Genomic DNA, 72,089 nt, shown 5'->3' with positions numbered 1-72,089 from the left:
TGGGGTCGCAAAGAGTCGGACATGACTGAGTGACTGAATTGAACTGAACCTTACCTCCATGAAGATATCAAAGATAATATGTTTCTTCTCTGTGTATTTTCTTTGGTTCTTTCAGTTTACTTAAACTGTAACTCAGTTCTCTTTTGTGTGTGTGTGTTAAAAGATGTCTTAGACATCTGGCGATCCTTCATGTTTGCACATAGTTGAGAGCGTGGCACACAGCATGTAAGGGTGGAGACTGTTGACTCTGCTGTATGAAGATTTGTCAAGACCAGTGCTAATATAACTTTATCTGATGATGGGCATGTTGTCTGTCAAATAACCAATAGCCATACATCTTTGATCATTTGAAATGTGGCGAGTGCAACTGAGGAAATGATGCTTTAATTTTATGTAATTTAATTAATCTAAGTTTTACTGGCTTCCCTGGTAGCTCAGCTGGTAAAGAATATGCCTGCCATGCAGGAGACCCCTGTTCAACTCTTGGGTCAGGAAGATCTCCTGGAGAAGAGACAGGTTACCCACTCCAGTATTCTTGGGCCTAGGTTCTCAGATGGTAAAGAATCTGCCTGCAGTGCAGGAGACCTGGGTTCAATCCCTGGGTTGGGAAGATCCCCTGGAGAAGGGAATGGCAACCCTCTCCAGTATTCTTGCCTGGAGAATCCCCATGGATGATAGCCCACCTGGCTTCTCTGTCCATGGGGTTGTAAAGAGTCAGACACAACACGACTGAGTTTTACTAAATCGCTACAAGTGGCTAGTGACTATTATATTGGACAATGCAGGTCTAACATTTCCCTTTGAATTTTTTTTGTAGTGAATTGGGCTGGATTCATTAGAGAAAGAGTTTTGAACTCCTTTCTGAGAGGCTCAGGCTTGAATGCTAGCATTCTGAGAGCCAGGTAAGGAAAGAGGGGTAGGGGCAAGGAGGATTTTTGTTCCAAAATGCCAATATCCACATATTTTTAGTTTACTGCTTGGTATTTCAGTTCTCCAACTCTCCCAGAGCCCTGTTTTAGGTTTTCCAAAAAGAAACTTCTTGGTTTTGTTGGGGGTGAATAGGGGTTTGAGACTCTGATACTGATTTTTTTCTCTATCTTCAATTCCACTTCCATAGCTGCCCAGCACAAATTCCCAAGACTCACGTGTAAGACAAATTCCCAAGACTCACTTTTGTGTCATCATTTTGGGACCCAGGGCTTCCCCGGTGGCTCACATGGTAAAGCGTCCGCCTGCAATGTGGGAGACCCGGGTTCGATCCCTGGGTTAGGAAGATCCCCTGGAGAAGGGAATGGCTACCCACTCTAGTATTCTTGCCTGGAAAATTCCATGGACAGAGGAGCCTGGTAGGCTACAGTCCATGGGGTCGCAAAGAGTTGGACACGACTGAGTGACTTCACTTTCTTCCCTTTTTTTGGGACCCAGTACTCTTGGAACTGGTACATTTGGCGATCTTTCATTAACCTTCCAGACTTTCAAATTTTGATGCCATTGTGTGTGTCCCCATTCTTTGTCCTTGTGATTTGATGTCTTAAAAAAGTCTTTGCCATGTCTTAATAGGGTTTCTGAAAAGTATAAAAAAACAAATGAATATATTCAGTGGGTCGTATTTACTCCACAGCTGGTTTACTTCCCATATGAGTTGTCTTAATCTATTCAGGCAGATATAACAAAAATACCATGGACTGAGTGGCTTCAACAACCAACATTCATTTCTCACAGTTATGGAGACTGGGAAGTCCAAGATCAAGGTGCTGGAAGATTTGATGTTTGGTGAGGACACCATTCCCATTCATAAGAGTTCCGTCCTCATGAATTTGTTGATTCTCAAAGCTCCTACCTATGTAATCACATTGGGGGTAAGTATTTCAACATATAAATTTTGGAGAATACAAACATTCATTTTATACCAGCAGATCTACATTTATTATCTTTCTAAACTAATCACTTACTATACTACTTTTTAAAGTTGATTTTTAAAATGATTATTTGCAATGTCATCCAACTGTTATAATTTACAATTCCTATCTCAAGGAATAACTTCAATTCTGTGTAAAATATTTTTGCCTCCTTTTTTTACCAACTTCATCAACTGACTTCAGTAAGCATTTTAAATTTCCACAATTGAGATTGAATCAGGGTAATTAACTTTGTAAAGACTTGAATATTGGGTTGGCCAATATTTAGGCTCATTAGGATTTTTCTGCAACGTCTTATGGAAAAAACCTGAATGAACTTTTTGGCTAACCCAATATAAGGTAACTCTTTTTATGTCTGTGGAATAGTTTTTGGAGAAAATATAATTTATATTCAAGTTCACATGGTATTTAGGCAAACCTGTACACAATAGTAAGCCTGGGTGTGACTTAAATACACAATCAATGCTATTATGTTTTCTTCCTCCTTTCCCAATAAGGGGGTGGTTAAGCATTGGCAACCCACTCTAGTATTCTTGCCTGGAGAATCCCAGGGACAGAGGAGCCTGTTGGGTGCCGTCTATGGGGTCACACAGAGTTGGACATGACTGATGTGACTTAGCAGTAGCAGCAAGCATAAAGACTGGATTTTCCTGAGGGATTCAGATTCAAATTACTAAGGTTTATAGAAAATAAAGTGCTGTGTGTTGTTTATTCTTTTTTATGGAGTTGGGCATAACTCTAATACATATTTAAAGATATATATGACAAGAGAGAACAAAAGAGTCATGGGTAGAATCAGCCATTTAATTTTATAAAGTACCACAAGTTAAACTTGTATTTCAGTCTGGACTTTTTATGGAGTTGGATGATTTATTTCTGCTCCTCATTTCCTAACTTTTCTTGTAGAATAAAGTTGGTTACTCATCTCCTGTCTACCACAGGTGAGCCCAGACAAGGTCCGTGCTTAGAGCTTCCAAAGGGCTCCAGTCTTCTTTGAAAATGATGCCTTGGTGCATAAGCAGCCAAAGTTGACTTTTACTCAGATATCCCTTGGGTGCTTAAATGAGCCTCTTCTCAGTGAATTGCCCTTATGTCTTTATTAAATCTACAGTTTTGCTTCTATGTGAACCTTCAGTTCAGTTCATTTGCTCAGTCATGTCTGATTCTTTGTGACCCCATGAACCGCAGCACGTTAGGCCTCCCTGTCCATCACCAACTCCTGGAGTTCACCCAAACCCATGTTCATTGAGTCGGTGATGCCATCCACCCATCTCATCCTCTGTCACCCCCTTCTCTTCCTGCCCTCAATCTTTCCCAGAATCAGGATCTTTTCAAATGAGTCAGCTCTTGGCATCAGGTGGCCAAAGTATTGGAGTTTCAGCTTCAAAATCAGTCCTACCAATGAACACCCAGGACTGATCTCCTTTAGGATGGACTGGTTGGATCTCCTTGCAGTCCAAGGGACTCTCAAGAGTCTTCTCCAACACCACAGTTCAAAAACATCAATTCTTCTGTGCTCAGCTTTCTTTATAGTCCAACTCTCACATCCATACATGACCACTGGAAAAAACCATAGCCTTGACTAAATGGACCTTTGTTGACAAAGTAATGTCTCTGCTTTTTAATATGCTGTCTAGGTTGGTCATAACTTAGTGGTGGGTAAACCCCGCTTGGGTTTGCTTTTCTGTTCAAGTGGTTGAAGTTATTACTCTACTTGCATTGTTCTTCCTTTCCCCTCAGCTTCTCCCCGGCCTCGAATTTGTGCTACACCATTAACAGACGGTCCCTGATTTACTGTGATTTCAACTTATGATGTTTTTGACTTTACAGTAATGTGAAAGTGATACTCATTCAGTAGAAACTCTCCTTTGCATCTTTTCCCAGACCTTCCATATGTAGTTCAAGACTGTCTCGTGAGGCCAGGCAGCCACAGCTCCCAGTGAGCCCCATGGTTGCAAAGGTAAACAGCTGACACCCAGAGAACCATTTAGTGACTTTCCAACTATTGTTTTTCACTTTCAGGACCGTGTTCAATAAAGCCCATGAGATACTCAGCACTGTATTATAAGATAGGTTTTGTGTGAGATGATTTTGCCCGACTGTAGACTGATGGATTCTGAACACGGTAAGGTGGCCTAGGTGAAGCTAGGATGTTCGGTAGGCTAGGTATGTTGGACGCATTTTTGACTCAGGATGTTTCCGATTTATACAGGGTTTACTGGGACTTGGCCGCGTCCTGAGCTGGGGAAGATCTGCGGTATCTAATTCCGTAGTGTTGTTCTGTCGTTGCTTGTTTCAGGCCTCACACCCCTTCTGCCCCCCCGGCTAGCTACATTGTGATGGTTCCGCAAAGAAGTCATGCTTGGTGTGCCTTTGTCACCCCCAGTGCGCCTGTGCGTGAGGCTCTCAGCCTGGGCTTTCTCGTCGAGAGAGAGAGAACTGTGACACGTGCTCCCGTTTATTGTGCACATCCTGTGTTCCAAGTGCAGTGCAGACACTTTACATATTATTACTCATCCTTACATAGGAACCGATAATTTTACCTCTTTTCTCAGCTGAATCGGACATCCGAAAAGGCAAATAACTTATGGATAGCTAGTACAGGGTTTGAACCCAGATTGAACCTAGGATTTGAGCTCATGTTCTTTTTACTTCTGTATATCCACTTGCCTCATTCTCAGAGCTCACAAAGATTGCAAATAATCACATTATAGCAGTATTACTTTGGTTGCAGTTTGGACTGTTAACCTGGATGAACACAAGTTGATTTTCAGTGTTACCTCTGCTGAGACTTAAGTGACCAATTTTCTGAGCAAAAGTCCTTTACTCTTTAGGGCCATTAGGGCCCAGTTGTTGTTTAGTCATTAAGTCGTGCCCGACTCTTGTTACCCCGTGGACTGTAGCCCTCCTGGCTCCTCTGTCCATGGGATTTCCTAGGCAAGAATACTGGGGTGGGTTGCTATTCCCTACTCCAGGGGATCTCCCCTGCCCAGGAATCGAACCCTAGTCTCCTGCATCGCAAGCAGATTCTTTACTGACTGAGCCCCCAGGGAAGTCCACTAGAGCCCAGCGAGAGCCCCCAAATATCACCAATGAACAGCTTGGTTCTGAAGCCCAGGACTTACCCTGAGTCTCACAGTGGCAGGACTGTTGTAATGACGAAGGGCCTGTAACTTGTCCCTTCATTTCCTGGTCCGCATTTCATCACTCCCACATTTTAAAAACAATACTTCCTCTACGACATAATCATAGGCAAGCACTCTAGGAGCTTTCAAGTGACAAGAAAGTGCCAGGAATAGTTTATTTGCCTTGGAAAGATATAAATTCCTGGGTCTATTCAGATTCCAGTGGCTTTCAGAGAAACGGAGCACACGGCTTTCCTTAAGAAAGGCCGCCAATGGGAGTGATTTCTGGTGATGCAATGCTGGTATTTTAGTACCGTCCTGGAGAAGGAAGAGGTGGGGTTTCTCTGGAGCCAGAAGAACTCATAATTAGTTCTCACCCAGGCTGCTTAAGCAATTATGGTGAAACCAAATCACATTACGTTTTTTTCTCCTGCTCTTGATAAAAGCTTCAACCCTGCTCCTCCTGCCCCATAGGGCACTTGGCTGGCCATTATTTCTGACATCACAGGCACTATTCTTTCCTGTTGTTTCCAGGCTACCACTGTCGCTGTGTAAAATCAGAAGTGTGGGGGGAATAATGCACACCTCTTGGTCTCACTACTTCAGAGGCACCTAGCAACCCTGTCTCCAGGCAGGCAGCACTCATCTCTCTGGTACTTCACTGCCCACTCACAGCAGAGGCGGCGTGCTCTCTGCAAATAGCCTACCTCTTTGCCAGTGCCAGCTTGGTGGTGGGGTGGTGGTGTCATTTGGCGTCTTCAGGGATGTTTGGTTCTTCTTCTGGGAAGGCTAGGGTAAAGTAATGACGATTTCCCCAAAGCTGTTTGTGGAATCAGAAATTAGGTCAAGCAGTTCTGTGCTTGGGGTTGCATGGTCTAAAATCAAAAGCAGTGATTTCCAACCTTTGTTTTTTCCAGTCTCTGACATATTCCAGACATAAACTTTCCAGAATGTTCCTCACATTCTTTCCTAAAAGGATGTTTCCCAAGTATATTTATGCAATATACTTCTGCAACCCTTCTGGCCATTTTGTCCATCCACCACTGGCCTAACAATACTATGCACTCCAGCCATTGGTTTTCTCGATATCCATTCTCTGCCTCAAAAGGTGTCTATAAGTTGGGATGAAGAAAGCCCTGCACTGGCTTACCAAACAGCCACATGGACTTTCCATTTCAGGACATTATGATGAGATGTTGAGACTTTACAATTTGCTTTCTGTACTTCATGGAATTGTTAAAGGTGCTTTATTTCTTTACTTCTTATATTTGATCTGCATTTTGACCCATCCACAGAGTAAAGGCCTTAGAGAGTGGAAGTTGCATCTCTTTTGGAGGGAAATCAAGCTTTTCCTATTGTGACTGATCATGTCAGACTCCTAGGCATGTGAAGCTTCATTTGGGAAATCACAAGTGCTGCTGGTAGAGGAGTGATTCCAAAACCATAAAGGGAATAAGTGTTAACTTCCAGGAGTCACTTTCCCACTCACTCACTCACCAAGCAGTTATTGCATTCCTGTCACATGCCAGACCCACTGCTGGGAGAAAGGCTGATGAATGTGAATGAAAAACCTTACTTAAAAACTCATAGTCTTGGGGGTGTCTTAGTGAAAATAACAGGAACAATGTCAGATGTGTTGTAATACAAGTACTTGCAAGTGGATTTGGGAGCTCATGTGGGGATAGGAGGGCCCTTTAAGGAGATAGTAGGGAGAGGGGAAATAAATGTATATCATTAATAAAAAAATCAGTGGTTCCGGAGGGTTGGCAGTGGGAGGGAAGCATAAACAGGTGGAACACAAAAGACTTTCAGGTAACTGAAACTACTCTGTATGATACTATCGTGATGGATACATATAATTATGTTTGTCAAAATCCATAGAATGTATAAAATCAAGAGTGAACCCTAGAGTCAACCTGGGGACTATGTGTGATAATGATGTGTCAGTGTAGGTTCTACAGTTGTAGCAAATGTACCACTGTGGGCGGGGTGGGGTGGGGATGTTGATAGTTGGGGAGGCTGTGGATGTATTGAGGACAGAGGATAATGGGAATTCACAATGCCTTCCGTTCAATTTTGATATGAACAAAAACTGCTCTAAAAATAGTCTTAAAAGCGAAAACAAAGTGTCTGGGAATTAGTATGAGGATTCATGACTCAGTACCTAAATGGTGGTTATGGACGCGAGAGCATTTCTACGTTTCCTGAAGATAATATTCTGACAGTAGACTGCACTTGCATGAAGATCAATAACCCTGTCAATGAAAACAAATATCCATCTGGCAGGGAAAATTGAGGTATACAGATTATTATGAGCTATGCGTTGAAGAATGGAGTATGAGAATTTCAACCAACTTAGTCCCAGTTACTTTTCATTGCACAAATATCAGGTAATTTTGAACTTCATCAGAGCTCTCCAGTAGTTACAGGGAGTATCACTTACCACCTTTCTACCAGATAGTTGTAGCAAAAATATATTTCAGACCATATTATTCTTTTTTTAACAAAACTTTTTATTTTGTATTGGGGTATAGCCAATTATACTGGAGAAGGAAATGACAACCCACTCCAGTGTTTTTGCCTGGAGAATCCCAGGGATGGGGGAGCCTGGTGGGCTGCCATCTATGGGGTCGCACAGAGTCGGACATGACTGAAGTGACTTAGCAGCAGTAGCATAGCCAATTATATGAAGACTGGGCTTCCCTCATAACTCAGTTGTGAAAGAATCTGCCTGCGATGCAGGAAACCTGGGTTTGATTCCTGGGTCGAGAAGATCCCCTGGAGAAGGAAATGGCACCCCACTCCATTATTCTTGCCTGGAGAATCCCATGGACAGAGAAGCCTGGCAGGACTCTTGAGTCCATGGGGTCTCAAGAGTCGGACATGGCTTAGCAACTAAACCACCACCATAGCCAATTGACAAACAATGTTGTTATAGTTTCAGGTAAACAGTGAAGGGACTCAGCCATGTATATATGTGTATCCATTCTCTGCCAACTCCCCTCCCATCCAGGCTGCCACATAATGTTGAGCAGAATTCTGTATGCTATACAGTAGAGCCTTGTCGGTTATTCATTTCAGACCATATCATTCTAAGTACACAAATACTGGGTAGCAAGCAGGCATAAAACAATTGTACAGTCTCTGTTTACTTCTAATATTTTCAGTTTTCACCCTTGACACAATGACCAGAACCTCCATGAATGACTCTCCCCAAGATGAAGACAAGTGTGTTCTGCTGGAGCGGGGGTCAGGCCGTTTAGTCAAATGAGAGAACAGGACTGTCCTCCTGGTGTGAACTACTGACCCAGACGGGTATTTCTACCTTCTTCCTGCAAAGATGGAGATGTCCAGCTTCTAACAATTCCATAACTTAAACTCCACTGTTTCACCAGTTAGAAAGTCTTTATAACACACTGTAAGGCTCTTTGTGTTGATATGGGCTCAGACAGTAAGGAATCTACCTGCCATGTAGGAGGCCTGGGTTGGATCCCTGGGTCAGGAAGATCCCTGGAGGAGGGGATGGCAACCCACTCCAGTATTCTTGACTGGAGAATTCCATGGGCAGAGGAGTAGCAAAGAATCAGGGTAACTAAGTGACTAAAAATTTCACCTTTTTTTTTTTTTTTGACAAAAATACTTTTGAATGCCACCTGGCCAATTCTTAGGGTGTTTATTAGATCAGGCCACTTCATATTTTCATTGATCCCTGGGGTGTAGATTGGAGTTGAATTGTGCACACAGAGTTCCAAATGTTTACATACTGTGGTATTGTAAAGCAAATTGCAACAGACAATTAAAATGAAACAAACATCACTGAGAAAAAGATTTTTTAAAAGAGATCAATCAGAATGAAACTCTTTGCTTTGCATTGTACTAGTAACTATGACATCTAATTGTACATGTTCCCAATTATTGTGCTGGAGAGAGTGAGTGTGTACGAGGCTTTATAACATTTAAACAGAAACAGCTTAAAGCAATTTGCTGCCTCGGTTGATGGAGCATCATAGCTCTTTTCTGAGAGTCCCCATTAACAAAGGATTTCCCGTTAACAAAACCCTTGATGTAAGGCTTTATTTGATGATTTTCTTTGGTAACAAGAAGAGCCATGAGTACTATGGATGGGCAGAAAAATATCTGAGAGAGCTGTTGTCATAGGAACTGTGCCGGGAGAACAGCTATGCACAGGATAATTGCACCATCCAAAGAGAAGAAGGAAGTGATTTTGAAGCTACTGCTTCCATCAGTTTTGGGGAGTAGAGCTCTCATGAATTTCATGTAAATTATCTTCAGTGATACCTGGGGTATGTGGGATGCTAGGAGACAGTTGGAGGGGGGCTGATAATATGTACCTCATAGGATTCTTTTTTTTTTTTTTTTTTACATTTTAGCTTTTTATTTTGTACTGGGATATAGCCGATTAACAATGTTGTGATAGTTTCAGCTGAATACTGAAGGGATTCAGCCATACATATACATGTATCCATTCTCCACCCAACACCCTCCCATCCAGGTTGCCACATAACATTGAGCAGATTTCCATGTGCTATACAGTAGGTCCTTGTTGCTTCTCCATTTTAAACATAGCAGTGTGTACTTGTCCATCCCAAGCTCCCTAACTATCCCTCCACCCCCATCCTTCCCCCAGGCAACCATAAGTTCATTCTCTAGGTCTGTGAGTCTCTTTCTGATTTGAAAATTTATTTGAATCAATTTCTTTTTAGATTACACATATAAAGGATGTCATACAATATTTCTCCTTCTCTGTCTGACTTCACTCAGTATGACAATCTCCAGGTCCATCCATGTTGCTGCAGATGGCATTATTTCCTTCTTTTCAATGGCTGAGCAATATCCACTGTATACATGTACAACATCTTTTTTAACCATTCCTCTGTCGATGGATATTTAGGTTGCTTCCATGTCTTGGCTAGTATAAACAGTATTGCAGTGAACATGGGGGAGCAAGTATCCTTTCGGATCATGTTGTTCTCTGGATATATGCCCAGGAGTGGGGTTGTTGGGTCTAATTTTAATTTTTTAAGGAATCTCCATACTATTCTTCACAGTGGCTGTACCAATTTACATTCCCCCAGCAATGTAGGAGAGTTCCCTTCTTTCCACACTCCCTCCAGCATTTATTGTTTCCTCACAGGATTTTTGCAGGAGGTTAAAAATAGATAAAATAGTGAGCTTGTGTGTCTTGACTCTTGTTTTTATTCCCTCATGCTTCTTGTCTGGCCTCTTATCAATTTCTATTGATTCAGGGGCCCAAGAGTCCAGGTCAGTAATTACATGGGTTACTTGGTCCAACTGGGTTCCAGTTTGTGAGCTTCTTTCTGATTAAAGTTCCCCTCATGGGCATGCTGTGGTTAAATAGTTTAATCTCTGTCTCCATAAAGTTCTGTTATCCTGGTCCAAGAGATTTAATTGAAAATTTCTAACTTCCTTAATTGTTTTAACACAAGAATATAAATTTTAAAACCTTTTTGATTTGAAATAATTATAGATTCACAGGAAATTGCAAAAATTGTACATGGAGGCTCCCTGTTCCATTCATCCAGCATGCCTAAATGGTTACATCTTACATAAACATAGTACATTATCAAAGTAAGGAAATTAACAGTGGAATAACATGTGTATATAGCTATGTAATTTTTAAATTTAAAGTTTATTTAAAAGATACAAAACATAAAATTTTTCATCTTAACCATTGTTAGGTGTACACTTCAATAGTGTTAGGTACATTTACATTGTTGTGCATCTAAGCTCCCAAATTATTTCATCTTGCAAAACTGAAATTCCATACCCACTGAACACTAACACCCCATTCCTCTCTCCTTTCAGCCCCTGGAAACCACCCTGTATTTCTTTTCTTTTTTAAAAAAATTGGGTTATAGCTGTAACAACCCTTGTAATTTCTGTTTCTATGAATTTCATAGGTGACTTATGTAAGTAGGATAATACAGTATTTGTCTTTTTGTGACTTTTTAAAATCCATTAGCATAATATACCCAAGGTTAATCCTTGTCATAGCATACATCAACATTTATTTCATTTTTAAGTCTGAATAATATTCCACTGTGTGTGTGTATGTATATCTATGATTATACAGTGGAAGTGAGAAATAGATTCAAGGGATTATACAGAGGAAGTGAGAAATCCCTTATGATTATATAGTGGAAGTGAGAAATAGATTCAAGGGGTTAGATCTGATAGAGTGTCTGAAGAACTATGGAAGGAGGTTCATGACTTTGTACAGGAAACAGTGATCAAGACCATCCCCAAGAAAAAGAAATGCAAAAAGGCAAAATGGTTGTCTGAGGAGGCCTTACAAATAGCTGAGAAAAGAAAGTTAAAGGCAAAGGAGAAAAGGAAAGATATACCCATCTGAATGCAGAGTTCCAAAAAATAGCAAGGAGAGATAAGAAAACCTTCCTGAGTGATCAATGCAAAGAAATAGAGGAAAGCAATAGAATGGGAAAGATTAGAAATCTCTTCAAGAAAATTTGAGATACTGAGGGAACATTTCATACAAAAATGGGCACAATAAAGGACAGAATGGTACAGACCTAACAGAAGCAGAAGATATTAAGAAGAGGTGGCAAGAATACACAGATGAACTATACAAAAAAGATCTTCATGACCCAGATAAGCATGAAGGTGTGATCACTCACTGAGAGCCAGATAATCTGGAATGCGAAGTGGAATGGGCCTTAGGAAGTATCACTATGAACAAAGCTAGTGGAAGTGATGGAATTCCAGTTGAGCTATTTCAGATCCTAAAAGATGATGCTGTGAAAGTGCTGCACTCAATATGCCAGCAAATTTGGAAAACTCAGCAGTGGCCACATGACTGGAAAAGGTCAATTTTCATTCCAATCCCAAGCAAAGGCAATGTTAAAAAATGTTCAAACTGCTGCACAATTGTACTCATCTCACACACTGGCAAAGGAATGCTCAAAATTCTCCAAGCGAGGCTTCAACATTACGTAAACCTAGAACTTCGAGATATGTTCAAGCTGGATTTAGAAAAGGCAGAGGACTTAGAGATCAAATTGCCAACATCTGTTGGATCATCAAAAAAGCAAGACAGTTCCAGAAAAACATCTATTTCTGCTTTATTGACTACACCAAAGCCTTTGACTATGTGGATCATGACAAACTGTGGAAAATTCTTCAAGAGATGGGAATACCAGACCACCTGACCTGCCTCTTGAGAAACCTGTATGCAGGTCAAGAAACAACAGTTAGAATCAGACATGGAACAAGGGATTAGTTTCAATCTGGGAAAGGAGTATGTCAAGGCTGAATATTGTCACCCTGCTTATTTAACTTAATATGCAGAGTACATCATGTGAAATGTCGGGCTTGATGAAGCTCAAGCTGAAATCAAGATTGCCAGGAGAAATATCAATGACCTCAGATATGCAGATGACACCACCCTTATGGCAGAAAGTGAAGAGGAACTAAAGAGCCTCTTGATGAATGTGAAAGAGGAGAGTGAAAAAGCTGGCTTAAAACTCAGCATTCAAAAAACTAAGATCATGGCATCCGGTCCCATCACTTCATGGCAAATAGATGGGGAAACAACAGAAACATCGAGAGACTTTCTTTTCTTGGGCTCCAAAATCACTGCAAATGGTGACTGCAGTCATGAAATTAAAAGACGCTTGTTCCTTGGATGAAAAGCTATGACAAACCTAGATAGCATATTAAAAAGCAGAGACATTACTTTGCTGACAAAGGTTCAAATTGTCAAAGCTATTGTTTTTCCAGTAGTTATGTATGGATGTGAAAGTTGGACCATAAAGAAAGCTGAGTGCTGAAGAATCGATGCTTTTGAACTTTGGTGTATGAGAAGACTCTTGAGAGTCCCTTGGACTGCAAAGTAATTAAACCAGTCAATCCTAAAGTGTATCAGTCCTGAATATTCATTGGAAGGTCTGATGCTGCAGCTGAAGCTTCAATACTTTGGCCACCTGATGCGAAGAACTGACTCCTTAGAAAAGACCTTGATGCTGGGTAAGATTGAAGGCAGGAGGAGAAGGGGACAAGAGAGGATGAGACATTTGTAATGTTTATCATTCAGTGAAAGCGAAATAGCACTGGGACATGAATGGTCGGATGGCATCATTGACTCAATGGACATGAGTTTGAGCAAGCTCTAGGAGTTGGTGACAGACAGGGAAGCCTGGTGTCCTGCAGTCCATGGAGTCACAAAGAGTCAGACATGACAGAGCGACTAAACTGATATATAGACCCCATTGTATCTATTTATTTTTTGATGGACTCTTGAGTTGCTTCCACTTTTAGGCTAATGTCAATAATGCTGCTATGAACATGGATATACAGATGTCTCTTTGAGACACTGATTTTAATTATTTTGGGTATTTTTAGGGACTGAATTGCATTCCCCCGAAAATAAAAAAGATAAAATATTAAAAATTCAGGGACTTTTATATATAGTCCCCGACTATATTAACACTAAATCATATCTCATATACCTAACTAGAGCTATCTGAGGAAGACACAGTCATTTATTCAAAGTTTCCAGAAGAGAAGATGAGGTGCCTAGAAGTTGAATTTTTCAAGGCCGCATGTTAAGTGACATAGCTGGGACTCAAATGCAAGGTTATCTGACCCTAGGGCCCTTAATGTCTCTGCTGGACTGAACTCATAGGCAATCAATAACTGGTAATCATTATAAACATGATTCTTTGGTGATGGAATAGTAGTGGGCATTTCAATTGCCATGAGATACATAGGGCTAAATGTCAGAGCATTGTTTGATTTTGTGTTTTCCTGAGGTTTATTTTTCCTAAACCACACAGAAGTGTTATCCTACAGGATGCCAACTACTTTTTTCATTCTCTTCTCCTTACCCCCCAGTACAGAGCTTGATGTTATCCCAGTCAATCCATGCCTTCTTCCAGAGCTCTAGGAAAACCAAGAATCTCCTCTCCCTCCCTCCCTCTTTCTCTCTTTGTCTCTCTCAGGACAAGCTCTTCACTGGAGCTTCCTTACCATACTTTCTCAAAGCTTTCAAAGCTCTATATTATCAGCTGAATTGAGTCCCCTCACTCCAAAATTCATATGTTGAAGTCTATTAAAAAGAAAATTATTCATGACACTTGTTAAAGCATGCTAAGGCAGACTTTATTCAGGGGAACTATCACAAAAAGTATAGGAACCATTACAATGGGGTTTTATGGTAGGGGAGAGAGATTGGGCTCAACTCCAATCAACTCAATAAGGAAAAGTGGGAATCTGTAGCCAAGAAGCAGGGTGGGGCTTAGTGGATGGAAATTTACCAAGAGGAAACATCACAATTAAGGGAGAATTCTTTTTTTTTTTTTTTTCCAAATTTTAAACTTTTTATTTTGTACTGGGGTATGGTAGCTCAGGGAGAAGGCGATGGCACCCCCACTCCAGTACTCTTGCCTGGAAAATCTCATGGATGGAGGAGCCTGGTGGGCTGCAGTCCATGGGGTCGTGAAGAGTCGGAAAACTGAGTGACTTCACTTTCACTTTTCACTTTCCTGCACTGGAGAAGGAAATGGCAACCCACTCCAGTGTTCTTGCCTGGAGAATCCAGGAATGGCGGAGCCTGTGGGCGGCCGTCTATGGGGTCGCACAGAGTCAGACACGACTGATGTGACTTAACAGCAGCAGCATGGTAGCTCAGAGGGCTTCCCAGGTGGTGCTAGTGGTCAAGAATCTGCCTGCCAATACAGGAGACACAAGAGACTCGAGTTCAGCCCCTGGGTTGGGAAAAACCCAAGCTTGCCTCCTCCCATGAGCACTCCAGAATTACAACTATATACAGAGCAACTGTTGATGACGATGACTTGAAAACTAGCTACAGAAGATCATCTACAGCTAAAGATATAAAAGTGAAAGGTGAAAGTGTTAGTTGTTCAGTTGTGTTCAACTGTTTGCAACCCCGTGGACGGTGTAGCCTGCCAGGCTCCTCTGTCCATGGAATTCTCCAGGCAGGAATACTGGTGTGGGCTACCATTCCCTTCCCCAGGGATCTTCCCAACCCAAGGATCACACCTGGGTCTCCTGCATTGCAGGCAGATTCTTTACCATCTGAGCCACCAGGAAAGCCCAAAGATATAAGGGGGAACCACAACAAGACAGGTAGGAGGGGTGGAAGTGTGGTAAAGTCAAGACCCACACCTCCAGGTGAGCAACCCACAAACAAGTTGCTAATTATAATTGCAGAGGCTCTTCCTAGGTGAGAGATATTGGAGACCCACCTCGGGCTCCTCGGTCCAGATGCCCTGCATGGGGAAGATAAGCTCTCAGAACATTTGGCTTTTAAGGCCAGTGGGGCTTACTTTCAGGAGAGTCACAGGGCTGTGGGAAATAGATACTCCACTTATAAAGGGTGCACACAAAATCGCACACACTTGAAGACCCAGGGGAGATGTTGATCACTTTCTGATCTTGGAGAGCCTTCTGGAAAGGAGGGAGGTAATTTAGACCCACCCCCATGACACAGACTGGCGACACAGACTCTGGTAGAAGCTGTTTTAGGGGGCTTGTCTTACCACGAGACATTGGTGCTGGAAAGCAGCATTTTACAATTCTCCCTCCAGCTTATTGGTGCCAGGACCCAGCCCTGCCCACTGGCCACTTGACACCAGTCTTGTGACACCCCAGGTCAAGCAGGAGCTGAACCGGGGACACAGCCCCACCCACCAGCAGACCCCCTGAAGACCTGGCCCTGGACGTTAGCCAGTCCAGGACCAAGCCTCATCCACCAGGGGGTGAGCACAGCCCTGGAACCCTACCCCTGGGCCCCAACCCCATCCCCCAGCAAGCTGACACCAACTTCAGGATACCTTAGGTCCCACAGCCAGCTGCCCTAGGATCTGGCCTCACTTGCCATTAGGCTGACACCAGCTCCAGGATTCCCAGCCTGGCAGCCAGCTATGCACCAAGGCCTGGCTTTGCCCACTAGTGAGTCAGCACTAACTATGGGATATGTCCCTACCCCCCACCCCCAACCCTCCCACCCTACTCTGAGCCCTGCAGCTAGCCTCCTTGTGACTAAGTCCCATCCACCCTAGACCAACAATATCCTCTCAGGCTCTCCCAGGGAGTGGTACCTCCTTCAGAGCTAACCAAAACTTTATTCATTTCTAGATGCAAGTTCTTACAGGACTGCATTACCATTAACTTTTTATATGTCTGTTTACCTCCCCCACCTTGCTGCTGCTGCTCTTTGCAATCCCATGGACTGTTGCCCCCCAGGCTCCTCTGTCCATGGGATTCTCCAGGCAAGAATACTGGATGGGCTGCCATTTCCTTCTCTAGGGGATCTTCCTGACCCAGGAATCAAAGCTGCATCTCTTGAATTGGCAGGCAGATTCTTTAGCACTGAGCCACTCAGGAAACTCACCACCACCATCTCACCTCTAGTTAATATCTGAATTCATAGACACTGAAATTTTGCCTATGAATTATTCATTTCTATACTCCCAGGACCTACTACAATTCTTGGTTCAAAGAACACACTACGTTATATTTGGACTTCTTGAATAGATATATCTATATCTATCCATCTGTATATATACGTGGGGGCTTCCCCGGTGGTTCAGTGGTAAAGAATCTGCCTGCAATGCAGGAGACATAGGAGATGCAGGTTCAGCCCCTGGGCCAGGAAGATCCCCTGGAGAAGGAAACAGTAACCCACTCCAGTATTCTTGCCTGGAAAATTCCATGTGCCCAGGAGCCTGGCGGAATCAGTTCATGGGGTTGAAAGAGTCAACACAACTGAAGTTGCTTAGCATGTATATACAAATAATTAAAATTATTTTCTTCTTTGTTTACTTCTGATGAAGGGAACTTGTAGTAAAGATTCAAGTGAAAGAAAATTTTAAGCACATTAAACACATTTTTAAAAGGGTTTATTTGAATGGTTTCATCAGAAGATGCTGAAATGATAAGCCTCTTCTTATGAGGGAAAAGGCAAGTGTAACAGAGGTTGAGTTGTCTAAGAAAGACAATCATGATGACCTCAAGGAATCTCACTACTTACTCACTCCCCAGATGGAGCCAGCACCCATAGAATGGGGTGGGCATCGTTGGGGTCACGGAGAGAGAAAAGAGACTGCAGAGGAAGGGGATCCCAGGCTCCCACTGAAGACTCTGTAAGCACTGTCAGGCATAATAAATATCTCACCTCTGGACATCCGCTGGACTGTGTGTCAGCACTAGTTACTAGTAGGATTGTTTCTTTGGGGAATGAGCTGTCCCTCATTCTCCCCAAGCTTTGGGACAGAACAGAGGGAGTATATTTTGATACGAAGTGTATCCAGCTGGTCTCACTGATTCAGAGCACGGCTCATCCTCTCCTCAGTCCAGACCTATGGGAGGAGCTGCTTGCTCAACCGGGGGATCTGGTCCGAGGCAAAACACAGTCCTTCACTTGGCTCTTCCAGGGGTACAATCCAAGGAGGTCAACTTCTCCAGAAAGTTTTAGTGAAGAGTTGGGTCAGGAGCATTCGTTATTTTTAGACAACAATGGGCCATGGACAAAGCAAGACAGGGGACTAGCAACACATGTGTTGGCACTGCTTGGAGCACAGTCCCCCTTCAGGGGTTTCCAGTGGGGAGCCCATGGCCAACACCCCACAGATGCGTGTCAGGAACTCCGAAGAAGCAGCATTGGTCATTTGTCAAGAAGCAGAAAAGTCCTCCATTAGACTTTGCTTATTACTGAAAATGAGCTCAAGTGAAGGTCAACTCTATCCTCCAGTTTCCCAATTATAATTCAGAAGCAGGAAAGAAAGGGAATAGAGAAAAAGGGGAAAAAATTTAAAAAGAGACTGCCTGGAGTTTGGGAGCACTAAACAAGAGATGGAAAATATTTCTGCCTTTGATGTGAGACATCCACATGTCTTTTTGTTTTTCTCCTGAAGACACTTAATTTTGTGGGATTGACTTTTTTTTTTTTTTTCTGATGCCTAGGAAAATATAAACACCAGCAACTGTTTGATCTCATCTGGGTAGTTTGAAGGCTGTGTGTTTGCGGGTAGGGAAGTTAATGCCACAGAAAACACTAAAATCCTACAGCATGCCAGCTTTGAATGATTCACTGTGACCAGTCACAAGGCAGGTCAGATGGGGCATTTCTGAGGTTTAAGAAAAAGGCTACTTAAAAGTGTGTGAAGAGAAAACACAAGGCATTTGTAATGTTTATCATTCAGTGAAAGCAAAATAGCACTGAGACATGAATGGTTGGATGGCATCATCGACTCAACGGACATGAGTTTGAGCAAGCTCTCGGAGACAGTGAAGGATAGGGAAGCCTGGCGTGATGCAGTCTATGGGGTTGAAGAGTCAGACGTAACTTAGTCACTAAACGACAACAACAACAGTTAAGTTATGGTTTGAAAAAACAACAAAACCATTATTTCCGAAAACCAAAAAAGAATTTTTTTTTGCTAATTTGAATGATTTTGAGAATTGGCACAAGAGAGAAAGGAGGCTCTCGTGTGATATATTAGGAAGATCTGTTGAAGAAAATTAGCTCCTGCCGGAGTAGGATTGATAATGTGACAAATACTCACTTTGATCTAAATTTAACATCTTCCCACATTTTCAACATTCCGGTAACTTCCAGTTACTATAGTGATGATACCTTGCAACTCAACATTTAATTCCTAGGTAACAGGCAACAGTCATGGATACCAACATGGGTATAGTTAAAAACTTATTTATTAAATATTATCTGTAGCAGTCTGTTTGGAATCATCTCACTCTCTCTAGCATGTTTTACTCTTACTACAGCTAATAAAGACATTGAAACATCTGCAAATATAAACCATGCAAAAAGAATCAAGACTCCTTCTTAGGCCCTATTTTTGAGTGTAAGAACCTTGATGTGATGTCAAAGCATTGCTAAGGAAACAAAAAACTGGGTTCTAAAATAAGTACTTTTCAGCTGGAGTTGACCTAGAAATTCACTTTTAATGTTTGATGAAGCTGTGGACCAAAAAAAAAAAAAAAAAAAAATACCTTCAATAGTTGGAGCATCTGTTCTATCCAGTGATGTTGTACCTCAGTCATTGTTCACTTTTCTTCTGAGATGGACAGATCCGTGACGTGGAAATTGCCTGACCTGCATCAGAAACTTCCAGATCAATGCCTAAGAATCATCTGACCACTGAAAAAACAAACAGTAAGTACTTCCTCAGGCTTCTCAGGTGGCATTAGTGGTAAAGAATCCACCTGCCAAGCAGGAGAAGCAGGAGACGTGGGTTTGATCCCTGGGTTGGGAAGATCCCCTGGAGGAGGAAATGGCAACCCACTCCAGTATTCTTGCCTAGGAAATCCAATGGACAGAGGAACCTGGCAGGCTATGCCGTCGCAGAGTCAGACCTGACTGAGCGCGCGCGCGCGCGCACACACACACACACACACACACACACACACACACACACACACACACACACACACACACTCAAGTACTTCCTCGTATTGCTCTTCAGACTTTTTAATCATCATCAGGTCTCTCTCAGCTCTTCAATAAAAAAGGTGTCCAGGGATTCGTAGCCATGTAACACAGAAATGTTTCACTATTTACATTTCTAGGTACTGGCCCTAAAAGGCAGTCTTCTGTGTTAGAGAAGTAAGAAGTTAGTTGAAATCCAGGCTTCAGAAACAAGAGCCCGCACTTCTAAGGCTAGCTTTTCCATTGCCACACAGAAAGCAAAAGCAAATGTGAACAAACAAAAAATTTAAGAAAACAGATTAAGAATACACTTGAAAAGTGGGAGTGGCAAAAGGAGGGGGGAATATTAAGAAATCACAGTGTTAGGGTATGTTTGAAAACCTCATAACAGTGCTGGCTGTAACACATGTTAACCCCTTCTGCCGCCAGCCTGAGCTAGGCACCTCAGCGTTCCTTCTTGTATTCAGTCCTCATGACAGCTATATGAAAGTGCCATTATTAGTCTCTCCATTTTACAGGTAAGAAATTAAGGCTGAGAATATTACAGGAGTTTGCTCAAGGGATCCCAGTTAAACTAGTAAGTGATGAGCTTGTATATTAAAAACCAAAAGAATCCCAAGCAGTCCAGGGGAGACATACGGGGAGCTGGTCCCACCAGTACTTCCCCGGTAGCTCAGCTGGTAAAGAATCCGCCTGCAATGCAGGAGACCCCGGTTCAATTCCTAGGTCGGGAAGATCTCCTGGAGAAGGGAATGGCTACCCACTCCAGTATTCTTGTCTGGAGAATTCCATGGACAGAGGAGCTTTGTGGACTGCAGTCCATTGGGTCGCAAAGCATCAGACAGGACTGAATGACTGACTAACCGACACAACAAACTGCTTGCTAAATTAGTAGTAGAAAAGGACAGTAACTGCAATGTGCCACAAGAGGGCGTACTGGTACTTTTAAATGTCAATAACTTGGCAGGCAAAGTGAGCATAATTAAAAGACAAGGTGCAGATTTCACGTACAAGTCAGTTGCATGTTGACAATCATTAAATATCAAATCTGGAAGATTTTCTTTAGTGACTTTTGTGATATTTGAAAAAAGTAATGAGATTTTTAAAGGCCTGTTATTATTTTCATAGAAAGCAATGAGACTTTTTTCCTAAGATTTACTTTCCTGGGTTGATATTTTATTAGATATATACTTTGTACCATCACCAATTATCAAAATGGCTTAGGGAAAATTAAAAGAAAATATTGATTCCTTTTGTTATCAGCAATACACATTACAAATTGGTGAAACTGGGGTTCATTTTAGCAGATGGGGGAAAGTTTAAGAGGAGAGAATTATGACAAATGAACAGAGATTCAAATAATCTTCTCCACAGTACTTCCCCTTACATATATAAATAGGTGACTCATCATGTATTAAAAAATGGCTTTTATTGAAAAGACTATCGATCATTTTTACACCCTAATTTTGCCTCATGAATAATCTGAAAATGTGATTAAAAAAGAAGAATACATATATTATTGAGGGCAGGAGGAGAAGAGGGTGGCAGAGGATGAGGTGGTTGGGTGGCATCACTGACTCAATGAACATGAGTTTGAGCAAGCTCCAGGAGATAGTGAAGGACAGGGAAGCCTGGTGTGCTGTAGTCCATGGGGTTGCAAAGAGTCAGACATGACTGAGCAACTGAACAACAAATATTATGCTGTAGAAAAAGGATTAAAAATAAGGAAAAATAGGCAAAGGACAAAATCCTCACATCATATGTGTTTTTGAGTGATCCCAGAAGTATATGTGGTATTTCTCTGATGCAGGAAAATTTATAAATGTTTTCACTGAAAACAAGAAACGTCCCTCTTGTCCATGGATCAGCAAACTTTTTCTGTAAAGGGCCAGAAACTAAATGCTCCTGGCTATGCAGGGCATGTGGTCTCTGCTACCCAGTTTTGCCACTGTAGCATGAAAGCAGCCACACACAAGCAGATGAATGGGCCTGGTTGTGTTCCAGTGATATGCTGTTTACAAAAACAAGTGCCAGGCTAGAGTTGGCCCCTAGATCACAGTTTTCTAAATCCTCCTTCAGTCTAGCTGTGGACTCTTTCACAGAAAAGGGTGAATAAGAAGAGAAATAAGCTTTGGAGACCTGGACCTAGGGCCACAAAGAACCTCAGCTGGAAGGCATAAGGATATAAAAAGCCTCTCCTCAAGTCTCAAGAGGGGCTCATTAGGGTCTTTAGCAGGAATTTGAAATTAAAATGGTCTTAGGAAAAAGTGCCCTGTAGAAAATTGGCGAAACAGATGCATAGCTCGTGTCTAACACAAAGAAAGCCCTGAAGGTACAGTAAATCAGAAGTGTCTTAAGAAGTGGGAAGCTGGTCCTGAGCACCGGTAGCCCTGCATTCTGAGCCACTCAGAGGTAAGGAAAATCTTGAACCCTGCAGGAAATGACTGAGTGTTGCAGCAGGCCAATTGTAGGTTACACATTCATCCCAAGGATGCACCCTCATTCTTTGAACATAAGGAAGCATGTAATAGAGCTCAAGGACATCTTCCAGTGGAGCACTAGAATTATAAATACTTTGAAAATATATTTCACAGTTCAAAGAAACATCAGATACATTCCCTATGAGTGATGGATGTATTATTCTTTGATTTGGGAGATGAGTTAAGATTTGCACAAAAGCAATTAACTGCTGGAAAAAAGTCTTAGAAAAATATATACTGCACTGGTTCCCAAGTCTGGCTGCAAAAGAATGTCAAGGTAAAACTTTAAGAGCACAGTTTCCCAGGTCTCATTCCAGATCTATTGAATTAGAGCCTGTGTATGGTCTAGGCATTTTGACAATGCTGCCCAGGTGGGTCTTCTGAATGGTTGGGCTAGCATCGCTCCAGGGACCGGCATTTGGGAATCACAGGGACAAAGGACAAACCCTGGGTAGTAAGTTTGGCCATGCTGGGTTCAAATTCAGGCTCTGGGGACTTCTCTGGTGGTAAAGAATCCACGCTGCCAATGCAGGAGACATCAGTTTGATTCCTGATCCAGGAAGATCTCACGTGCCACCGAGCAGCTAAGCGCGTGGGCCACAGCTATTGAGCCTGTGCTCTTGAGCCTGGGAACCACAACTACTGAAGCTCACGTGCCTGCAACAAGAGAAGCGATTGCAATGAGAGGCCTGTGCACTGCAACGAAGAGCAGCCGCTGCTTGCCACAACTAGAGAAAGCCCGCGCACAGCAGTGAGGACCCAGCACAGTCAAAAACTAAACTAAGTATATAAATAAGTAAACCTTTAAAAAAAATAAAGAATTCACCTTCCAATGCATGGTTGATGCCTGGTCGGGGGACTAAGATTCCCATGTGCTGTCCTGGGGCAACTAAGCCCACACCACAAGCAGAGGAGCCTGCGCGCCACAACAAAGACCCAGCACAGCCAAACACAACAACAGATTCAGGCCCTGCCCGTTATTAGTCATTTGACCTTGAGCGAGTGATGGAACATTTCCAAGCTTCAGTTACAAGACCTGTAACGTGGAGCCAAAGTTTGCCCCTGCTGGAAGGACTGATGCGCCTCTTGTCAGGAATGTTACGATGTGAGCTTCCCTGGTGGCTCAGATGGCAATGCACCTGCCTGCAATGCAGGAGACCCAGGTTCGATCCCGGGGTTGGGAAGATCCCCTGGAGAAGGAAATGACAACCCACTCCAGTATTCTTGCCTGGAAAATCCCCATGGACAGAGGACAGTCCATGGGATCTCAAAGAGTGGGACACGACTGAGCGACTTTTCTTTCTTTCTTGTCAGGATGTGGCTGTTGGCTCTTTTCCATGTCCTCTCCCCATTCTTCAAGGGGACAAAGTAATTGGATTTGTTCCACTCACCCGCAAACAGAAGCTAACTGAAAGCGAAAGCATTTTGAAGAAGATACCTAAGGTTTAGTCTTGTCCACAGGATCTCCTCTTCTTGAATTTCCTGAGAACTCTCAGTTCAGGTCACGCCAGCTCTACTTTTAAGCTTCAGCTGGGAAGAAGCCAAAGCAGGGAGCTGTCAAGTCCTGAGACACCCGGTCAAGTCCTAGCCTGTGCTGATTTTCTTTGCAACTTGACTTAAGGCAATTCCAAACTTGGCTTTCAATCCCAAATTCCTGCTACGGTAAAGCTTTGTCCTTACATGCAGGTGTAGGGGTTTTTTTGCTTCTTTGTCTGGAGTCCAGGCTCAGCGAATTACATATACCACACCTGCTGCTCTTTTCTCTGGTTTATCTTAATGAAGAAGGGCGTCACCCTCACTGAATCTGGAGTGTGGAAAATCACGGGGCAGCCTACCAACTGTTACTTGGCAGGGAACGTGATACCAAGGAAGGAGCTGGCAACTCCCTTCCTCCTGCCCGGGAGCATTCTTCTTACTTGTAAGCAATTATTCATCCGCTCCTTGGGAAGAGGGGTTGTTTCTCCTTCCTGAACACTGAAGGTCAAGATGAACTCATCAAGGAGGAAAATAATTTCTACAGTGTGTTTTATTAAAGCTCACTCCATGGTAGGAAGGTATTTGTGGAACAGAAGTGGAGTTTTGCAAATTGCTCCATTATTTGGTTGAAAGAAGAAAGCCAGGAAAGAATAAAATTCTGGTTAAAGGAAGAGTTAATGATTGAGCATGCAGGCCCATGGTGGCTGCTCCAGTGGTTACGGCCACACGCTGGGGAGGAACATCAGCGTTGTGGGAGTTTGTAGACTCAGCATTTGAGTTCGGTTTTTTCACACATAAAACTTGAGAGTTTTGCTATATTCTGATTTAGAGCTGGGCACTAGCCAAATCAAGAATGAAGAGTCCTACATGGGCAGGTTTATTGCTAAACTATTGGTTCTAACTTGGCAACTTCAAGCAGAGGAAAGAAGGCCACTATCATCTTTCAAGGAATCAAGATATGGCGACTGGACGGCATTTCAATATTGTTAGTCGCTCAGTTGTGTCTGACTCTGCGTCACCCTTTGGACTGTAGCCCGCCAGGGTCCTCTGTCCATAGGATTCTCCAGGCAAGAATACTGGAGTGGGTAGTCATTCCCTTCTCCAGGGGATCTTCCCAACTTGGGGGGCAAACCTAGGTCTCCTGCATTGCTGGCAGATTCTTTACCATCTGAGCCACCAGAGAAGCCCCTTTGAATATTAGCATGTTATTTTAGCACAATTGCTCTAATGTTGAATGACACCTTTAAAGCCCAAGAGTAAATCTAAATATTAAGTTATCCCTTTGACTCTATGCACATCTCTCAGAATCTCATGAGAAATAAACATTCCAAAAATAAAACTTGATTTTGAATTATTTTTACAAGAAAAATTCTCTCCAAGCCAAACACTAAAGCAATGCACATATGTTCAAATTAGTCAGAAGTAAAATTTTTAAGTAAAGCTGAAATACTCATGTGAAAAAAAAAATGGAAACAAAAAGATGAGTAGCCTGCCACTAATTTAAAAAAATTTTCAGATTAGCAGTTTTGAATGCAGAGTTTCCTCTCTATGATAAACTATTGATGCCTTTTAAATTTTTCTAAAATAACATCTCAAGTGGATTACTTTGGGTTCAGAATAATAGCATTACTTCTGGGGGATGAAAATGATTGCTTTATATATTTCCAGGCACGTTTGATATTTGTGGTGGAGAAAATTAGTTCCAACCAGTAGGAAGGCTTTCAAAACGGCAGTAGTTTCAGTGCTTTTTTTTTCTTAAATACATGGGCTGCAACACACTGTGACATCATTTAATAATGGTGCTTCCCCATGCAATGAAAACTTTGAGTATGATTAAAAGATAGGTAACAAGTGATTTAGAAGCAAATTGCTAATGCAGCAAAAACATGGTTTTATGAAACTAAAAACCTTGACATCATCTCTGCTTTTATTCTCTCTGCCTCTAATCTGTGACCAAGTTCTCAGTCCCCTGTGTTCATTTTCTCAGCTGTTATTTGCACAGTTCTTCACTGTCTCCCATTCAACTACTACTTCAGTCTTCTGAATGTTTCCCCTTATTTTTTGTAATCCATCATCCTAAAATATAGACTCATTTATGTTATCCTCCTACTGAAACCTTCATTTGCCAACAACTTTGATGAGTCTGGTGAGAACAAGTGTCTGAGATTCCCTTTGCTTTGGAGTCAGACCTTCACCAATGTCCAGCCCTACAAGGCAGGAAGTGCAAACATGAGGCAGTTACCCCAACCAAGTAACTCAGGGCTCTTACAGAAGCCACCTAGAGGAAAACTGGATTGCAGATAAGGGGATCGAGACAGAGCGAGCCCCTGGACCTGGGCCAGAAGCGCAGTGGACGTCGAGTGCCCAGGCACGTGGGGTGATGGGCAGAGCAGAAGGCCTAGACAGAGTCCACTCTCATTGGATATGGGGTAACCAGTCTGCTTCCTGTCCTGTTGGGGAACTCTCCAAAGCTGAACCAACCAGTTTTAGATCTTGGTAATGGCCTGTGGAGCAAGACTAAGAAGGGCTTCCTCTAGTCTTCACCTCAAGGTTTCCAACCTGAGCTCATCGTCCGAGTTTCTCAAAAACAGTCCAGATAGTCTGAATTGCAAATAGTCTGAATCAGATTATTCAGGTCTGACTCTCAAGAATATAGATTTTAAACAAGTTTTACAGGTAATTCTGACATAGCCAGTATAGCTCAGGTGAGGGGAACCAGCGAATTGGTGGTGGGGGTGGGGAATGAACATTCCTCACCATGACATTCAATGCTCTCAACTACCAAGCTCTCATCATTCTGCAGTATTTACTTTAGTGGGTTTTTTTTCTCTCCCTCTCTCTTCTCTAGTACTTGATCACACTCACTTCTGAACATTTGCTCAAAATTTTCACTATGCTTTTAATGCTGTTCTCTGTCTTCTCCAGTTAGAAAAATCCCATAGTTACATCAAGATTCAATTAACTGATCTGTTGTGAAATTTCCCCTGATTCTACTAGCAGAGTTAGTTGCTTCTTTTATGCTCCCAAAAGAGCAAATACTGTTGACAAGTATTTATTATGTTCAGTTTTGGGTTACAAGATCAAGATATTCTGAATCACAAACCAGGACACATGATCCAGTAATCAGAATTGTCTCAGATAATCTGTTACAGTTGTTTGTGTGTCTTCCTTGATAAAAGTACGAGCTCCTGGAGGCAGAGATAGTGCTTCACCAGGGTAACCCACACAACACTTAATATAGCATGAGGCACATAGAAGGTGCCCAGTAAATGTTGAATCACGGAGCATTTATGTGAACATGATGCCACCCTTGGGAGGGCCAAGATACTTTTAGTACCACTCAGAAACTAGGTGCTTCAGACTTTTCTCAGAAGCTGCATGGAGAGAGTATTTTTGTCTTTTTCTCTGTCATATTTCCGTCAGGACCAGGAAAAAAGCTTGCTGGTTTATCAGCAGTATTGGGCCTGGAGGGGTGAGAGAGGAATTCATGACCTGTCAGAATGGAAACTGGAGTTTGCTATATAGTAATATATATATACAAGATCTCAGCTCTCATAAAGTTTAAATTTTAGTAAAGGAGGTGGCCCCAAAACAACTTGAACATAATATTTCCAATATGATAAGTGCTTCAGTTCAGTTCAGTTGCTCAGTCGTGTCCGACTCTTTGCGACCCCATGAATCGCAGCACACCAGGCCTCCCTGTCCATCACCAACTCCCGGAGTTCACTCAGACTCACGTCCATCGAGGCAGTGATGCCATCCAGCCATCTCATCCTCGGTCGTCCCCTTCTCCTCCTGCCCCCAATTCCTCCCAGCATCAGAGTCTTTTCCAATGAGTCAACTCTTCGCATGAGGTGGCCAAAGTACTGGAGTTTCAGCTTCAGCATCAGTCCTTCCGAAGAACACCCAGGACTGATCTCCTTTAGAATGGACTGGTTGGATCTCCTTGCAGTCCAAGGGACTCTCAAGAGTCTTCTCCAACACCACAGTTCAAAAGCATCAATTCTTCAGGGCTCAGCCTTCTTCACAGTTCAACTCTCACATCCATACATAACCACAGGAAAAACCATAGCCTTGACTAGATGGACCCTAATCGGCAAAGTAATGTCTCTGCTTTTGAATATGCTATCTAGGTTGGTCATAACTATTCTTCCAAGGAGTAAGCATCTTTTAATTTCATGGCTGCAATCACCATCTGCAGTGATTTTGGAGCCCCCAAAAATAAAGTCTGACACTGTTTTCACTATTTCCCCATCTATTTCCCATGAAGTGATGGGACCGGATGCCATGATCTTTGTTTTCTGAATGCTGAACTTTAAGCCAACTTTTTCACTCTCCACTTGCACTTTCATCAAGAGGCTCTTTAGTTCCTCTTCACTTTCTGCCATAAGGGTGGTGTCATCTGTATATCTGAGGTGATTGATACTTCTCCTGGCAATCTTGATTCCAGCTTGTGGAAACAATAAGGAAATTCACAAATCAGATGATTCAAATAGTGATGAGTGCCATGAAGATAATAAAAGTGATGGTGTGTCTGCAAGGGTCTGCTTGTTGTGGGTGGTGTTGGGGGGCAGTGATGGTGGTAGAGCTCAGAGATGGCTTTTATGTTGAGTAGATATAAGAAAAGAGCGAGTCACACAGAGAGATGGCAGAAACATTTCCAGGAAGAGGAAACCTCAAATGGCACAACCTGGAGATATGAATGAACTCGAGTATTTGAAGAACACAGATGCAATGTGGCAACAGCCCAGTAACAGAGGGGCCAAGTTTATGTGGGGTCTTGGAATTTCCATTTTATGCCAAGAGAAGTGAAAAGCTGTTAGAGAATTTTAAGCAGGGAGTGACATCTCATAGTCTAATCTACAATTCTGAGAAATATGTGTAATTAGCAGAACTGGGTTAATTTCTAGCATACATCTAAAGGAGAGAGTGGAGTGAGGAATTTTAAAGGTTCAAAGGCAAATTTCAGATTTTTGGCTTAGCCAGTTGGGTGGCTGTTGGTGCTGTAGAAGGAGAAAGCACTGTGAGAGTTGATGTGTTACTTTAGACATGCTGAGTCTGAGGTTTCCGTGGGATGTCCAAGTGGAAATTGTGAGTAAGATATTGAGTGCTTGTTTCTGAAGCTTTGAGAGAGCCTCAGTCAAAGGTGTAGATGAGAAATTCATCATCCTCGTATATACAGGTGGTTGTTAAAACCACAAGAGTGATTGAAATTACACATGAGTGCAGCATGCAGCATGAGTAGGCTGGAAATGGGCCCTTGGCAGCAAGAATATTTTAAGAGAAGATGAAGACAGGCCGCCTCTTTCGCCTGCTGTGACAGCCTACACTCTATGGAGTGTGTATCTTTCTAGATAAATCTGCTTTCACTTAAAAATAAAGAAAAAGAGTAGATGGAGATAGTATCAACAAAGGAAAAATGGAAAGAAATCAAAGGAGTCATTTTTAAAGACTTAAATATTCATTAGATTTGATGTTACGGAGTCGTTGATCTTCGGGAGGCAAATTGCAGCAGAAAGTGAATGCTGACTGCTCTTTGAGAAACTTGGCAGAGAATGGAAGGTGGCAAATTATAGGGAGCAGTAGGAGGTTAGTAAAACATTTTTTTTTTAATGGTAGAAGAGACTTGGGACTATTTATAGGCTAAAGAGGAGAAAAGAATAGCAAGGAAGGGATTGAATATTTAAGAGAAAAGGAAAAGTTGGAAGAGTGAGGGCTTGGAAGAAAGAATGGAGGGATTTGAGGAGTTATCTTCAAATGAGGCAGACACCTGATTCTCTTAGTATGAAATGAGGTTAAAAGTTTGATTGCATGCAAGGTGATATTTAAAATTGAAAGATTTATACTGGGTGATCCCAGTTATCTTATTTAATCTAGTTAGACAGTAAGAGGTTGCTGATCCAAGAGTTCTGTGCATGAATGTATATACATGTGAGGACATACACACACATACACACACAAATAAATATATACACATACACACACAGATAAAACTAAGATCATGGCATCCAGTCCCATCGCTTCATGGCAAATAGAAGGGGGAAAAGTAGAAACAGTGACAGATTTTATTTTCTTGGTTTCCCAAATCATGGTGGACAGTGACTGCAGCCATGAAATTCAAACTCTTGCTCTTTGGAAGAAAAGCCATGACAAACCTAGACAGTATATTAAAAAGCAGAGATATCACTTTGCTGACAAAGGTCTGTGTGGTCACAGCTATGGCTTTTCCAGTAGTCATGTACAGATGTGAGAGTTGGACCGTATAGCAGGTTGAAAGTGAAAGCAGTCCCTCAGCCCTGTCCAACTTTGCTACCCATGGACTGTAGCCTGCCAGTCTCCTCTGTCCATAGAATTCTCCAGGCAGGAATACTAGAGTGGGTTGCCATTTCCTTCTCCAGGGGATCTCTCCAACCCAGGGACTGAACCCGAGTCTCCTGTGTTGCAGGCAGATTCTTTACTGTCTGAGCCACCAGGGAGGCCCCCGGATGCTTTTGAGTTGTGTTGCTGGAGAAGACTCTTGAGAGTTCCTTGGACTAAAAGGGGATCAAGCCAGTCAATCCTAAAGGAAATCAACCCTGAATAATCATTGGAAGGACTATTGCTGAAGCTGAAACTCCAGTGCTTTGTCCTCTTTATGCCAAGAGTCTACTCATTGGAAAAGACCCTGATGCTGGGAAAGACTGAAGACAAAACGAGAAGGGGGTGGAAGGAGATGAGATGTTTAGATATTGTCACTGACTCAATGAACATGAATTTGAGCAAATTCTGGGAGACAGTGGAGAACAGAGGACTCTGGAGGGTTGCCATGGAGTCACGAACAGCTGGACACTACTTAGGGACTGAACAACAACATAAAATGTATGTATGTGTGTGCTAAGTTGCCTCAGTTATGTCTGTCTCTGTGTGACCCTATGGACTGTACCCGACCAGGCTCCTCTGTCCAGTAGGAGATTACAGGCGAGAATACTAGAGCGGGTTGCCATTTCCTCCTCCAGGGGATCAAACCTGTGTCTCTTATATCTCCTGCATTGGCAAGTGGGTTCTTACCACTAGCGCCACCTAGGAAGCCCAAAATATATGTATATTTCATGTTAAATATAATATTTAATGCTTTAATTTTTTGAAGTGAAATTCGCATAACATAAAATTCACTGTTTTATAGCAAATAATTAAATGACATTTAGTATATTCACAGTATTGTATAGCCACAACCTATAACTAGTTCTAAAATATTTTCTACATCCTCAAAAATCCTAAAATATTTTCTACATCCTACACCCACTTATCCACTAAGCAGTTATTTTCCATTCTCTCCTTTCTCCTATCCCCTAGCAACCACTCATTTGTGTTCTGTCTCTATTAATTAACCTATTCTGCACATATTCTATAAATAGAATCACACAATATATTACTTTTTTAATCCAACTTCTTTCACTTATCATAATGTTTTCAAGTTTCACCCAGATTGTACCCTATATTCCATTCCTTTTTATGGTTGAATCTCTTGTATATCTATATCACAATTTGTTTATCCATTCATTTGTTATTGGACACTTGGGTTGTTTCCCATTTTTTAAAATTGTGGTGAAGAACACAAGGTAAAATCACTATCTTAGCCATTTTTTAGTGTATAATACTGTAGTAATTAACTATGTGCATATTTTTATACAATAGATCTCTGGAACTATTTCATCTTGCAAAACTAAAACTCTACCTATTGAACAAGTATTCATTTCCCTCTTCGCCCAGCTCCTGGTGACCATACTCTATTTTCTGTTTCAAGTTTGACTATATGAGGTATCTCACATAAATGAAATCATGCAGTATTGTCTTTTTTTGTGACTAACTTATTTCACTTAGCATAGTGTCCTCAGGTTTCATCCATGCTGTGTATCACAAGATTTCCTTCTTTTTTAAGACTAGCATGCCATTGTATGTATGTATATATACATATTTTTTCTTTATCTTTTCATTTGTTTATGGACATTTAGGTTGCTTCTACTTTGTGGCCATTGTGTTTAATGCTGCAAGGAACATGGGTTTGCAAATACATCTTTGTGATCCTGTTGGATATATAACAAGAGGTGGGGTTGCTGGATCATATGGTAATTCTATTTTTAATTTTTTGAGGAAACTCCATACTGTTTTCCATATATTTACACCATTTTACATTTCCACCAACCCCATGTTCAGAGGTTCCAATTTCTCCACATCCTTGCTTGTTCTTTTCTTTCTTTCTCTATTTATTTTCAAATAAAAAAAAAGTGGGTAGGTATGGGGTGATATCTCATTGTGACTTGCATTTCTATGATTATGTATATGCCAGTCAGTGACCTTGCGTATTTTTTCATATGCTTTTGGCAATTTGTTTATCTTTGAGAAATACCTATTCAAGTTCTTTGCTCATTTAAAAAATCAGGTTGTTTATTTTGTTGTTGTTGTGTTAGAGTACCTTTTTATATATTATGGTTGTCAAATATATGGTTTGCAAATATTTTCTCCCATCTGTAGATTGCCTTTTCACCCTGTTGATTGTTTCCTTTGCTGTGCAGAAGTTTTTAAGTTTGATGTACTTCCATTTGTATATTTTTGGTTTTGCCGCCTATGCTTTTGCTATCATATTCAAGAAATAATTGCCCAATCCAATATCATGAAATTTTTCTCTGTGTTTTCTTTTAGCAATTTTAAAATTTCAAGTCTTATCTTTAGGTCTTTAATCCGTTTAGAGTTTATTTTTGTCTATGTTTAAGGTAAGGATCCAACTTCATTCTTTTGCAGATAGATATCCAGTATTTTCAATACCATGACTATCCTTTCTCTGCTGTGTAGATTCGGGGCCCTTGTTGAAGATCATTTGACCTTACACATGAGGATTTATTCTGGGTTCTCTATTCTGTTCATTGGTGAATACATTTATTTTAATCAGTACCTTACTGCTTGGGCTTCCCAGTTAGCACTAGTGCTAAAGAACCCACCTGCCAATGCAGGAGATATAAGAGACACAGATTCGATTCCTAGGTCGGGAAGATCCCCTGAAGGAGAGCATGGCAACCCACTCCAGTTTGCTTGCCTGGAGAATCCCATGGATAGAGGAGTCTGGCGGGCTACAGTCCATAGGGTCGCACAGAGTTGAACACAACTGAAGTGACTGAGCATGCGTGCACACTCCATACTGTTTTGATTTGTAATGTTTTGAAATCTGGAAATGCTGGGGTCTCAGGATTTGTTCTTTCTCAGGATTGTTTGGCTGTTTGGAGTCATTTGAGGTTCCAAATAAATTTTGCATTTTTTTTCTATTTATACAAAAGATGCCATTGGGATTTCGATAGGGATTCCATTAAATTATAGATCGCTTTGGATAGTATGGACTTAAAAAATATTAAGTCTTCCAATCAATGAACATGGAGTCGATTTCCACTCATTTGTGTCTTCTTTATTTCTTTCAGCAATGTTTTATAGTCTACAGTGTACAAGTCTTTTACTTCCTTGGTTAAGTTTGTTCCAAAATATTTAACTGTTTTGATGCTACTTGATTTTTAAAAATTTCCTTTATAGATTGTTCATAGTTAATATATAAAAACACAACCAATTGTTATGTGCTGATTGTGTATCCTACAATTTTGCTGAATCCATTTATTAGTTTTAACAGGTTTTTCTTTGTAGAATCTTTAGGATTTTCTGTGTATAAGAACATGTCATTTGCAAACAGATGATTTTACTTTTTCCTTTTCAAATTAGATGACTTTTACTTCTTTTCTTTTGCCTAATTGCTGTGGCTAGGACTTCCGGTGCAGTGTTAAATAAAAGTTGTGAGAGTGAGCATCCTTGCCTTGTTCCTCATCTTAGAGGGAAATCTTCCAGTTTTTCACTATTGAGTGTGATATTAGATGTGGGTATTTCATATATGGCCTGTATTATTTTGAGATATTTTCCTCCCATTCTTCATTTATTGAGTCTTTTTTTTATCGTGAAAGGATGTTGGATTTTGTCAAATGCCTTTTCTGTATCAATTGAGATGATTGTGTGATTTTTTTCTTCTCTATTCTGTTAATGTATTCGTTGATTCTCTTTTTTAAAAATATTTTATTGGAATATAGTTTGTTTACAATGCTATGTTAGTTTCAGGTATATAGTAAACTGAATCAGATATATATATATATATATATATATATATATATATATATATATATATATATGTGAAGTGAAGTGTTAGTCCCTCAGTCATGTCCGATTCTTTGTGACCCCATGGACTAGGGCTCTCCAGGCTCTTCTGTCCATGGAATTCTCCAGGCAAGAATACTGGAGCAGGTTGCCATTTCCTTCTCCAGGAGATCTTCCTGACCCAGAGATCGAATCCAGGTCTCCTGCATTGCAGGCAGGCTCTTTACTATCTGAGCCACCAGGGAAGCTTATATACACATATATATGATATATATATATTCAGTTTTTTAAAGATTCTTTTCCCATATAGGTCATTACAGAGTGTCAAGCAGAATTCCTTGTGCTATAGAGTAGATCTGTTGATTTTCAAAGTTGAACCATCCTTGCAGCCCGGGGATAAAGCTCCCTTGATCATGGTGTTTAATTTTTTAATGTATTGTTGAATTTGGTTTTTTGGGTTGTCCCCAAAGTTCATAAGATATTATGGAAAATTCCAAATGAACTTTTTGGCCAACCCAACACGATTTTGTTGAGGATTTTGTTTATATTTTTGAGAACCAAGACAGTAAGACAGTTAACATTAGCATCTTATGGATAGGGGAAGGATAGATTCTGTTTCTCTGTTTTGGAGTTGGTAATGGTAGGTTTAGAAGAAGGAGCTGGAGTATTGAGAAAACAGTCAGAAACAAGAAGAGTCAGACAAAACCACATTTGGTAGACAACAAATAATACCAAATCCAGGGTTTGTTTAGTAGCAAAAGAATCTTAGCCAGCAGGCAGCTATGGAGTACAACTCCTCTTACTTGGTCACCAGGCCCTGGCCTAGGAGACTGAGTTAATTCTGAGACACATCAGAAGAGGGTCTGTGGATAAATAATTTCTTTTCTCTGCCAATGGGAGTGGGTCAGGTGAAAGCTACATTGGAAGATGATCACTAGAGACCTCGCCTGCAGAGCAGGAGATCCAAGGTCTGGAGAAGCCTGGTAGGGGTTCAGAATTTTTATAATTAGAATTATAAAGTTTCAATATGTTTCTTTTTAACCACCTCACCCTCGTCTACCTCCCTCCCTTCTTCTTTTTAAAATAATTTTTGTTTAGTTATTTATGTTTTTGCTAGGTCTTCGTTGATGTGTGAGGGCTTTCTCTAGTTGCTGCAAGCGGGGTCTGTCCTCGCTGTGGTGTGTGGACTTCCCGTTGCGGTGGCTTCTCTCGTGGAGCACACGCTCGAGGGCAGGCAGGCTCCATAGTGGCAGCTCGCTGGCTCTAAAGCACAGTACTTATAGCACACGGGCTTAGTTGCTCCACTGCATGTGGGATCTTCCCAGACCAGGGATCAAACCTGTGTCTCCTGCATCAGCAGGCAGATTCTTTACCACTGAGCCACCAGGGAAGCCCTCCCTCCCTCCCTTCTATCTCCCTTTCTTCTCCTATCCTTTCTTCTCCCCTTTCCTCTGTTCTTCCTCCTCTTCCTTTTTTCCTCACCCCTCCATCTCCCTTAATTCTCTCCCTCTCCCTTCTGCTGCTATTTTTCCCTTAGATCATCATGGACACTGTGTGCAGGAGATAGGTGGGGAGAAGCTAAGACTATTTGTCTTTCTACACTTTTGTTATCTTTGTACCCTCAGTTCTCACAGCTTCACGTTGACTCCCCGGTGCAGATCGATAGAGCTGAGGAACGGCCACTGGGCAAAATTTTCAGACAGAAAACCATTGTTCCTGGCTAAAGAATCTGGCCACTTCATCTTCTCCCCAAAAAGGGTCTGCATTATCTGGAAGGGAGGGACCCATACTTCCACCGCCTGGGGTGAGTCTGCTTGAGGTTCTCCCTCCGTTTTACCTCCCACTCCCGATCTAAAGAGACGAGGAGAAGACTGACTGCAACAACCCAACCCGATAAAGAGGACAAGAAGGAAGGTCAAAGTGCCGCCCAGTTGCCAGGTTGGCTTCCAGCTCCCCAAACTCTCACTTACTCCCTTAATTGGCTTTGTGACACTTAATACTTATCAGAGAAGACATCAAATTAATAAAGACTTTCTTCTCCCCACTCCCATCCACTTGAAAGTCTTGCATTAGTGAGCTTACAGGAGACAACCCGTGGCTAGCAGGGTCCAGGAGCAGGCACTGGGGCAGGGCGAGAGCAGGGCTGGGACACCACCTGAGCTGTATGCCAGCCAAGTGAGCAGTGAGCCACAGCTGCTTCCTAGGAATTCATATCCATCTGTGCCCTGATCCTCAGGCTACTTGGACAATGACATGTAATTTGAACGTTTACTCTTGCTTTCTGCACTTTCTTTATTTTTATTTATTTATTTATTTATTTATTTTGCTCTTTATTTTTTATTTTATTTTTTTTACTTTACAATACTGTAGTGGTTTTGCCACACATTGACATGAATCTGCCACGGGTGTACATGAGTTCCCAATCCTGAACCCCCCTGCCACCACCCTCCCCATATCATCTCTCTGGGTCAACCCAGTGCACCAGCCCCAAGCATCCTGTATCCTGCATCGAACCTAGACTGGCGATTCGTTTCTTACATGATAGTATACATGTTTTGCACTTTCTTTTTAAAAATTATTTATTTATTTACTTTCGGCTGTGCTGGGTGCTTGCTGCTGCCTGGACTTTTCTCCAGTTGTGGGGAATAGGGGCTTCTCTCTAGCTGTGGGAGTGTGGGCTTCTCATCAAGTGGCTTTTCTTATGGCAGAGCACAAGCTCCAGGGCGCACAGGCTTCAGTAACTGTGGCATGTGGGCTCAGTAGTTGTGGCTCCAGTCTCTAGAACACAGGCTTAGTATTGTGGTGCATGGGTTTGGTTGCTCCTTACCATGTGGGATCTTCCTGGACCAGGGATCGAACCCGTGTCTCCTGCATTGGCAGGCAGACTCCTTATCAGTGAGTCATCAGGGAAGCCCTGAACCTTCATTTATTTTACTTTTCATTGTTGTTGTTAAAGTTCTTTTTAGAAATATTCATCTTCCTTTGCCCTATCCAGGGGAAAGGAAAAATAAGGTTTTGGTTCATGCCTGGGCCTGCAGAGAGGATCCATGTGGCACAGAAATTTACTTAGTCAGTTGGTGTTGAGAGAAGCCCAGGAGAGAGGTTAGAATTTAGCAGGAGAGAGAGGTCTATCCAGAGAGTCCTTGACCAGTTCTGACCACCTGGAGCTGTCTACCATGCAAGTCCATCTCCATGTATTTCTCTGAGGATTTCTGTTTGATTTGGCTTAGATCTGTGGAAATGTTACTTCTGCTTGCTCAGCAGGTAGGTAGAAATAGGGCCAGAGGGAGAAAGGAGAGGCCTCTTTAATTTGGCCATCAGATCTGTATGTTCCAGGAATTCCAACAGGGGGCTCTAGATAGAGTTTCATATAATAATCACTTATCAGGTATATGCTGCATTCAGTGAGTTTGGCCACGTTAGATGGATGCTCTTAAAGCCCTTAGCACCACCTATACATTTTATCTATGAAGATACAGTTTCCAGTCCTGGAGAACTGAACTAGACGTGAGCTCTTAAAGCACACGTCATTTGAAACCATCTGGATATGAACTGTCTTTGTTGTTCCTTGCTCTTTAGTGGGTCATATTAATTCATAATCCTGCTCAAGCCAAGCAATCTTTAAGGCCAGCCTAGGATAACTGCTCTTGGTCAACACTGGAGGAGAAAGTGGCTACCCATCATGCACAGAGACCCAGAGAAACCCAGGGAGACTGAACAATGAGATCTGCGTTTCTGAGCAGTCCAAGTCCTCAGCCAGTTAGTCTTCTCTGGGCTCAAGGCCTAGTTACCCTGGAGGCAGTGTTAGAGCACAGCATTGATGGTGAGCCTGTTGCAACAGTTTCATCTCTGAAACCTGGGACGTAGACCGGCCTGTGATAAATGAGAATGACCTTTAGAATCTTACAGGGAATTGATAATGGTGTTCACATCATAACAAAGGCCCAGAAAGGTTATCTCTAACCTGTCTTAAAAAGTGTTAACTGAACTAGAGAAAATCTCCAGGAGAATGCTGGGCAGCCCTGTAGTTACATAACACACAAAACAAACCCAAGAAAATCTTCTGTCCCTTGAAGCAGAAGTCAGAGCACTCCCATAAAACAATTTTCTCAACGCTCTCTCCCATCTCTTGTTTTCTTTGTAACATTTCCTTTTCTTTTATATCTGTCTTTTTTCAACTCTCCGATTTCCAAAGGGTTACTTAGGATCTCATAGACTCGTGTATGTGTGTGTGTTATTTGCTCAGTCATGTCTGACTCTTTGTGACCCCATGGAGCCTGCTGGGCTCCTCTGTCTGTGGGGATTCTCCAAGCAAGAATACTGGAGTGGGTTGCCATGCCCCCCTCCAGGAGCTCTTCCCAGCCTAGGGTATGAGCCCACGTCCCCGGCATTGCAGGCAGATTCATTACCATCTGAGTCACCAGGGAAGTCCCTCATAGACTGTACTTTTCAACAATTTAAGTACTCATATTTCCTAGGCCACAATGGTTAAAAAGGGAATTATCAGAGGTGTTTATCTTAATAATTGCATGCTCTAGCTAAGAGCCTTCATTAGGGTAATTGCTCAGTTTCAGATCCAAATTTCAAATCACATGAAGATTTCTCTTGGATTTCAGAAAAGCACTCCTGTGTTAGTTTCTTAGGGCTGCCATAACAAAATGTCACAAACTGCATGGCTTAAGGCAATAGACATGTATTCCCTCGTGGATCTGAAGGCTAGAAACCTGAAGTCAAGCTCTCAGCAGGGTTGATTCCTTCTGGAAGCTTGGAGGGAGAATCTGTTCCAAGTCCCTCTCTTCTGAGTTCTGGTGGTTGCTCGCCGTCAGCTTTCACAGCTTGCAGACATATCAGTTCAATCTTCTACCTCCATCTTCATATGACAAATCCCACATGTGTATCTGTGTGTCTCCCTCTCCTGCCACGGATGCCAATCATTAAATTTAGGGCCCTCCCTAATCCAATATGACCTCATCTTACATCTGCAAAGACTCTGTTTTCAAGTACAATCACATTCACAGGCCCCGAAGTTCGGATTTCAACATATCTTTTGGCAGGGACACAAGCTAACCCACAACAGACCTCAACAACAATTCTAAAGCCAAACTCATGTTCTTCTCCCTAAAACTATACCTCAAACTTTCCATTGACTTCAATTATTCCTTTGTTCAGTAAATATTGGGCACCTGCAACAGTTATTAGGCATAGCTGTTGGTGATGTGAATTGTTGTTGTTCAGTCACTAAGTCAGCTCTGCAACTCCATGGACTGTAGCCTTCCAGGCTCCCCTCTTTGTGGGGGTTTTCCAGGCAAGAATACTGGAGTGGGTGGCCATTTCCTTCTCTAGGGGATCTTCTCAGATTAGGGATCAAACCTGTGTTTCCTGCACTGGCAGGCGAATTCTTTACCACTGAGCCACCAGGGAAGCCTAGTGCTGTGAATAGGACAGTAAAAATCAACAAAGACCATGAAAATCATTTATGTGAGTCTGAAAGCATCCTATAGTTTATCACCACCCTCCTTCCCAAATCTAAACCATCATCAAGTCTTGACTTTATTTCCTGCTATTTTTCTAGATCCATTCCCTTCTTCCCAACTCTACTTCCATTTCTGGAGCTCAAACTTCCACATTCTCCAACTTGGATCATAGTAGTCACCTTCCAATTGCAAATTACATTTAATTCCACTCCTGTCTAATAAAGTTTCTATATTGCTGCTAGATTCCCTCCTGCCCCTCCCCCCATCATGTGCATGCTTAAAACACTTCATGACTTGCCAGTACTTTCAGAATAAAGCCAAAGTTCTAAACGGGGCTGATGAACCTCTGAGCACTGGACTCTCGCTGCCTGTCCAACCTGGGCTCACAATAGGCCCCGCCTCCCCCTTCCTTAGGTCTAGCCACACTGGTCTTCTTTCAGTCTCTCAGATTTTAAAATATGTATACATTGCTTGGAGATCTTGTTAAAATCAGGTTCTAGTTAAGTAGAGCTGGGGTGAAATTTGAGATTCTGCATTTCTAACAGCTCCCAGGTGATGCTGGTCAAGACCCTACTTTGAATCCAAAGGTGTGTTGGTTGCCCTGTTCCTTTTGCACCTGCTTTTGTACATGTTGTTCCTGGTTTTCAATACTCTTTCCTCCTCTCTCACTTGAACACCTTGTTCAGATACCTTCTTAGGGACTTCTCCTTTGATCTACTAAGTAAAATCACCTCAACCCCACTGTGAATCTCATGGAACCCCATGTCTCTGCTTCTTTCTACTTGGCACAGTTGGGTTTTATGTTTTCTATGGACATCTTTTGATCAAATATTTATCTCCCCCACTAGAGTACCAGCTCTGCGATGGAGAATAAATCTGTTTCTGTTATCATTGCATCTCCAGAGTCCCACTCAGTGTGTGGCTCTGAGAATAGACGCTCATTATATAGTTGTTGAATGAATAAGGAATGGTACTCAAGTTGCTCGCAGTCTTTCCCTTCACTAGCAGGCAAAGGAGTGACTTAATCATGCCACCTGGATGGATATTTAGAACCTCAGAAGAAAATGGCTTTGTCTTTTTCTTCCCCTTGTTGTCACAGGGATTCCTCTGTCTTTATTTTGGGTGGCTTCCAATGATGTCAATAACCTTTGCACACACTCTCAATTTGTTTATGACTTGTGGCTGTTCAGCTCAGATGGTGACCTGGGATTAATAAACTACTGGTTTTGCAGGCAACAGCGATTTTCTCTGATTACTTCAACTATCAGGGCTGATTGTAAAGATGTATGTGCTTCCCATGTGGCACTAGTGAAAAAGAACCTGACTGCCACTGCAGAAGACTTAAGAGACACAGTTTCGATCCCTGAACTAGAAAGATTCCCTTAAAGAGGGCACGGCAACCTCCTCCAGTATTCTTGCCTGGGAAATCCCATGGACAGAGGAGCCTGGCGGGCTACAGTCCATGGGCTCACAGGAGAGTCTGACACTGAAGCAACTCAGCTCAGCTACTCTTCCTGTCTTTGCATCATGCATCGCCTGGAGTGTCTTTCAGTTTCTGTGCTTGGCCTTGATCAGTTATCTCTCACTATCAAAGGCTTGCTCATATTTCCCACCACTTCCTGGCCCCTGTGGTGCCCCTATAGCTGCCTTCTTAGCTTTACTCCCTGGCATCCGCTGCTCATATTCTCTATATCCTTTGCATTCAGATTCACCCAGAGAGCAACTGACTGCTTTGCTTAATTACTCTGGTCTTTTTCTGATTCTCATGCCACCACGAGTCTAGGCCACTGACAGGCCCATACTGGATTTGTTGTGAGTTTGGTGCTCATGGCTGGTCCAAGCAGGTCTGAACAGGACAGTCTGTTCACATGCAGTGATGCGCTGGACTTGCCTCTTACTGGTCCCCGAGAGCTGATTGTGAAACATTTAGGAATTTGATGAGCCCAGCTGTTAAACTGTCCATGGTTTGAAATCACCCAGGATTGGAGTACTTACACATGGACATAAGGAAAGGCTTGAAATCAGGGCTCTTTTCCTCCCAAAGAGGCGGCTTGCTAACGTGCAGCTGAGTGGATTTGGAAGCATTCAGAGCTCTTTTCCTTGCTTATGTGGTTGCCGCTCTGAGGCTTTCCTGACGGGGGCAGTGTAACTGGAAAGTGCCCTGCATGGTTGATTGTCTCCCCTGGCCACACCCAGGGCCACACCCAGGGCCACACCCAGGGCCACACCCAGGGCTTCCAAATTACACAGAGCCTCCTTTCATCGTTGTTGCTGCCCCGATTGCAATCTCTTTATGGTTGAGTTTCCCAGGGAATAAGTTCTGAGATGGAGCTTTGTGTGTGGAAACTTACTGGGGAGAGTGAAAATCATTCAGTCGTGTCTGACTCTTTACGACACCATGGACTGTAGGTCGCCAGGCTCCTCTATCCGTGGAATTCTCCAGGCAAGAATACTGGAGTGGGTAGCTGTTCTCTTCTCCAGAGGATCTTCCCCACCAAGGGATCGAACCTAGGTCTCCTGCATTGCAGGCAGATTCTTCACCGTTTGAGCCAAGCCCCGAATTGAACTGGGGAGTGTGCTTGAGTTCATTTCTGATGGAGGAGAGGAGGTAAGATTGCAGAAGGAAGGGCTGAACTGTAATGTAGCCATTAAGAAGGTATCAGCGAGCTCATGAGAAGGACCAGTGGTTAGATGGGGGCTGCCCACTGAACATGGTGGCACTTTTCAGAACAGAGTGTTTCCTAGGGAGAAACTCAGCTGAGAACCTTGGATCAGCCACCAATACTCCCAGCAGATAGGGAATGAGTACTTGGTCTTAAGGGGCAGTTTGGTGGGTAAAGGGGGTGGGGCAGGGGCTTACATACATTTCCTACACACAGAAGGGAAAAAGTATGTAAAAGTTGTTAAAGTTTCCCAAGAGCATGCTAAAATTCCCAAGTAAGAAAGTTCTCATTATTAAAAGAAAAAACAACAACCAAGATTAAAGATTGTTAACTCCTATTTTATACAGTCTTCCCATTTTTCAGAGCTCTCATTTCCTGAAAAGAATTGTGACCCCAGTTTCCTCACCAGTGGGATCAGAGGACAATGTAATTGGCATTTCATAGTATCACACTTAAGTTCAGTTCAGTTTAGTTGCTCAGACATGTCTGACTCTGCAAGCCCCTGGACTGCAGCACGCCAGGCTTCCCTGTCCATCCCTAACGCCTGGAGCTTGCTCAAACTCATGTCCATCAAGTCGGTGATGCCATCCAGCCACCTCATCCTCTGCTGTCCACTTACCTGTCTGAATCATCTACGCCCAGCTCTGCTTGTCCTCTCTCCTCAGAGGGGATCCTGTCTCCAGCATGAGTGCCATAAGCCAATGATGAGTGATCACACTGCAGCCTCTTTCTCTTCACATCCACACATCTCAATCCTGGCATTGGTTTCAGTGTTCCTTCCTTCTCAGCGTTCCCTCTTTTTCTAGCAGATGTCCTATACTATTTTCTAGGTCTCAGCAGCCTATGTTGACTCATACAGCTGCAGATGTGGATGCTTCAGGAAGGTTGCCTTGGGGGGAACCTGGCCAGATATGGCATGTTAAACATGACTCCGAGTTCTTTGCCTCTTCTTCCAAGAAGAGATTTGTGGACAGGTGGGGCAGGGGTGGGCGTGGGTTGTCTATATCTCTTTACCTTGAAAATATGTACGTCAGTGATTGCAATAACCAGGAGAGATGATATTGTACCGGTTGCCTAGCCAGCTCTTAAGAACCTGGCAGGTTCCATCTCCTGGGTTTTTAATAAAACTCCCCCCAAGAGTACTAAGCCACAAAAGTCCAACTACTTGAGACCACTGTGCTGGAGAGGCCAGCAGAGGTGCTCTGGCCAGTGGCCCCGGCTGAGCCCAGCCTGCCAAGACATCCCTGCCTGGGTGCCAGACACGTGCATGAAGACACATTGGACCCTCCATTCAACCCATCCATCAGGCATACATCCTGAGCAACCTCAGCCAGTGCCACAGAGAGCAGAAGAATTACCCCTCTGAGTTCAGCCTGATTTCCTGATTGGATGCACAAAATCCTTGTTGTTGTATGGTCGCTGAGTCGTGTCCAACTCTTTTTGATCCCATGGACTGTAACCTGCCAGGCTCCTCCGCCCATGGGATTCTCCAAGCAAGAATACTGGAATGGGTTGCCATTCCTTCCCCAGGAGATATTTCCCACCCAGGGATCGAACCCGGGTCTCCTGTATTGCAGGCAGATTCTTTGCCAACTGAGCCACCAGGGAAGAACAGACATGGACAGGAATGTATATCTGGAGTTCAGGGCCCTTTTTTCCTTTGAGGTGAGTTGATATGGAGACTGCCAGGTCTTTTTCCTCTGTGTTTTCTTCTCCTTTCCCCCTTTCTCTTAGGGTGTAGTCCTTTTGATCTAATCTATAACCTTGTAAAAAGGAATATGAAGAGGTTGGGAAATTGAGGATTAAAAGTGGTGGTATTTGGGGTCACCTTCCCTCCTTCAGAATGGAGTGGGACCGTGGAACATGTGCCATTTACCTCTTGCAGGAATGTATCTCCTCTTCAGGACAGAGAGCTTTCAAAGTCTGACCTTGCTAAGATAATGCTATTATCTGGTCTCCTTCCACTGGGGAGAAACTGGCTTTTCATGGAAATTTTTCAATTATTTTTAAAAAGAGAAGGAATAGAATCTTCACTGAATTGCAACGAAAATGTAGACCTCATGGATGGAAATATGATTGAGAAATTACTCCTAAATTGAATCGGTAATGCACAAAGAATCTAACTTCTGCATACCAAGGCTTTGTCCCTGTGAGCATTGCTGTTGTAGTTTCCTGTGGTCAGGCAAACTCATACCCTGAGAAGCCGCCTGAAAACTCTTTGTAATTTGGTTCATAACTTTGCACTCCCTGCCCTTCTCTGCTGTGCTCTTCGGTAAGTGTAGAGAGGACTGGTGAAAGACCAAGGAAAGAGTGCAGTACAGAAATTACCATGCTGTGCACAAGACTAGCCCCAACAGCCACTCTTCTGTGCACTAGAATTATAGAGGGGAAGGCAGGTTCCATCCCAATTCCCTCTTTTACTCAAAAGGAAAAGGGAGGCCCAAAGAGTTTAAATGACTTGTCCAATATCACAGCCAGTTACCAGCAAGTTGGGATTAGGAAATCAGCATTGTTTGTATTGTGACTATTAATAAAACAACTCCTGCCTTTATAAACATTTATTGTTGTTGTTTAGTTGCTAAGTTGTGTCTCTTTTGTGACTCCATGGACTGTAGCCCACCAGGCTCCTCTGTCCATGGGATTTTTCAGGCAAGAATACCGAATTGGTTTGTCATTTCCTTCTCTAGGGGATCTTCCTGAACCAGGGATCAAACCTGTGTCTCCTGCATTGGCAAGTAGGTTCTTAACCACTGAGTGGCCTGGGAAGCCCAGTCCCTTTTTAAAACATATTCTTTCCAAAATATGTATCCAATTTAACGTTGCAAGATGTTCTGGGCCAGGCACTTGTGATCAAGAGCTGAGTAAGACAGAGGTGGTGATACCTGTGGTTGATTCATGTTGATGTATGGCAGAAACCATCACAATATTATAAAGTAATTATCTAATTAAAAATAAAAATTGAAAAGTCAGGGGTCAAATAAAAATATACAGAGGGGGTCTTGGCCTCATGGAGCTGTAATCTTTGAGTGAGACCAAATAAAAAAATGGGACCCTGTGATGGCATAGAAGATTAGTACAACGATAATCATATTAAACTTTCCTTAGTCCAGCCTTACTTAGATGTTAGAGCCAGGAAAGTTTCGTCTAGCATATCCTGATACCCAGAACATTGTAAGGGGAGAAAAGTTCCTCTTCTTCTTTGATTTTATTAGAGATTAAGTTCACAGACTTCATTTCTGTTCCTTGGCTGCAAGCTTTGCCCTTGTTCTGACGGAAAGCTGGAAGCTGCCTGGTCAACCTCACTTCTTCCTGCAGAGGTTGATAGCCCTATAAAAAGATTATTAGCCTGATTTTGTTATCAGGGAAAGTCATTTATTACTCTTCTTCTCTTGGTTTCTAGGCTTTATCACATAGAACCAATTGCTGATATGAGACAAATAGAAAGACAAGTTGATATATGAATATAGACAATTCTGGTGTGGTGAAATTAGTATTCAGAAGGCTTTAGAGGACTAGTGGCTTTCCCAGGTGGTGTAGTGGTAAAGGCCCACTTGACTTCACATTCCAGGATGTCTGGCTCTAGATGAGTGATCACACCATCGTGATTATCCAGGTTGTGAAGATCTTTTCTGTACAGTTCTTCTGTGTATTCTTGCCACCTCTTCTTAATATCTTCTTCTTCTGTTAGGTCCATACCATTTCTGTCCTTTATTGAGCCCATCTTTGAATGAAATGTTCCCTTGGTATCTCTAATTTTCTTGAAGAGATCTCTAGTCTTTCCCATTCTGTTGTTTTCCTCTATTTCTTTGCATTGATCGCTGAAGAAGGCTTTCTTATCTCTTCTTGCTGTTGTTTGGAACTCTGCATTCAGATGCTTATATCTTTCCTTTTCTCCTTTGCTTTTTGCCTCTCTTCTTTTCACAGCTATTTGTAAGGCCTCCCCAGACAGCCATTTTGCTTTTTTGCGTTTCTTTTCCACGGGGACGGTCTTGATCCCTGTCTCCTGTACAATGTCACGAACCTCATTCCATAGTTCATCAGGCACTCTATCTATCAGATCTAGGCCCTTAAATCTATTTCTCACTTCCACTGTATAATCATAAGGGATTTGATTTAGGTCATACCTGAATGGTCTAGCGGTTTTCCCTATTTTCTTCAATTTGAGTCTGAATTTGGTAATAAGGAGTTCATGATCAGAGCCACAGTCAGCTCCTGGTCTTGTTTTTGTTGACTGTATAGAGCTTCTCCGTCTTTGGCTGCAAAGAATATAGTCAATTTGATTTCAGTGTTGACCATCTGGTGATGTCCATGTGTAGAGTCTTCTCTTGTGTTGTTTGAAGAGGGTGTTTGCTATGACCAGTGCATTTTCTTGGCAACACTCTATTAGTCTTTGCCCTGCTTCATTCTGCATTCCAAGGCCAAATTTGCCTGTTACTCCAGGTGTTTCTTGACTTCCTACTTTTGCATTCCAGTCCCCTATAATGAAAAGGACATCTTTTTTGGGTGTTAGTTCTAAGAGGTCTTGTAGGTCTTCATAGAACTGTTCAACTTCAGCTTCTTCAGCATTACTGGTTGGGGCATAGACTTGGATTACCGTAATATTGAATGGTTTGCCTTGGAGACGAACAGAGATCATTCTGTCATTTTTGAGACTGCATCCAAGTACTGCATTTCGGACTCTTTTGTTGACCATGATGGCTACTCCATTTCTTCTGAGGGATTCCTGCCCACAGTAGTAGATATAATGGTCAAGTGGGCCTTAGAAAGCATCACTACAAACAAAGCATCACTACGGAGGTGATGGGATTCCAGTGGAGCTATTTCAAATCCTGAAAGATGATGCTGTCAAAGTGCTGCACTCAATATGCCAACAAATTTGGAAAACTCAGCAGTGGCCACAGGACTGGAAAAGGTCAGTTTTCATTCCAATCCCAAAGAAAGGCAATGCCAAAGAATGCTCAGACTACCACACAATTGCACTCATCTCACATGCTAGTAAAGTAATGCTCAAAATTCTCCAGGCCAGCCATCAGCAATACGTGAACCATGAACTTCCTGATGTTCAAGCTGGTTTTAGAAAAGGCAGAGGAACCAGAGATCAAATTGCCAACATCTGCTGGATCATGGAAAAAGCAAGAGAGTTCCAGAAAAACATCTATTTCTGCTTTATTGACTATGCCAAAGCCTTTGTGTGGATCACAAAATGTGGAAAATTCTGAGAGAGATGGGAATACCAGACCACCTGACCTGCCTCTTGAGAAATCTGTATGCAGGTCAGGAGCAACAGTTAGAACTGGACATGGAACAACAGACTGGTTCCAAATAGGAAAAGAAGTATGTCAAGGCTGTATATTGTCACCCTGCTTATTTAACTTCTATGCAGAGTACATCATGAGAAACGCCAGACTGGAAGAAACACAAGCTGGAATCAAGATTGCTGGGAGAAATATCAATAACCTCAGATATGCAGATAATACCACCCTTATGGCAGAATGTGAAGAGGAACTCAAAAGCTTCTTGATGAAAGTGAAAGAGGAGAGTAAAAAAGTTGGCTTAAAGCTCAACATTCAGAAAACGAAGATCATGGCATCCGGTCCCATCACTTCGTGGGAAATAGATGGGGAAAGTGGAAACAGTATCAGACTTTATTTTTTCGAACTCCAAAATCACTGCAGATGGTGACTGCAGCCATGAAATTAAAAGACACTTACTCTTTGGAAGAAAAGTTATGACCAACCTAGATAGCATATTCAAAAGCAGAGACAGTACTTTGCCAAATAAGGTCCTTCTAGTCAAGGCTATGGTTTTTCCTGTGGTCATGTATGGATGTGAGAGTTGGACTGTGAAGAAGGCTGAGCACCAAAGAATTGATGCTTTTGAACTGTGGTGTTGGAGAAGACTCTTGAGAGTCCCTTGGACTGCAAGGAGATCCAACCAATCCATTATAAAGGAGATCAGCCCTGAGATTTCTTTGGAAGGAATGATGCTAAAGCTGAAGCTCCAGTACTTTGGCCACTTCACGCGAAGAGTTGACTCATTGGAAAAGACTCTGATGCTGGGAGGGATTGGGGGCAGGAGGAGAAGGGGATGACCGAGGATGAGATGTCTGAATGGCATCACTGACTCGAAGGACGTGAGTCTGAGTTAACTCCGGGAGTTGGTGATGGACAGGGAGGCCTGGCGTGCTGCGATTCATGGGGTTGCAGTTGGACATGATTGAGTGACTGAACTGAACTGAACTATAGTGGTAAAGAATCTGCCTGCATTGCAGGAGATGCAAGAGACTGTGGTTCAGTCCCTGGATCAGGAAGATCCCCTGGAAAAGGGCATGACAACCCACTGCAGTATTCTTGCCTAGGAAATTTCATGGACAGAGGAGCCTGCTGGGCTACAGTCAGTGGGGTCTCAAAGAGTTGGACATGACTGAGTGACTGATAATTCACACACAGCGGACTTCCAGGCCAAGATACAATTAGACTTTCTGAATAAATATGTGAATAAGAAACAACCTAGACACAAGGTTGGATGGGAATGTATTAGGCTAAGCCATGTGAAATTTCCTGTATTCAACTATTTATAACCTACAAAAATGGTGATGTCTTATAATTCAACCAAATATATTCTACAGCCTGTATCAAAATCAGTTTGATTTGGCAATCATTTATTTATTTTTCGACAATTGCTGCAATAAGAGCTTTGGGCAGTTTTACCTGTGCATGATTCAGTTGCCTTATTTGACAAGTGGAGATAGTAATATTAATAGATTCATGGATCTATTTATAAAGTCAGACTTCTCTATCCTGGCACACAGTGCTTACCACTCAGGTCCTCCACAGGCAAGATCTAAGCATTGCTCTCAGATTGACTGCCTCACACTTATAACCTGCACTCCTTGGATTTGTTGTTGTTTAGTCACTAAGTTGTGTCTGACTTTTTATAATGCCATGGCCTGTAGCCGGAGTAGGCAATGGCACCCCACTCCAGTACTCCTGCCTGGAAAATCCCATGCACAGAGCAGCCTGGTGGGCTGCAGTCCATGGGGTCGCTAAGAGTTGGACATGACTGAGCGACTTCACTTTCGCTTTTCACTTTCATGCATTGGAGAAGGAAATGGAAACCCACTCCAGTGTTCTTGCGTGGAGAATCCCAGGGACAGAGGAGCCTGGTGGGGTGCCGTCTCTGGGGTCGCACAGAGTCAGACACGACTGAAGCGACTTAGCAGCAGCAGCATGGCCTGCAACCTACCAGGCTATTCTGTCCATGGAATTTCCAAGTTAAGAATACTAGAGTGGGTTGCTGTGTTTCCTTCTCTGGGGATCTTCCCAACCCTCGGACTGAACCTGTCTCCTGCATTGGCAGGTGGATTATTTGCCACTGAGCCACCTGGGAAGCCCATACTCCTTGGACTACTTATGCCTTTATTCCAGACCTCTTAGTCCCAGGCTGGAGTCGCTCTATTTACAGCCAGCTGAATCTCACCTCATTTGCTCCAACATGCTTACACTGGTTTTTCTCAAGCTCTGCTTTATTAGATCCGTGGTTCACAGCCTCTTGGGTGCATACTGGAAACACCCAGTGAGATTTCAGGATGTACTGATGTCTGGACTCCACCTCAGGACTCTTGATTCCAGTGGTCACGGGGATGCCAAGGCCTCGGTGTTTTTTCAAAAGTTCCGTAAGTGATTCTAACATGCAGCCCAGGCTGAGAACCAAAGTGCCCAGAGAAACCACCCATGCTTCTGCATCTTGATGAGTATTTCTCTTCTTCCTTCTGAGGTCCCTGGATCCTGAGGAATTATCCCAGATCATATTTATACTTCTTGTTTGATTTTTGCATGCAGCCCTTTCTATCATATTCCCTGTTTTTCTGCATCAATAAGTTGTGAGGAAGAGGTTGTTTCTGCTGAAAAGCCTGAGGGAAGGGAGGTGCTTAGAAGAAGGCTGACAATGGAGACTCAAGAGTACTTGGGTATGGAGGGCTGGGGCCACTGCTGGTGGCATTCTTCTGTTTCAGTGGGAATCCTGACAGACTTGGGTGTAGCAGTGAGAATTGCCCAAGAGATTCACAAGGTAAGGCTTTGAGGTCTCCTGAAATATGCCAGGTGGGGTTCCTGAGCTGTATCACCCTTGCACTTTCTCTGCCTCACTCTCCTGGTCCTCTGAGGGCAAGCAGAGGTGCTGGACACCTGCCATTTATTATTAATATCTTTGCTGGCTCAGTTCCTTTCTCTGTATTTGGATGGCTAGAATTCTGTCCAGATTCTGCCTGTTTCATGAAGCGTTTCCTGAGTTCACTCCAGTCAGTCTTGTGTATTGTTTGGAATTTCCATAACACCTGGCTGCAAGATTTGAAGTAGAATGGACTGGGGACCAGACCGGGTTTCAGTTTTTCACCTATCAGGAGGGTCTGATCATCTATACTCATAGTAGGTATTTGTCAAATGACTGAATGATGGAATGAATGAGTTAGCTTGGGCAAGAATCTTTTTGAATCTCCATTTTTTTTATTTCTGGGATAGGGCCAATATATAGATTTTTTTTTCTCTCTCTAAGAATGGTCCTTGGACCGTCTGTATCAAAACCCTCTGAGGTTCTTGCTTAAATGCTGAGTTCTGCCCTCCCATCTGAACCAAAATTGCTAGGGACCTGAGAATCCATGTATAACATGTTCCCAGGTGATTCAGTTCAGTTCAATTCCGTCACTCAGTCATGTCCGACTCTTTGCGACCCCATGAATCACAGCACGCCAGGCCTCCCTGTCCATCACCATCTCCTGGAGTTCACTCAAACTCACGTCCATCGAGTCTGTGATGCCATCCAGCCATCTCATCCTCGGTCGTCCCCTTCTCCTCCTGCCCCCAATCCCTCCCAGCATCAGAGTCTTTTCCAATGAGTCAACTGTTTGTATGAGGTGGCCAAAGTACTGGAGTTGCAGCTTTAGCATCATTCCTTCCAAAGAAATCCCAGGACTGATCTCCTTTATAATGGACTGGTTGGATCTCCTTGCAGTCCAAGGGACTCTCAAGAGTCTTCTCCAACACCACAGTTCAAAAGCATCAATTCTTTGGCTCTCAGCCTTCTTCACAGTCCAATTCTGACATCCATACATGACCACTGGAAAAACCATAGCCTTGACTTATACTTAGTACAGTTGGAAACCCACTGAATTAGCGGTTATCAGTTCAATTAAAGTGATGTGATGGTAGTCACAAGTGTAAAACCTTGGTATTTATAGAGATGGGGAATTCTTCTTGTTGAAGTTAGATGGAAGAACTCTCTCGGTTGGAAATGTGTTAGGCAGTGGAAAGAACTCCAGGTACATCAGTACCATCTTCAGGTGGAAACGTGTTGTGCAGAGTGATAGCAGCCCATTTGAATATCATTGATTATTTATTGAATACATATTCCACCCCCTTCATAGTCAATAATTATGTATTAAATACCTGCTCATCAGGCCAAGCACAAGGAATACAAAGGGTGATTTTTGTCACATCTGTTCCATGTAGTATAATTATTTCTACTTTGCATTGTTGGTTCCAGGGCTTCCCTGGTGGCTTAGCAGTAAAGAATCCTGTTGCAATGCAGAAGACACGGGTTTGATCTCTGGGTCTGGAGGATCCCCTGAAGGAGGAAATCGCAACCCGATCAATCCAGTATTCTTGCCTGGGAAAATCCATGGACAGAGGTGCCTGGCGGGCTACAGTCCATGGGGATCACAAAGAGTCGGACTCGACTGAGTGACTAAACAACAAGTGTCAGTTCCAGAACAAGGAAACAGAAGCTCTAGGAAGTGATGGAGTCCAATTTCCCAGATACTTGACTGTCTTCTTACCTAATCTTGAGCTATTCATTGAAACTTCTGTTTCCACTGGGGTCTGTGGATTCTGTTTCCCATAGGAACGATTCCTGAATTTTATAAATGAAATACATAAAGTAGAATAAGATTTTCTTTATAAAAATTTTTGGGAGTCATTATCTTTGCTGTGATGTACCAAATTTAAGCAGTGTCTGCATGTTATGTTACCAGTTTGGGGACTGACAGTCTGCCAAAGAAACAATGTAATCACCAGTTGTGGCAATGTCATTCTTCTCACCTCATCATCTGGTTTCGGATGAAATTTCTAGTCATCAAAGAGCAGGCTTGCTGTGTTTCTGATTAATTGTCAGAGCCTTCTTGTTAGAAAAGCTGGCTCTTACTTCTGACTTTATTACTGAGCCGCTGTGTGATCTTAAGTATGTTGAAGAGCTTTGGGATATCTTAGTTCCACATTTCATGAAATGGAGATAAAAATACATTCCATACATCTTTCAGAAGCACCATAAGGATTAATGAGACAAGGTTAGCAGGCATATTAAAGTCACCCATTTTTTTTCATATTCAGATTTCAGATTCATTTCCTAATACCAAAAAAGGGTCATGTAGTTAAAAAAAAAATCAACTATGCAGGATTAAGATTATTTCTCCCAAAGAATGAACAGATGACAAGGAGGATTATTAAGCTTCTATATATAAATCTTCCCCTTTAATTCTGTGTTTTGTCCATACTGTAGAAGATATTTTTTTTTTTTTACAGTGCTTGGAATCTTGATCCATATGCCAAGCTGTCTGTTTAATTTAAAAACCACTGGAATGAACTAAAACATAATAGCGTCAGCAGTAATTTGCTTTACTGAGTAATGAGGGCAGTAGCTATCCCTAAGCAAGCAATAAGCCTTCAACCCAGCTCCCGACTGAGTGCTGTTATCTCTGGGACAATCCAGCGCCTGCTAGGGGAGTCTCCTGAACCAGAATTCATGGACTGAGGGTGAAAGAGGAGCTATCCATCATCACCGGCCCATCCATCACCCGTTGCCCCATGCTGAGCAGGGATTTTTGCTCGCCATGAATTTCATCAGAGGTTGTATTTCATAAGGTGAGCCTGGTGATCAGACAGGGTCACCCTGAAACCCCATCTGGAGAGTGAAGCCTCACGTGGCTTGCCTGTCTCTCCTGGATTGATGGGTTTTAAAGATATGGAAAGCAGCTTAGGAAAAGCTATGGGAGCAGCTCTGTGGCTACCAGCAGCTATGCACGCATGCGCGCTAAGTCGCTTAGTTGTGTCTGATTCTTTGCTACCCTATGGACTGTAGCCCACCAGGCTTCTCTGTCCGTGGAATTCTCCAGGTAAGAATACTGGAGTGGGTTGCCATGCCCTCCTCCAGGGGATCTTCCCAACCCAGGGATCAAAACCGCATCTCCTGCAGGCAGGAGAATTGCAGGCGGATTCTTTACTGATGAGCCAGCAGGGAAGCCCCGGTGGTCATAGCAGTGGACACAAAACATAGGAGTTGCGAGTTGATCGGGGGAGGGAAGGAGCTCGAGGGAGTTTAAAAAAAAGAACAGAAAATACAGGAAATGAACCCTGGGAAAATGAACAAAATATAAACCAAGTGGAAGAAAGAGATACCAGAATTCTATGTAAGAGTTAGGATAAAAGGAAAAGAAAGAAAGCACTGATGGAAATAAACCAGAAGAGATTGATTTTTATATTCACTGAGATGATAGGTTTGCGGGCAAATCTTCCAAGTTCCTATGTCGAGGGTACATGTATCTACTTTCCCAGGAGCCTTTCATTTCAAAGTGTTTGTGTGAATCTTCCCCACTCAATCCTTTCAAGAAACTTGATCAATATTATCCCTGTTACACATGTGCGGAAAAGGAAGCAGATTATTGTAAAGATTAAGCTTCAGAGCACTTCACTAGCACAGACTCTTTCCAGGGAGGGGCTCTGACAATATAATTACATTGTCACATATTTTTGTAAACTTTACAAGAGAAACCCGTCAGCTTCAGATGACTGCTGTTTCCTTTCTGAGTTCTCCGACTTCTCCATTGTGCTTCAGCTCGTCTTGGATGGAACTGGACCACTTGTGGCAACTGCCTGACGGAAGTTGACATGAGATTGTACTTAGATGGGGTGTGGTGGCATATATTTAGAAAATGAAAGGCTCCCAGGAAAGTAGAAACACGTACCTTGACAGAGAGGGGAAAAACAAAAACAAAACCCTCTTTCAGTTCGATTGCCTCATCAGCTCTAACTGCTGTCTCGTTCTCATGCTTCTGCAGAAGAATTCAGTTTTGTATATAAGCTCCACGAGGAGGTTTCTTTGGGAATGGTGGGAACACATTCCATCTCCTTTCTCTCTCTTTGTACCTCTGAAGAGTCTCAAGTTGTCCTTTTATTGTCCATTTCATTCATTCTGGAAAGATGTCTAAAAAATGCTCGGTTTTAAGCCTGGAACGTGATAGGAGACAGGTCAGTGTCCAGTGGAGGGGGTATCCAGTCTAGTTGCACAGAAAATAGTCTATTTTAGAAAAACTGTTCATTGACTGATAGCTCCACACCACAAACAACACCCCTTAGCACAGTGAAAAGGCTTTTTTCTTTCTTTCTTTTTTGAGCGAGAGAGATTGTGAGGGAAGGCAGGACAAAGAAAGGAAGAGGAGTATTACAATAGCAAATGGCAGTAAGGAAAAAGTTAAAATGGTGAATTTAGGATCTTGAAGAAAAGTCTGAATGAACAAAGAAGATAAAATCTTTCCTTGAATGCTGTCCCATAGTCTGATTCCTCAGAAACAGTAAAGGAAAACATTATTTTGGTTGCTACAGTAATTAACCTACATATTTCTTTTTGTATTTATTTTCAGGTTGAGCAAGTCCTAGGCAAGTGCCTATTAGACAATATTGCCTTTAATATTTCCGGTGACAGTATTCCTCTTGAATGGCATTAGAATTACAAAAAAAAATTTGCAATGTAATTTATTTTTTGGCTGTCAGAGCACACACACACACACACACACATACTCACACACACCCCAATCCTTATACTTGAAAAAAAAAAACAACTCCAAATAGGGAAAACTATGACTGAAAAGGGCCTACTTTTTACCTAATCCAGGGTCCAATCTTTTAAGAGCTCTTTCAGCAAAATGATAAAATCTAACCCATCAGTGGTGGCTCAGACGATAAAGAATCCACCTGCAACGCGGGAGACCTGGGTTCGATCCCTGGACCTGGAAGATCCTGGAAGGAGGGCATGACAACCCACTTCATTATTCTTGCCTGAAGAACCTACATGGACAGAGGAAGCTGGCGGGTTACAGTTCATGGGATCGCAAAGAGTTGGACATGACTGAGCGACTAAGCACAACCCATGAATCCTACCTCTCTGCTGATATCTTTCTTCTAAGGTCCATCTTGGAAATCTTGTCTGAGTCCTTGAAGGCAACATCTCAGAGGATACTCACTGTATTTAAATATGATCTTTGTCAACACCCTCCTTTCTCTCTGCACACCTGACTTCTCTCTCACTGTCAATCTCCTAATTAACCACTCTTATCCTGTATCTCTATTTCTTATCTCCTGTATCTCGCTGTATCCCCAACCTAATTCCCTCTTCCTTCATTCTCACAGCCCCGCCCTCACCATGTCCTTCTGAGTCTACTTCTTAAACGTATCTCAGTTCCATCCGTTTGTTTCTGTCTCTACTATCAGTTCAGTTCAGTTCAGTCACTCAGTCGTGTCCAACTCTTTGTGACCCCATGAATCCCAGCACGTCAGGCCTCCCTGTCCATCACCAACTCCCAGAGTTCACTCAGGCCTAACACTCATTACCTCCTTTCTCCTGGACTAATGCTAATCTCCAGTGCAATTGGAGTGATAGTCCTGAGATGCAGTTCTTTCTGTTAGTTCCAGAAGCTGTAAGTTTTAAAAAAATTTTTATTTACTTTTAATTGGAGGATAATTGCTTTACAATCTTGTGTTGGTTTCGGCCATACATCAGTATGAATCAGCCATAAGCATACATATGTCCCTTCCATCTTTGCCGTATGATGCTAGGAACTCAAACCTGGTGTTCTAGAGGGATGGGATGGGATGGGAGGTGGGAGGAAGGTTCAGAAGCTATAAGTTTTAAAGTGGCTTCATTTGTTTTCCCCTGAGCAAAACAAAATTCTTGTAAAAAAAACTGATAATAGGTCTAGCCCTGTCAAATCTGGTCTTCCCTTATTTCCCCAACCACATCTTTGGCATTTCCATCCTGTTTGTAAAAACTATGACTGGGAAGGTAACTATGATAGCAAGTACCATCTCTCCTTCTTTCCCCTTTGTCCATGTTTCTGTCCACCATTGATGTTGCATCCATTTCTTTTGGTACCTAGAATGTGCCCTGCACTTGTCCTCTCTTCCCAAGGCCTTCAGCCAAAGAAGGATCCAGTCCCTTCTTTCTGGTCCTTTAGGGCCCCACACTCCTATTCACCCCGAGGAAAGTCTCCCTAACCCTCCTCTTCTATTAGATTACATTGGGTGTTTATTGTGTGTCTTAACATACCACCCTCTTTTGTGATTGTTTGCGGGCCTGTTTGTATTTTGTAAATGAATACATTTTTTAACTATCTCAAAGAAATGCATCTTAGAATCCCTCATGGACCATATCATAGAGGACTACTGATTTGTAAAAATATGGCACGTAAGTGGTAGAAGGGTCTAATAACTGGTGTCTCTTCTTGGTAAAAGGTTTCTTTTACCAGACAGATGTTACTGGTAATTGTTCTATGTGGCACTTTGAAATAGCTACAACCTATGGGAATATTTCTCCTTGATAAATAATATGCTTAAAATTTAATTTTCTCTTCCTCCTTTTTTATCATGAGAGCTCACCCACAGTAGGAAGAACTGGTTGGTGCAGTTGAATATGTTATGGTTCCTATGAAGAGAGTTAAACTTGCCTGGGATTGTTCACAGAAAATTACTGGCTGTGCTGGAAACAACCTTGGTTTTGTTATATGCCTGCATCTATTCTTAAACTGGGACTAGATACAAAGAACTATAAAAATTGGTGGGAAGGCTTGCATGCTTCTGGAGGATGAACTATTATTGCTGGTGTTCAGTTGCTAAGTCATGTCCGATTCTTTGCCACCCGATGGACTGCAGCATGCCAAGCTTCCCTGTCCTTCTCTATTTCCCAGAGTTTGCTCAAACTCATGTCCATTGAGTTGGTGATACTATCTAACCTTCGTATCCTCTGCCACACTCTTCTCCTTTTGCCTTCAATCTTTCCCAGTACTGGGGTCTTTTCCCTGATCGGCTCTTGGCATCAGGTAGCCAAAGTACTGGATCTCCTCATGAAGCCAAAAGTGTAACTGTGGATTGTAGGTAGGAGTTTAAGAAAGATTTAGAATCACTGACTCTATTCCCTTCTAAATACTTCTCCGTTCAATCTTCTAACACGTCCATACTTAACAAACTCCCTCACTCTCCATTTTTTGTAAGTGTTGCTCACGAGTCTCTTCCCTTTGAAAACACTTGTGTTTTTCCTTGGTTATTTCTAGAGAAATAGTTTTTATATAAATATGAAAAAAGTTAAAAGAGCTTGAAGTTTAATCCTTAAAAGTCTGTTTTTGTAGATAGAAATTTAGATATTGTTCTTTGGAAGCTACTGAACATCGACTCATACATTTCTGCCATCAATATCCATTCACATCGAGAGCTAAAGTGCATTTACCTCTATTTATAGTATTATTATGTTCCGCAGTAGGAAATGGCAACCTGCTCCAGCATTCTTTCTTGTAAAATCCCTTGGACAGGGGAGCCTGGTGGGCTACAGTCCACGGGATCACATAGAATCAGACACAACTGAGCGACTGAACACATAGTCTTGTTATGTCACTAGAGATCGTGTATTTTATCCCAACTGAATATAGGGGATTGTGGAAAAATATGCAAGAATGTCTTGGGATTTTCATTATGACTATGATTGACTTGAGGTGACTTTCCATTCTGCTAATGAATATAAAATCACTGCTAAAATGTCCTCATTCAGCAGACCTACAAAAACAAAGAAGGGAAGTAATTTAATTTTAGCTTATATTTAGCTTTGACTCTGTGGTCACCAGTTTTGGATGGCAGCCACAAAAAGCCAGGACTATACAAGAATTTCTGGCTAGAGCAGGTGGTTGCAGTTTTCTCCTTAGAAAAGTCCCATGGTATTTCATAATAACTATTTATGATCAAACAGAGGCACATTCTCTTACTTATGAACATGCACTCTGTAAACATCCTTCGTGTACACTTCCTGTTTGCAGCCGTCTTGGAGTTCCCTATTCTCCCTGACCTCAGGAACTTCCTTATTCTATTGAGCCAACTGACCAAATCTTGTGGTCACTCACACCCAGTCCGCCTCATGCTGGACACTTCCCTCTTCCCTAGCCCTACTGCCAGTGCTAACCCATCTTAGTCACTGGGCCACCAGAGCAGTCCCTATGCTAACCCATCTTTTCACATGTTTCTTCTTGATGTCAGAGCAGAGCTGAATTTTACAGCTGTGGAAATGTGGACGCATTTGCTACAGTCCAAACTGGAACTCTAAATGTGTTTCCCTTAGGAATTCACGTGGTAGCCTTCCTCCAAGAAGAGTTGAATAGAGTTTCCCCTCAGCCTTGGAACCAAATCATCACAGAATAATGGTTGTGGAAAGTATGTTAAACAATGGACTTGGGTTGGGGTAGATGATGATTTGGGAAAAATTGGAATTGCCTGGGCTTCCAATGCTATTCATATTTATGATTTACTCATATTCACTTAGTAACAAAATGAATTGTGATTTTAAGTGTTTCATTTTGAAATAATCAAAATAGACTATTATTGCAGGCATAATTTAGTAATCAGGTCAAAAGCATGAATGACAAATCTGACTAGCCTCTGAGAGTGCTCTTCATCCCATATTTACAAAGTGTTGTAATGCTAGAATTTCAGCAAAGGAAAAGTATGTAAAATCAAAATGAGTGGGAATAAGTAGGATTTTGACTTTTCTTTTTCACCCCTGAAATTTAATATGTATTTAGAAAACATATTCAAAATTATATGGTGTTTTGCTGCTATATTTAAAATGGATAGGATCTACTGTATAGCACATGGAACTCTGCTCAGTGTTATGTGGCAGCCTGGATGGGAGGGGAGTTTAGGGGGAGAATGGATACATTTATATGTTTGGCTGAGTCCCTTCACTGTCCATGTGAAACTGTCACGACATTGGTAATTGGCTATACCCCAAGACAAAGTAAAAAGTCAAAAAAAGAAGTGTATGGAGTTTAATTAGGTTATTTTGGAGAAGGAAATGGCAACCCACTCCAGTATTCTTGTCTGGAAAATACTATAGACAGCCTATGGGGTCACTAAGTTGGACATGACTAAGCAACGAAACAACAACAAATTAGGTTACTTATACTTTTAAAATGTTATTCCTAAAGGCAGTGTTGTCTGGTGAGCCATAAACACTGTGCCCTTTGAGAATCTAGTGAGAAAGAAATGAGTAAGAAGGAAAAGAAGTGCTTGTATTGGCTAAGCCGAATGTACAGGTGGTTGGAATGGTCCTATGGTTGCAGGAATGAGGATGGACTTTGCTAAGTAAAATGAAAACTCAGAGTGGAAATTGTATAAGAAATAAATGTTTACAGAAAATTGAGAGCTGCTTCTTACATAAGAATTAAGTGGCTAAAAATGACCTATCGCATAAATGGATATTTTCTCTGATGAAAGAAAAATGTAATTTGAAGACTAAAAACAGGGGAACAGAGTGGGGCAAATGAGCTAGATATAGGAAGGACTTCTGTTCTGCAGCCAAAATCTTTCTATTAATAATTTTTAATGGTTGATGGGGATTGAGTTTTCTGTAAAGATGAGGTCTCTAATGCATGAGTTCCTTCTCTTCTCTTCTACTATTCACTTTTACACTCTAAATATCTCACCTTTCTAAGAGAAGCTCTGCAGAAATTTACTTTCTAAAGTATCAGGGGAATGATAAGTAACAAGAAGATGGGACAAAATGAAAAGAACTTGGAAAAAATCACAAGCTTGAGGAGCTGAAAGTGCAGAAAAGAAACTGCATCTTCGTGTAGAAACATTTGTTTATGGGGGAGAGAACAGTACAGGGCACTCCGCTTACAGAAAGGAAAAGCAAAATCAAAATGTCATGCCAAACCAAACAGCAGGCAGAACCTCTGAACCTTGGGTTTACGTCCAAAGAACCATATCAGGAGACTCACAAAGAGAAAGATCAGGAACGTTAACCAGAATTCTAGGCCAACACAACTCAGTAGAAATCATTAAGCACACAAAAAGCAAATGGTGTGCCAGGGACTCTGCTGGGGGCATGGTGCACCAGGTGCAGTCAGAGATGAGAGCCAGGCTTTGCAGGTGCTTGGGGACTGAAGTGGAGCAGAAAGAAGAGGGGGAGATGTGGGGAGGCAGGAGCTGGTAAAGGTATGAACAGCTTTCTAATATGATGGAAGAAATGAGTCTTATAGGCATCACACAACAACTTTCAAGGAAGGGAAAAATGTGTTTGTCCAGCAATGTTATAAAGTGTCTCTGATGAATGAGGGGACAGGAAATAGGAATCTGAACCAATTATGCTGAGAGTATCAAATTGCATTTGGGACCTTGTTGAGGATTTGTCTTAGCTATCTCTGGGTCTTTAGGACCTAGAGCTGAGGCTGAATTCAGTTCAGTCTCTCAGTCTTGTGCAACTCTTTGCGACCCCGTGGACTGCAGCACACCAGGCCTCCATGTTCATCACCAAATCCTGGAGCTTGCTTTGACTCATGTCCATTGAGTCGGTGATGCAATCCAGCCATCTCATCCTCTGTCATCTCCTTCTCCTCCGGCCTTCAATCTTTCCCAGCATCAGGGTCTTTTCCAAGGAGTCAGTTCTTTGCATCAGGTGGCCAAAGTATTGGAGTTTCAGCTTCAGCCTCAGTCCTTCCAATGAATATTCAAGACTGATTTCCTTTAGGATGGACTGGTTGGATCTCCTTGCAGTTCAAGGGACTCTCAAATATCTTCACCAACACCACAGTTCAAAACCATCAATACTTCAGCACTCAGCTTTCCTAATAGTCCAACTCTCACATCCATACATGACTACTAAGTTGGGGCTCAATAAGGTATTGACTATTCTTAATTAAAGCCTTTAAAAGTTTCCATTAGTGACCTTTGTTGTTCAGTTGCTCAGTCACCTTCAGTTCAGCTCAGTTCAGTCGCTCAGTCATGTCCAACTCTTTGCAACCCCATGAACTCCAGCATGCCAGGCCTCGATGTCCATCACCAACTCCTGGAATTTACCCAAACTCATGCCCATTGAGTCGGTGATGCCATCCAAACATCTCATCCTCTATCATCCCCTTCTCCTCCTGTCCTCAATCTTTCCCAGCATCACAGTCTTTTCCAATGAGTCAACTCTTCACCTCAGGTGGCCAAAGTATTGGAGTTTCAACTTAAACATCAGTCCTTCCAAAGAACACCCAAGACTGAGCTCCTTTAGGATGGACTGGTTGGATCTCCTTGCAGTCCAAGGGACTCTCAAGAGTCTTCTCCAACATCACAGTTCAAAAGCATCAATTCTTCTGTGCTCAGCTTTCTTTTTAGTCCAACTCTCACATTCATACATGACTACTGGAAAAACCATAGCCTTGACTAGATGGACTTTTGTTGACAAAGTAATGTCTCTGCTTTTGAATATGCTGTCTAGGTTGGTCATAACTTTCCTTCCAAGAAGTAAGCGTGTTTTAATTTCATGGCTGAAATCACCATCTGCAGTGATTTTGGAGCCTCCTCAAAATAAAGTCAGCCACTATTCCACTGTTTCCCCATCTATTTGCCATGAAGTGATGGGACTGGATGCCGTGATCTTAGTTTTATGAATATTGAGCTTTAAGCCAACTTTTTCACTCTCCTCTTTCACCTTCATCAAGAGGCTCTTTAGTTCTTCTTCACTTTCTGTCATAAGGATGGTGACATCTGCATCTCTGAGGTTATTGATATTTCTCCAAGCAATCTTGATAGCATCTTGTTCTTCATCCAGCCCAGCATTTCTCATGATGTACTCTGCATATAAGTTAAATAAATAGGGTGACAATATACAGCCTTGACGTACTCCTTTTCCTATTTGAAACCAGTCTGTTGTTCCTGACCTGCATACAGATTTCTTAAGAGGCAGGTCAGGTGGTCTGGTATTCCCATCTCTTTCAGAATTTTCCACAGTTTATTGTGATCCACACAGTCAAAGGCTTTGGCATAGTCAATAAAACAGAAATAGATGTTTTTCTGGAACTCTCTTGCTTTTTTAATGATCCAGCAAATGTTGGCAATTTGATTTCTGCTTCCTCTGCCTTTTCTAAAACCAGCTTGAACATCTGGAATTTCACGGTTCATGTATTGTTGAATTGGAGAATTGGCTTGGAGAATTTTGAGCATTACTTTGCTAGCATGTGAGATGAGTGCAACTGTGCAGTTATTTGAGCAGTCTTTGGCACTGCCTTTCTTTGGGATTGGAATAAAAACTGACCTTTTTCAGTCCTGTGGCCACTGCTGAGTTTTCCAAATTTGCTGATATATTGAGTGCAGCACTTTCACAGCATCATCTTTTAGAATTTGAGATAGCTCCACTGGAATTCCATCACCTCCACTAGTTCCTAGTGATGCTTCCTAAGGCCCACTTGACTTCACATTCCAGGATGTCTGGCTCTAGGTGAGTGATCACATCATCATGATTATCTGAGTTGTGAAAATCTTTTTTGTACAGTTCTTCTGTGTATTCTTGCCACCTCTTCTTAATATTCTGCTTCATTAGGTCCATACCATTTCTGTCCTTTATTGAGCCTATCTTTTCATGAAATGTTCCCTTGGTATCTCTAATTTTCTTGAAGAGAGCTCTAGTCTTTCCCATTCTATTGTTTTCCTCTATTTCTTTGCACTGATCACTGAGGAAGGCTTCTTATCTCTCCTTGCTATTCATTGGAACTCTGCATTCGATGGGTATATCTTTCCTTTCTCCTTTGCTTTTTGCTTCTTTTCTTTTCACAGCTATTTGTAAGGCCTCCTCAGACAGCCATTTTGCTTTTATGCTTTCTTTTTTTCCTTGGGGATGGTCTTGATCTCTGTCTCCTGTAAAATGTCACATACCTCCGTCCATAGTTTATCAGGCACTCTGTCTAACAGATCTAGTCCCTCAAATCTATTTCTCACTTCCACTGTATAATCATAAGGGATTTGATTTAGGTCATACCTGAATGGTCTAATGGTTTTCCCTACTTTCTTCAATTTCAGTCTGAATTTGGCAATAAGGAGTTCATGATCGGAGCCACAGTCAGCTCCCGGTCTTGTTTTTGATGACTGTATAGAGCTTCTCCATCTTTGGCTGCCAAGAATATAATCAATCTGATTTCGGTGTTGACCACCTGGTGATGTCCATGTGTAGAGTCTTCTCTTGTGTTGTTGGAAGAGGGTGTTTGCTATGACCAGTGCATTCTCTTGGCAAGACTCTATTAGCCTTTGCCCTGCTTCATTCTGTACTCCAAGGGCAAATTTGCCTGTTTCTTGACTTCCTACTTTTGCATTCCAGTTCCCTCTAATGAAAAGGACATCTTTTTTGGGTGTTAGTTTAAAAGGTCTTGTAGGTCTTCATAGAACCTTTCAACTTCAGCTTCTTCAGCGTTACTGGTTGAGGCATAGGCTTGGATTACTGCGATATTGAATGGTTTGGCTTGGAAATGAACAGAGATCATTCTGTCATTTTTGAGATTGCATCCAAATACTGCATTTTGGACTCTTTTGTTGACTATGATGGTTACTCCATTTCTTCTAAGGGATTCCTGCCCACAGTAGTAGATATAATGGTCATCTGAGTTAAATTCACCCATTCCAGTCCATTTTAGTTCCTGATTCCTAAAATGTCAACATTTACTCTTGCCATCTCCTGTTTGACCACTTCTAATTTGCCTTGATTCATGGACCTAACAGTCCAGGTTCCTATGCAATATTGCTCTTTACAGCATTGGACCTTGCTTCCATCACCAGTCTCATCCACAACTAGGTGTTAGTTTTTCTTTGGCTCCATCTCTTCATTCTTTCTGGAGTTATTTCTCCATTGATCTCCAGTAGCATATTGGGCACCTACCAACCTGGGGAGTTCATCTTTCAGTGTCCTATCTTTTTGCTTTTTCATACTATTCATGGGGTTCTCAAGGCAAGAATATGGAAGTGGTTTGCCATTGCCTTCTCCAGTGGACCACATTTTGTCAGTCACCTTTGGAAAGCAGAAATAGATAGGAATAAATCAGGACAGGTTCTAGCTATGCTGAAACTGTGCAGTATCCAAGTGACAGTTGAGGTGCTGACTTCAACCTATAGGCTTATGATATTTTTTTCTTTGTCTTATTTCAGATTTTTAAATATCATTGAATTGAGTTCCTTGGGTAGAAGGTGTACCCTTCAGTTTGCCATGGTCACATGCATTCCTTGTTATATGACAATTGTTTCATTCCTGAAGGCATTTGAGTTTGAGGCTTTCTCATTACCTGGGAAACAAAGAACCACAGTCAGCTGAGTGAGTGATGTGAGTGAGTGAGTTGATATAAAAAATAAAATTTTGTAAGTTCACATGAGATGTTTCCAAATGTGTATCATTGCCTCAAAACTAGGGGCAGATGATTGCATCCTCTTATTTGCTCAATTAATGTCCCTAGTACCTATTTGTCATTAAAAAAAATTGAAGTATAGTTGATTTACAATATTGTGTTAATTTCTGCTGTACAGGAAGGTGATTCAGTTATAGACCCATACATTCTTTTTCATATCCTTTTCCATTGTGGTTTACCACAGGATATTGAATCGAGTTCCCTGTGCTGTATAATAGCACTTTGTTTATCCAGCATCTGCTAATCCCAAACTCCCAGTCTTTCCCACCTACTCCCATTTGCCTTTGAAAAAATAATAGGTCTAGAACCTCCTTCTTAAGAACTCAGTTGTTTAAGGACTCCAGCCAGGTTGGTTATATTTGTAAACACCAAAATTTCCAAACACTTATCAGAGACTGATGACTCACTTGGTTGACAAAGTTCTCTTGATACTTACTTACAGGCTTAAGCACTTCCAAACACAACCGTTGAGGCCAGATTCATCCGCTGCACACTGTGCTGAAACCAGCACTTTCCCCATCTCCATCAACTTTGTCCAGTTCCTTCCTCTACCCCAGTCCTCAGCCAGACAGGCCCTTCCCTCCAGGTTACTGTCTCCAGGACCACCCTAGTCAATCCAGAGTTTTCTTAACTTCAAGACTCCGGGAGCAGAGTTGGACTATTGAAACCTCTCCCAGAGGCTCTGGATTCTTTGTATAAAAAGACTCATTTCTTTCCAAGTGACAGCCTCACTACCTGCTGTTTCCTAGAACTAGAAAACCTTGCTTGAAAAACAGAAGCTTTGGGACTTCCCTGGTGGTCCAGTGGTTAAAACTTCTGCTTCCAGGTTGCTGGTTAGATCCCTGGTCAAAATGCTTAGATCCCAAATGCCTCCCAGCCAAAAAGCTATAACATAAACAACAGAAACAATATTGTAACAAATTCCATAAAGACTTAAAAATGGTCCATGTTAAAAAAAGTCTTAAAAAAAGGAAAAACAAAAGCTTTTTTCCCCCACATTTTGGAGCCCGTCACCCTCCCCATGTAGGCCAATTTCCCCTTGTTATTTAACAAAGGTAGACTCCTCAAGTGCATTTTAAAACAGAAGATTTGCTTCTGGGTGACTTTCTCTAATTAAACTACATCAACCATCCTGTTTGCTCTCTGCTCAGTCTCCCCAATAGCATTCACATTTTTTGTATGAAACTTTGCATTGACTCAAAAACTCGAGCATAAAAAAAAAAAATTGTATGGAAATGATCAGCTCTAGTAACCCAGGCAAGTTCTGTAAAACATCTGAATTATAAATGATGTAAGAGAGGCTGTGGAAGCTCAGTTCTTAGAAGGCTCTCTTCTACCAAATGTAATAATTCAGTCAATTGCCAGAACTTTGTAAATGCTGAGCTGCTTTCCAACAGGGCCTCATTTATACTCCTTCCTATTTTATCTGTGATAGTCATTCAGTTGTGTTTGACTCTTTGCGACCCTCAGTCTCGCAAATGTAGCCCACCAGGCTCCTCTGTCCATGAGATTTTCCTGGCAAGAGCACTTGAGTGGGTAGCCATTCCCTTCTCCAGGGGATCTTCCTGACCAAAGGATTGAACCCGAGTCTCCTGCATTGCATGCGGATTCTTCACCATCTGAGCCACCAGGGAAACCCAAGACAGTGCAGTTACAATCAAACTCATTTTACAAATAGGAGGCACTGAATGAAGATGGTCAAATCCATTTTATATATGGTAACATGAGGCACCTGCCCAAGGTCACACTCCCAGCTAGCAGCAAGAGCATCCAAACCTAGACAGTGTGCTTCCAAGATGTCGTTGTTGTTCAGTCTCTAAGTCATCTCCAACTCTTCGCGACCCCATTGGACTGTAGCCTGCCAGGCTCCTCTGTCCACAGGGTTTTCCAGGCAAGAATACTGGAGTGGGTTGTCAGGACCTCCCCTCTAGCCTATGCTCTGTGGGGAGATGCTCAGTCTTGAAGGATGAATGCAAAGTGATAAAGAGGGATGGGACAGAATCTTGGTATGGCATTCAACCCTCCAAACCTCACACCTCTCGGGGAACAAGCTGTCCACTAGTGCCACCTGGGAAGCCAAGCCCTGATTTGCATAAACTTAACAGAGGTTTCTTTTTAAAAATTTAAAATTATTACTTAAAATAGTAATGAATCTTCTTAGTTAAAAATACCTATAAAGATCTACTCTGAGCAGTATTTTTCCCATCCATCATTACTTTCCCTAGCTAGCACTCTCTTTCTAGTAGGGTAACCACATTTTTAAAATTATTATTATTTTTTTTTTTAAATTTTTATTTTTACTTTATTTTACTTTACAATACTGTATTGGTTTTGCCATACATTGACATGAATCCACCACAGGTGTACATGTGTTCCCAAACATGAACCCCCCTCCCACCTTCCTCCCCATAACATCTCTCTGGGTCATCACCGTGCACCAGCCCCAAGCATCCTGTATCCTGTGTCGGACATAGACTGGCGATTCGATTCTTACATGATAGTATACATGTTACAATGCCATTCTCCCAAATCATCCCACCCTCTCCCTCTCCCTCAGAGTCCAAAAGTCCGCTATACACATCTGTGTCTTTTTTGCTGTCTTGCATACAGAGTCGTCATTGCCATCTTTCTAAATTCCATATATATGTGTTAGTGTATTGTATTGGTGTTTTTCTTTCTGGCTTACTTCTATCTGTATAATTGGCTCCAGTTTCATCCATCTCATCAGAACTGATTCAAATGAGTTCTTTTTAACGGCTGAGTAATACTCCATTGTGTATATGTACCACAGCTTTCTTATCCATTCATCTGCTGATGGACATCTAGGTTGTTTCCATGTCCTGGCTATTATAAACAGTGCTGCGATGAACATTGTGGTACATGTGTCTCTGTCAATTCTGGTTTCCTCGGTGTGTATGCCCAGCAGTGGGATTGCTGGGTCATAAGGTAGTTCTATTTGCACACTTTTAAAATTAATACTGAAATTTTTATTATGTTTTATGGGCGGAGGGGGAAGAAACTGAGGAGGGAGAGAGGAAGAAAGACACATGGAAATTAGGTTTATTAAGTACAAATGTTATTTTCTGCCCTTTTAATATAAATGGCAGGTAGCTTATAAACTGTTTGACGTCTTTTTTCATATTAATATATTTTGAAGATAATTATGTAATAGTACCTAAATAACTTCTTCATTTGTTTTCTAGTTACAAAATATTTTATTGGATTGTTTCTAATTTTTTGCTATTACAAAAAATGCTTCAGTGAGAACCTGTGTATGTACACCATTTTATATACATATAGGTATTTCTGTAGAATAAAATGTTAAAATTGGAATTGCTAATTGCAAGAATATAATAGGAATTTGTTATTCTTATAGATGTTGTCCAGTATTCCATTAGGAGTTGTGACAAGTTATAGTGCCCCCAGCAATTCATGAGAGTGCCCATTGTCCTGCAGCTTAATTAATATAGTATATTATCAAACTTCTGGCTTCTTATTCATCTGACAAGTAAAAATAACAGGTAGTTCTGATCTGTATTCTTTATGTTACAAGGGAGATTACACATCTTTTCCAGATATTTGAGACACATTCATAATTTCTTTTTGGTGAATTGTCTATCCATACCCTTTACCTGGAGCTTCCCCCATGACTCATTGGTAAAGAATCCACCTGAAATGCAGGAGACGCAGGTTTGATCCTGGGGCTGGGAAGATCCTCTGGAGGAGGGCATGGCAACCCACTCCAGTATTCCTGCCTGGAGAATCCCCATGAACACAAGAGCCAGGAAGGCTACAGTCCACAGGGTCACAAAGAGTCAGACAGGACTGACATGCTACTTAGCACGAACATACGCACATCCTTATCCATTTTTATTGTTTTTTTTTTCTTATCTGTTGAAATGTACTTTATATTTTACAAACATTAGGCCTTTGTCTACAGTAAATTTCAAACACTTTATCAGTTTGTCATTGTCTTTTGATTTCGCTTATTAAGACTTTTGGTTTTGATTATCTGATTTGTTTTGTTTTGTCACATATAAGCTTTGATGATATAGTTGGTTATATAGAAATTATCAGTCTTCTTTGAAGACTTCGGCATGTTGGGAGTGATAGAAACATCTTTTCTTGTTTTCTTCTAGTACACTCATAGCCTTCTTATAAAAAAATTTATTAAGACTTTTTCTAGTGTACATTGTGAGATTTGAGTTCTATTTTTTTTCCCAAATGGCTTCCCAGTTCTCCCACAGCATAAATTAAATTGCTTATCTTTTCCGTATTGGTCTGAATTGTCATTTTTAATCCTCCTATGTATTTTGACCTATTTTTATACATTCTATTCTGTGACTTGGTCTATTTATTCATGAGTCAGACAACACTGCTGTAACTGTTAAGGCTTTATAATATATTTCAGCTTCTAAGGTGGCCTTAGTGGTAAAGAACCCACCTGCCAATGCAGGAAACATAAGAGACATGGGTTTGATCCCTAGGTAGGGAAGATCCCCTGGGGGAAGGCCTGGCAACCCACTCCAGTATTCTCGCCTGGAGAATCCCAGGGACAGAGGAGCCTGGCAGGCTCCACTGCAACAGTCCATTGGGTTGCATTGCAGGCAGACACTTTAACCTCTGAGCCACCATGGAGCCCATGAGGAACTAAAAAGCCTCTTGATGAAAATGAAAGAGGAGAGTGAAAAAGTTGGCTTAAAGCCCAACATTCAGAAAACAAAGATCACGGCATCTGGTCCCATCACTTCATGGCAAATAGATGGGGAAAGAGTGGAAACAGTGTCAGACTTCATTTTTTGGGGCTCCCAAATCCCTGCAGATGGTGATTGCAGCCATGAAATTAAAAGACGCTTACTCCTTGGAAGGAAAATTATGACCAACCTAGATAGCATATTCAAAGGCAGAGACATTACTTTGCCAACAACAAAGGTCTGTCCAGTCAAGGCTATGGTTTTTCCAGTAGTCATGTATGAATGTGAGAGTTGGACTGTGAAGAAAGCTGAGCACTGAAGAATTGATGCTTTTGAACTGTGGTGTTGGAGAAGACTCTGAGAGTCCCTTGGACTGCAAGGAGATCCAACCAGTCCATCCTAAAGGAGATCAGTCCTGGGGGTTCATTGGAAGGACTGATGCTAAAGCTGAAACTGCAATACTTTGGCCACCTCATGCGAAGAGTTGACTCATTGGAAAAGACTCTGATCCTGGGAGGGATTGGAGGTAGGAGGAGAAGGGGACAACAGAGAATGAGATGGCTGGATGGCATCACCGACTCAATGGACGTGAGTTTGAGTGAACTCTGGGAGTTGGTGATGGACAGGGAGTCCTGGCGTACTGCAATTCACGGGGTCACAGAGTCGGGCATGACTGAGCGACTGAACTGAACTGAATTGAACTGATGCTGTGAAAGAGCTGTACTCAATATGCCAGGAAATATGGAAAGCTCAATAGTGGCCACAGAACTAGAAAAGGTCAGTTTTCATTCCAATCCCAAAGAAGGGCAATGCCAAAGAAAATTCAAACTACTGCACAGCTGTGCTCATTTCACACACTAGCAAGGTAATGTTCAAAATCCTTCAAGCTAGGCTTCAACTCTTTGTGAACAAAGAACTTTCAGATGTACAAGCTAAATTTTGAAAAGGCAGAGGAACTGGAGATCAAATTGCCAACACCCATTAGATCATAGAAAAAGAATGAGAATTCCAGAAATAAACACCTACATTTCCTTCACTGACTATGATAAAGCCTTTGAACGTGTGGATTACAAAAACAATGTGGAAAATTCTTAAAGAGATATCAGACCATCTTACCTGCCTCCTGAGAAACCTGTATGCAGGTCAAAAAGCAACAGTTAGAACTGGGCACAGAATAACAGACTGGTTCCAAATTGGGAAAGGAGTACTGTATATTTTTACCTTGCTTATTTAACTTATATGCAGAGAACATCATGCAAAATGCTGGACTAGATGAAGCACAGCTGAAAGCAAGATTGCCAGGAGATATATCTATAACCTCAGATATGCACATAATACCACCCTTAAGGCAGAAAGTGAAGAGGAACTAAAGAATCTTTTGATTAAAGAGAAAGAGGAGAGTGAAAAAGCTGGCTTAAATTCAACATTCAAAAACGATGATCATGGATTCTGGTCCCATCGCTTCATGGCAAATATATGGGGAAACAAGTGAAAAAGTGACAGATTTTATTTTCTTGGGCTCCAAAATCACTGTGGACAGTGACTGCAGCCCTGAAATTAAAAGATACTTGGTCCTTGGAAGAAAAGCTATGACAAACCTAGCCAGCGTATTAAAAAGCAGAGACATTACTTTGACAACAAAGGTCTGTATTGTCAAAGCTATGATTTTTCCAGTAGTCATGTATGGATGTGAGAAGTGAAGTGAAGTTACTGAGTCGTGTCCGACTCTTTGTGATCCCATGGACTGTAGCCTATTAGGCTCCTCCATCCATGGGATTTTCCAGGCAAGAGTGCTGGAGTGGATTGCCATTTCCTTCTCCAGGGGATCTTCCCGACCCAGGAATCAAACCCGGGTCTTCTGCATTGCAGGCAGACATTTTACCGTCTGAGCCACCAGGGAAGCAGTTGGACCATAAAGAAGTCTGAGGGCTGAAGAATTAATGCTTTTGAACTGTGGTGTTGGAGAAGGCTATTGAGAGTCCCTTGGACTGTGAGGAGATCAAACCAGTCAATCCTAAAGGAAATCAACCCTGAATATTCATTGGAAGGACTGATGTTGAAGCTGAAGCTCCAATCCTTTGGCCACCTGATGTGAAGAACTGACTCACTGGAAAAGACCCTGATACTGACAAAGATTGAAGGCAGGAGGAGAAGGGAATGACAGTGGATGAGATGGTTGGATGGATCACCGACTCAGTGGACATAAGTTTGAGGAAAGTCTGGGAGGTGATGAGGACAGGGAAACCTGGAGTGCTGTAGTCCATGGGGTTGCAAAGAGCTGGACATGACTGAGCAACTGAACAACAAAAACAATATATTTCAACATGAATCAGTCCTCCTGTATTGCTCTTCATTGTTAGTTTTCCTTGTTGCTTTTGCCTAGTTAATATTTTTAAATATTTTAAAATAATACAGTGTTATCTAGGCTTCCCAGGTGGCTCAGTGGTAAAGAATCTGCCTTCCAATGCAGGAGCTGCAGGAGACATGGGTTTGATCCCTGGGTTAGAGAGATCCCCTGGAGGAGGAAATGGCAGCCCACTCCAATATTCTTACAGGCAAAATCCCACGGACAAAAGAGCCTGGCAGGCTACAGTCCATGGGTTCACAAAGAATGGGATACTGAGTGACTGAGCACAGCACAGTGTTATCTAGTTTTTTTTTTAAGTCATTATTTATTATATTACAAGGGTTAAAAAGCATATGGATAATTGGTATTACTATGATGTCGATTTTTTTTTTCAGATTAAATAGAAGCATGCCTTTCCTTTTGATCAGTTTTTCTTTTGTGTCCTTCAGAGGGTTTTAAAATTTCCTATGTTTAGTTTTGTTCATTTCTTGTTAAGATAATTCCTAAGTATTTTATATATTTTTTCTATTGTAAATGAGACCATCCCTTAAAGCCTGTTGACACATGTAAGGACAAAAGTCAAAAGTCAGAGGCTTAATTCTCCTTGTTGAAATGTAAGGAAGAGATTTCCCTCCCTTTCTTTTTTCTTAGAGCACTTACTTTAGGAATTATAAGTGGAAGTGGATGTACTTTTTCTTCTTGAAATGAATAAATGTTTTTGTGCACTAGATAAACATTTGTCAACTTTCTGACCCAGGAATGCATTT

Source organism: Capricornis sumatraensis, chromosome 1 (assembly GCF_032405125.1).
Source record: "Capricornis sumatraensis isolate serow.1 chromosome 1, serow.2, whole genome shotgun sequence".
NCBI lineage: Eukaryota > Metazoa > Chordata > Mammalia > Artiodactyla > Bovidae > Capricornis > Capricornis sumatraensis.
This window is presented reverse-complemented; position numbering follows the sequence as displayed.